At 44.9% G+C, this 72,089-nt stretch overlaps 1 protein-coding gene across 1 annotated transcript; it reads right to left on the bottom strand.

Annotated features, from left to right (window-relative positions):
- Positions 1-39,437: 39,437 nt before the first annotated feature.
- LOC141165305 (CD209 antigen-like protein C) lies at positions 39,438-64,683 on the bottom strand. The gene is made up of 8 exons (XM_073650905.1): positions 64,578-64,683; positions 64,407-64,484; positions 64,057-64,161; positions 62,735-62,776; positions 53,542-53,619; positions 52,726-52,877; positions 47,724-47,836; positions 39,438-39,570 (listed from the first exon to the last, which is right to left on the bottom strand). The coding sequence occupies exons 1-8, from the start codon at positions 64,663-64,665 to the stop codon at positions 39,438-39,440; spliced, it is 789 nt and encodes a 262-aa protein (XP_073507006.1). The 5' UTR covers positions 64,666-64,683.
- Positions 64,684-72,089: the final 7,406 nt, after the last annotated feature.

The following is a 72,089-nucleotide window of genomic DNA, read 5'->3' as shown; positions in this document are numbered from 1 at the left end:
TAGGAATTCCTAAGTATTTGATACCCTGTGAGGGCCAGGCAAAGGGAAAGTTGGACTGGATGGAATCCTATATGGATTTAGGGAGGGAGACATCGAGGGCCTCAGACTTCGCTGCATTGATTTTAAAATTTTACCATGTAACAAAGTGATCTATTTCAGCCATAACAGCAGGGATGGATATATGTGATTGAGTGATATATACTAGGACATCATCAGCAAATAGAGAGCACTTGTACTCGGTGCCTCCCACCTCAATCCACCTAATATTGGGGTTATGGCGAATTGATGAGAGCAGGTGCTCCGTCACTAGGATGTATAAGAGAGGGGACAGAGGACATCCCTGCCTTGTCCCATTGGTGATTGTGAAAGGTGATGAAAATGTTCTGACGCACCCCCTGGGCCTTGGGACACCCGGAGCCGGACCCTTTTTGGTGGATGCTGGTGGTTGTAGTCTTCGTGGCGGCGATCCGGTTCCGTGGCTCAGGGCGGTCAAACCAGTGGCGGAACTATTTATGTGGTTTTGATGTTTAAATGTCCGACTACGCCACCCGTGGATTGCGGTCAGAGTGAACCGCCGCTACAGGGCAGACCGCTAAGGCTGGTGTTGTGGGTGCAGCAGAGCGTAGCATAACTCCCCACGGGAGGAGTATAGCCTCAGGGCAGTGTATGCGGAGGATGGGGGTGATGGTGCAGGGCAGCAGCAGTAACGACACGGAGTCAGTGATGCAGTTCAGGGCCTTTACTCACAGTTCTTATTATCCAGACCACGTCTGCAGGTAACGGCTGCCCACGTCGTACTGTGCTCACCAGGTGAGGGGCTCAGACAACTCCCAGATAACTTTGGAGCGCTTCACAGGACCCCCTTTGTGTGTCCTTTGTCTGGCCTTTCTTACCAACACTTCTGTCCGGCTGCCTCGGGCCTCCTCTTGGTAAACTTGGCGCCAGTTTCCCTGACCCTATGTGGTGCCTTCCTAGCGGGTGGAGCAAGGGGCTGCGCCACATAAAATGTCAGAGCCTCCGGTTTCTAGCTGAGGGTCGTTTCCTGCCTCCACTAGTTCGGGGACCGGTCTCCCCCTTTGGCCTGACCCCTCCACGCAGGTGGATTCGGGCGTGCGGTGGCGACTCGCCCGTCCGCACCCCTGGGATCCCTTCATTCCTCGTTCCTGGAGCCTTCTCCGCTCCTCTTCCTTCCTTCTCCCTCTTGCAGGCCTGGGCCTCTGTTACTAGGCCCGCCTCCGGAGCAGAGCTCATGCAGAGCCCCTGCTCCCTGCCACTTCTGCTCAGACTTCTCTGCACTGAACTAAGATGGTGCCCACCTTTTATACTCCCTTCTCAATGCACCCAGGAACTGCTTCCTCCCTGCTCCTGCACTGCAGGGTTCCCCTTCCTCAGTGTTCCCTCCCCCCACTCCAGCCAGGGACAGGGACTGTCGTGCCCATCTCAGGGGCATATTGGTCGCCCTGCCCCACGGCAATGTGGTGTAATGCATGCAGGTGTCGGGTCCTGATCCACACTCCATCCTTATCTGAGAGTGAGATATCACACCTCTGGGTGAGGTGCAATACATCTGTAGCAACCGAGCCCTCGGTGCTACAGTTCCATTTATCTTCAGCCTAGGTGAAGTATTGTGATACAGGGCCGTGATTTTGGCTATAAAAGGGTCCCCTAGACCCCTACCCCAAGCTTTTTAAGAGAATCATATATGGCGTGCCAGGAGACTCTATGGAATGCTTTCTCAGCATCCAACGAGAGTATCTACTTACAAATTTTTAACTGCATCTAGCCCAGGAAATACTTTGTGCCTAGTAGCAGTGTCTGCTAGTCAGCGGATTATCCCGGCTGTTAAGCAAGCTACACCACCTGTAGTTTAGACAATTAATTTTTTCAAAGGAAATGCTTCGGGACCATGGGATACTCAGTGAAGAGCATCGGGAGGCACCCCAAGGCATAGGGGCTGGGACTGGCAGTAGGATGCCTTGCGGTGGACAGCCGAGCTCGATCCTTATAAAAGCTTTTTAACTGCAGCAGCTTTAGTGGACGCTACTGGAGCTGGAATTACGCGGCTGCTGGCATGAGACTTGCCCTCCAATAGATCCTTGTAAATGGATTTAAAGTGTATTCATTCAAATTAGAGAGACAATTTAAATTAAAAAGCTTAGAGCTGCCTCCACCACAGGGGGGCTCGCTCGACCCACCAGCGGACAGGCACCAGTATTGGGAGAGGGGGGCTGGCCATCAGGGTTCACCGCGGCTCTGGCACAAACCCGGCGACACGGAGGTGGCACGGGCAGGAGCGGACTGGCCGTGTCGGCTTCTCACTTTTTGGATTTTAGAAGGGCATGACATGCCTATATCTGTGTCTCCCCCTCCTTTTACTCCTCCACCTCTTTTATTTTCGCATGATTATATGTACTTGTCACTTTTCCATGTGTTAGTTGTGTCTTCTGAGCAGTTTGTCAGCTTTTGGACACCTTTGAAGGTGTTTTCTATGTGTTTCTATGTGTTTTTGTTTGCCTGTCATTGGTTTTAACGGTGTTCGAAGGTGTTCGACGAACAGTTCGACGAACAGTTCGCCGAACACACGGGTGTTCGACGAACCGAACCGAACTCGAACACTACGGGGGTGGCTCAACACTAGTGCCAAGGTGAGGAGCATGATGATGATGATAGAAGTTAGCATCTGCTTTGTTTTCTTGGAATGCAAGCGTAAGTGTGCAGCCTGCCACCCACCCACCCCCAGGCTGAAATACCATACTGCTAGCTTGCTTGCACTTGAAATGAGGCCTTTTAGGCTTGCGGAGGCAGACGCCAGCCACCATGTCATGGCTGCGTCGGCGGCCTGGTATCCATACTCAGTCCCCAGCTGCCCGGCAGCCGGGTGCCCACACACGGTCCCCAGCCGCCTGGGAGAGGCCGGGTGTCCATAATCGGTCCCCAGCCGCCCCTATTTGTCCCGGTGCATTTTATATACAAGCGCGCATACCAAAACATTACCTGTGCCCTCCCCAATGCATTTAGTGGGTAGGACAGCCTAACCACGAACACGTGGACAAGTGAATGTGGCCAGGGATGGTCCATCTCACTGACGCCTTCACACTGGGTTAATATTGTGGAAGCCGGGACACAGTTGGACACTGGGATGCAACGCGTCCTCCAGACATAGAGGATTGAGGGCCTGGGTCAATCAGACTTCAACACAAAGTTCAGAAGGTAGACAGCAGCAGTGGTCGGCCTCCTACACAATGAGTAAATTATTCATGATCATGAGGCCATCCATCTCCTTAGCTTTTTGTTCCTTGGAATGCAAGCGCATGTATGTAGTAGCGGCTAGGCCTGAGGTGGTCAGCGTTTGGCGCATATCCTACCTCCTCCGAGGATTGCTGGATGTTTTCCTGCTACTATCCCAGTTCTATGACTCCCTTTAAAACCAAGCTTCAGGTGATGAATGATGGATGAGGTGGTGGTAAAGGAGAAAGAGCAGGAGGAACAGGGACCATTCACATCAATATCAGGCCAGTCAACCACACATGTCTTGTAGGATATGTTTCTGTACCAAAAGGAGCGGTTCGGCTACACAGTTATATGGCATACAGTGAGTGCGTTGCCTACCAAAAATTTCGAGGCACTCCAATGCCCCTTGGAAGTGACATGGAGGTCAGAGGTAGAGATGAGCGTTGTTCGACTCGAATTGTTCGCCAATCTCAAATTCGAGCTGTTTTGGGCGGTGTTCGAGCCGTTCGGCGAACACGAACGATTTGAGAAAAATTCGGCTGTTCGAGGTTATGTTCGATAACTGTTCGTGCACCAAAATCATAACTGGATTTTTTCTCAGTAATGATGAAAATTAATGTTAATACGCAGTTTGAGTGTACAGCGGGGCGGGGGGAGGGGCAGGGGATTGATCTCTGCAGGAATAATGAAGATCTCCATTGTTTTTTCTCTTTACCGCATTTACAGTGGGGAGGTGCAATCTGTCAGCCTATCAGCAGCGCACACACGGAGCGAAGTGATTTTTTTCACACAAGCAAGGGCATGTGTCATTGGCAGTGTATGTCACATGTCCTTGCCCTATAAGACCAAGCCATTTTTCCCGTCGCCACCATTTTCTCACTGCTGCAGCTGCGTGTTAGACGGCACCGCTGTTGCTGTGTGCGCTATACCTTGTTAATTTCAAGCCAATTTTCGCACAAATCTACAGATAGCTTGGGAGTAGGGAATAGTTGTGATTGCAGTCCTTTTAATGACTAGGTTACAGCATTTCCTACGACTTTTATCAGGCAGGTCTGTGCTCTTAAATAGATAGATTGTGGGAGTAAAGACTAATTGTAATTGCAGTCCTTTTCAGGACTAGGTTACATCAGTTCCTATCAGTTTTTGCCAGGCAGGTCTGTGCCAGTGCTGTGCAAGTTTTTTTCACAGCATTTGGCTGAATCTAGCAAAGCTAATCCTTTTTGGCCTATTGCAGAGTGTGTTAGTCAGTGGAGTAGCCTATCTGTGTTGCAAGATATACCACCTGTGTATAGAATACCAATTTTTTTACTGCACCTAGTGAAGTAAAATCTTTTGGGAATAGCATCATTCTATTAGTCCATCTATACTGACCTCCATCAGGTTGCAAATTGAATATAATTTTTTTCTGCATCTAGCTCTGAAAAAATATTTGACCTTCTAGCAGTGTGTGGGACTTGGTCTATTAGTCCATCTATACTGACCTCCATCAGGTTGCAAATTAAAAATAATTTTTATCTGCATCTACCTCTGAAAAAATATTTGGGCTTCTAGCTGTGTGTGGGACTTGTTCTATTAGTCCATCTATACTGACCTCCATCAGGTTGCAAACTGAATATAATTTTTTTCTGCATCTACCTCTGAAAAAATATTTGGGCTTCTAGCTGTGTGTGGGACTTGTTCTATTAATCCATCTATACTGACCTCCATCAGGTTGCAAACTGAATATATTTTTTTTCTGCATCTACCTCTAAAAAATATTGGGCTTCTAGCTGTGTGTGGGACTTGTTCTATTAGTCCATCTATACTGACCTCCATCAGGTTGCAAACTGAATCTAATTTTTTTCTGCATCTACCTCTGAAAAAATATTTGGGCTTCTAGCTGTGTGTGGGACTTGTTCTATTAATCCATCTATACTGACCTCCATCAGGTTGCAAACTGAATATATTTTTTTTCTGCATCTACCTCTGAAAAAATATTTGGGCTTCTAGCTGTGTGTGGGACTTGTTCTATTAATCCATCTATACTGACCTCCATCAGGTTGCAAACTGAATATATTTTTTTTCTGCATCTACCTCTAAAAAATATTGGGCTTCTAGCTGTGTGTGGGACTTGTTCTATTAGTCCATCTATACTGACCTCCATCAGGTTGCAAACTGAATATAATTTTTTTCTGCATTTACCTCTGAAAAAATATTTGGGCTTCTAGCTGTGTGTGGGACTTGTTCTATTAATCCATCTATACTGACCTCCATCAGGTTGCAAACTGAATATATTTTTTTTCTGCATCTACCTCTAAAAAAATATTGGGCTTCTAGCTGTGTGTGGGACTTGTTCTATTAGTCCATCTATACTGACCTCCATCAGGTTGCAAACTGAATATAATTTTTTTCTGCATCTAGCTCTGAAAAAATATTTGGCCTTCTAGCAGTGTGTGGGACATTCTCTATTAGTCCATCTATACTGACCTCCATCAGGTTGCAAATTAAAAATAATTTTTATCTGCATCTAGCTCTGAAAAAATATTTGGCCTTCTAGCAGTGTGTGGGACTTTCTCTATTAGTCCATCTATACTGACCTCCATCAGGTTGCAAATTAAAAATAATTTTTATCTGCATCTACCTCTGAAAAAATATTTGGGCTTCTAGCTGTGTGTGGGACTTGTTCTATTAGTCCATCTATACTGACCTCCATCAGGTTGCAAATTGAATATAATTTTTTTCTGCATCTACCTCTAAAAAAATATTTGGGCTTCTAGCTGTGTGTGGGACTTGTTCTATTAATCTATCTATACTGACCTCCATCAGGTTGCAAACTGAATATATTTTTTTTCTGCATCTACCTCTAAAAAATATTGGGCTTCTAGCTGTGTGTGGGACTTGTTCTATTAGTCCATCTATACTGACCTCCATCAGGTTGCAAACTGAATATAATTTTTTTCTGCATCTACCTCTGAAAAAATATTGGGCTTGTAGCTGTGTGTGGGACTTGTTCTATTAGTCCATCTATACTGACCTCCATCAGGTTGCAAACTGAATATAATTTTTTTCTGCATCTAGCTCTGAAAAAATATTTGGCCTTCTAGCAGTGTGTGGGACATTCTCTATTAGTCCATCTATACTGACCTCCATCAGGTTGCAAATTAAAAATATTTTTTTGTCTGCATCTAGCTCTGAAAAACTATTTGCCCTACTAGCAGTGTGTGGGACTTTCTCTATTAGTCCATCTATACTGACCTCCATCAGGTTGCAAACTGAATATATTTTTTTTCTGCATCTACCTCTGAAAAAATATTGGGCTTGTAGCTGTGTGTGGGACTTGTTCTATTAATCCATCTATACAGACCTCCATCAGGTTGCAAACTGAATATAATTTTTTTCTGCGTCTACCTCTGAAAAAATATTTGGGCTTCTAGCAGTGTGTGGGACTTTCTCTATTAGTCCATCTATACAGACCTCCATCAGGTTGCAAACTGAATATAATTTTTTTCTGCATCTACCTCTGAAAAATTATTTGGCCTTCTAGCAGTGTCTGGGACTTTCTCTATTAGTCCATCTATACTGACCTCCATCAGGTTGCAAATTAAAAATAATTTTTATCTGCATCTAGCTCTGAAAAAATATTTGGCCTTCTAGCAGTGTGTGGGACTTTCTCTATTAGTCCATCTATACTGACCTCCATCAGGTTGCAAATTAAAAATAATTTTTATCTGCATCTACCTCTGAAAAAATATTTGGGCTTCTAGCTGTGTGTGGGACTTGTTCTATTAGTCCATCTATACTGACCTCCATCAGGTTGCAAACTGAATATAATTTTTTTCTGCATCTAGCTCTGAAAAAATATTTGGCCTTCTAGCAGTGTATGGGACTTTCTCTATTAGTCCATCTATACTGACCTCCATCAGGTTGCAAATTAAAAATAATTTTTTGTCTGCATCTAGCTCTGAAAAACTATTTGGCCTTCTAGCAGTGTGTGGGACTTTCTCTATTAGTCCATCTATACTGACCTCCATCAGGTTGCAAACTGAATATATTTTTTTTCTGCATCTACCTCTGAAAAAATATTGGGCTTGTAGCTGTGTGTGGGACTTATTCTATTAATCCATCTATACAGACCTCCATCAGGTTGCAAACTGAATATAATTTTTTTCTGCATCTACCTCTGAAAAAATATTTGGGCTTCTAGCAGTGTGTGGGACTTTCTCTATTAGTACATCTATACAGACATCCATCAGGTTGCAAACTGAATATAATTTTTTTCTGCATCTACCTCTGAAAAAATATTTGGCCTTCTAGCAGTGTGTGGGACTTTCTCTATTAGTCCATCTATACTGACCTCCATCAGGTTGCAAATTAAAAATAATTTTTATCTGCATCTACCTCTGAAAAAATATTTGGGCTTCTAGCTGTGTGTGGGACTTGTTCTATTAGTCCATCTATACTGACCTCCATCAGGTTGCAAACTGAATATAATTTTTTTCTGCATCTACCTCTGAAAAAATATTTGGCCTTCTAGCAGTGTGTGGGACTTTCTCTATTAGTCCATCTATACTGACCTCCATCAGGTTGCAAATTAAAAATAATTTTTATCTGCATCTAGCTCTGAAAAAATATTTGGCCTTTTAGCAGTGTGTGGGACTTTCTCTATTAGTCCATCTATACTGACCTCCATCAGGTTGCAAATTAAAAATAATTTTCATCTGCATCTACCTCTGAAAAAATATTTGGGCTTCTAGCAGTGTGTGGGACTTTCTCTATTAGTCCATCTATACAGACCTCCATCAGGTTGCAAACTGAATATAATTTTTTTCTGCATCTACCTCTGAAAAAATATTTGGCCTTCTAGCAGTGTTTGGGACTTTCTCTATTAGTCCATCTATACTGACCTCCATCAGGTTGCAAATTAAAAATTTTTTTTATCTGCATCTACCTCTGAAAAAATATTTGGGCTTCTAGCTGTGTGTGGGACTTGTTCTATTAGTCCATCTATACTGACCTCCATCAGGTTGCAAACTGAATACAATTTTTTTCTGCATCTACCTCTGAAAAAATATTTGGGCTTCTAGCTGTGTGTGGGACTTGTTCTATTAATCCATCTATACTGACCTCCATCAGGTTGCAAACTGAATATATTTTTTTTCTGCATCTACCTCTAAAAAATATTGGGCTTCTAGCTGTGTGTGGGACTTGTTCTATTAGTCCATCTATACTGACCTCCATCAGGTTGCAAACTGAATATAATTTTTTTCTGCATCTACCTCTGAAAAAATATTTGGGCTTCTAGCTGTGTGTGGGACTTGTTCTATTAATCCATCTATACTGACCTCCATCAGGTTGCAAACTGAATATATTTTTTTTCTGCATCTACCTCTAAAAAAATATTGGGCTTCTAGCTGTGTGTGGGACTTGTTCTATTAGTCCATCTATACTGACCTCCATCAGGTTGCAAACTGAATATAATTTTTTTCTGCATCTAGCTCTGAAAAAATATTTGGCCTTCTAGCAGTGTGTGGGACATTCTCTATTAGTCCATCTATACTGACCTCCATCAGGTTGCAAATTAAAAATAATTTTTATCTGCATCTAGCTCTGAAAAAATATTTGGCCTTCTAGCAGTGTGTGGGACTTTCTCTATTAGTCCATCTATACTGACCTCCATCAGGTTGCAAATTAAAAATAATTTTTATCTGCATCTACCTCTGAAAAAATATTTGGGCTTCTAGCTGTGTGTGGGACTTGTTCTATTAGTCCATCTATACTGACCTCCATCAGGTTGCAAATTGAATATAATTTTTTTCTGCATCTACCTCTGAAAAAATATTTGGGCTTCTAGCTGTGTGTGGGACTTGTTCTATTAATCTATCTATACTGACCTCCATCAGGTTGCAAACTGAATATATTTTTTTTCTGCATCTACCTCTAAAAAAATATTGGGCTTCTAGCTGTGTGTGGGACTTGTTCTATTAGTCCATCTATACTGACCTCCATCAGGTTGCAAACTGAATATAATTTTTTTCTGCATCTACCTCTGAAAAAATATTGGGCTTGTAGCTGTGTGTGGGACTTGTTCTATTAGTCCATCTATATTGACCTCCATCAGGTTGCAAACTGAATATAATTTTTTTCTGCATCTAGCTCTGAAAAAATATTTGACCTTCTAGCAGTGTGTGGGACATTCTCTATTAGTCCATCTATACTGACCTCCATCAGGTTGCAAATTAAAAATATTTTTTTGTCTGCATCTAGCTCTGAAAAACTATTTGCCCTACTAGCAGTGTGTGGGACTTTCTCTATTAGTCCATCTATACTGACCTCCATCAGGTTGCAAACTGAATATATTTTTTTTCTGCATCTACCTCTGAAAAAATATTGGGCTTGTAGCTGTGTGTGGGACTTGTTCTATTAATCCATCTATACAGACCTCCATCAGGTTGCAAACTGAATATAATTTTTTTCTGCATCTACCTCTGAAAAAATATTTGGGCTTCTAGCAGTGTGTGGGACTTTCTCTATTAGTCCATCTATACAGACCTCCATCAGGTTGCAAACTGAATATAATTTTTTTCTGCATCTACCTCTGAAAAATTATTTGGCCTTTTAGCAGTGTCTGGGACTTTCTCTATTAGTCCATCTATACTGACCTCCATCAGGTTGCAAATTAAAAATAATTTTTATCTGCATCTACCTCTGAAAAAATATTTGGGCTTCTAGCTGTGTGTGGGACTTGTTCTATTAGTCCATCTATACTGACCTCCATCAGGTTGCAAACTGAATATAATTTTTTTTCTGCATCTAGCTCTGAAAAAATATTTGGCCTTCTAGCAGTGTGTGGGACTTTCTCTATTAGTCCATCTATACTGACCTCCATCAGGTTGCAAATTAAAAATAATTTTTTGTCTGCATCTAGCTCTGAAAAACTATTTGGCCTTCTAGCAGTGTGTGGGACTTTCTCTATTAGTCCATCTATACTGACCTCCATCAGGTTGCAAACTGAATATATTTTTTTTCTGCATCTACCTCTGAAAAAATATTGGGCTTGTAGCTGTGTGTGGGACTTATTCTATTAATCCATCTATACAGACCTCCATCAGGTTGCAAATTGAATATAATTTTTTTCTGCATCTACCTCTGAAAAAATATTTGGGCTTCTAGCTGTGTGTGGGACTTGTTCTATTAATCCATCTATACTGACCTCCATCAGGTTGCAAACTGAATATATTTTTTTTTCTGCATCTACCTCTAAAGAAATATTGGGCTTCTAGCTGTGTGTGGGACTTGTTCTATTAGTCCATCTATACTGACCTCCATCAGGTTGCAAACTGAATATAATTTTTTTCTGCATCTACCTCTGAAAAAATATTGGGCTTGTAGCTGTGTGTGGGACTTGTTCTATTAATCCATCTATACAGACCTCCATCAGGTTGCAAACTGAATATAATTTTTTTCTGCGTCTACCTCTGAAAAAATATTTGGGCTTCTAGCAGTGTGTGGGACTTTCTCTATTAGTCCATCTATACAGACCTCCATCAGGTTGCAAACTGAATATAATTTTTTTCTGCATCTACCTCTGAAAAATTATTTGGCCTTCTAGCAGTGTCTGGGACTTTCTCTATTAGTCCATCTATACTGACCTCCATCAGGTTGCAAATTAAAAATAATTTTTATCTGCATCTAGCTCTGAAAAAATATTTGGCCTTCTAGCAGTGTGTGGGACTTTCTCTATTAGTCCATCTATACTGACCTCCATCAGGTTGCAAATTAAAAATAATTTTTATCTGCATCTACCTCTGAAAAAATATTTGGGCTTCTAGCTGTGTGTGGGACTTGTTCTATTAGTCCATCTATACTGACCTCCATCAGGTTGCAAACTGAATATAATTTTTTTCTGCATCTAGCTCTGAAAAAATATTTGGCCTTCTAGCAGTGTATGGGACTTTCTCTATTAGTCCATCTATACTGACCTCCATCAGGTTGCAAATTAAAAATAATTTTTTGTCTGCATCTAGCTCTGAAAAACTATTTGGCCTTCTAGCAGTGTGTGGGACTTTCTCTATTAGTCCATCTATACTGACCTCCATCAGGTTGCAAACTGAATATATTTTTTTTCTGCATCTACCTCTGAAAAAATATTGGGCTTGTAGCTGTGTGTGGGACTTATTCTATTAATCCATCTATACAGACCTCCATCAGGTTGCAAACTGAATATAATTTTTTTCTGCATCTACCTCTGAAAAAATATTTGGGCTTCTAGCAGTGTGTGGGACTTTCTCTATTAGTACATCTATACAGACATCCATCAGGTTGCAAACTGAATATAATTTTTTTCTGCATCTAGCTCTGAAAAAATATTTGGCCTTCTAGCAGTGTGTGGGACTTTCTCTATTAGTCCATCTATACTGACCTCCATCAGGTTGCAAATTAAAAATAATTTTTATCTGCATCTACCTCTGAAAAAATATTTGGGCTTCTAGCTGTGTGTGGGACTTGTTCTATTAGTCCATCTATACTGACCTCCATCAGGTTGCAAACTGAATATAATTTTTTTCTGCATCTACCTCTGAAAAAATATTTGGCCTTCTAGCAGTGTGTGGGACTTTCTCTATTAGTCCATCTATACTGACCTCCATCAGGTTGCAAATTAAAAATAATTTTTATCTGCATCTAGCTCTGAAAAAATATTTGGCCTTTTAGCAGTGTGTGGGACTTTCTCTATTAGTCCATCTATACTGACCTCCATCAGGTTGCAAATTAAAAATAATTTTCATCTGCATCTACCTCTGAAAAAATATTTGGGCTTCTAGCAGTGTGTGGGACTTTCTCTATTAGTCCATCTATACAGACCTCCATCAGGTTGCAAACTGAATATAATTTTTTTCTGCATCTACCTCTGAAAAAATATTTGGCCTTCTAGCAGTGTTTGGGATTTTCTCTATTAGTCCATCTATACTGACCTCCATCAGGTTGCAAATTAAAAATTTTTTTTATCTGCATCTACCTCTGAAAAAATATTTGGGCTTCTAGCTGTGTGTGGGACTTGTTCTATTAGTCCATCTATACTGACCTCCATCAGGTTGCAAACTGAATACAATTTTTTTCTGCATCTACCTCTGAAAAAATATTTGGGCTTCTAGCTGTGTGTGGGACTTGTTCTATTAATCCATCTATACTGACCTCCATCAGGTTGCAAACTGAATATATTTTTTTTCTGCATCTACCTCTAAAAAATATTGGGCTTCTAGCTGTGTGTGGGACTTGTTCTATTAGTCCATCTATACTGACCTCCATCAGGTTGCAAACTGAATATAATTTTTTTCTGCATCTACCTCTGAAAAAATATTTGGGCTTCTAGCTGTGTGTGGGACTTGTTCTATTAATCCATCTATACTGACCTCCATCAGGTTGCAAACTGAATATATTTTTTTTCTGCATCTACCTCTAAAAAAATATTGGGCTTCTAGCTGTGTGTGGGACTTGTTCTATTAGTCCATCTATACTGACCTCCATCAGGTTGCAAACTGAATATAATTTTTTTCTGCATCTAGCTCTGAAAAAATATTTGGCCTTCTAGCAGTGTGTGGGACATTCTCTATTAGTCCATCTATACTGACCTCCATCAGGTTGCAAATTAAAAATAATTTTTATCTGCATCTAGCTCTGAAAAAATATTTGGCCTTCTAGCAGTGTGTGGGACTTTCTCTATTAGTCCATCTATACTGACCTCCATCAGGTTGCAAATTAAAAATAATTTTTTTCTGCATCTACCTCTGAAAAAATATTTGGGCTTCTAGCTGTGTGTGGGACTTGTTCTATTAATCTATCTATACTGACCTCCATCAGGTTGCAAACTGAATATATTTTTTTTCTGCATCTACCTCTAAAAAAATATTGGGCTTCTAGCTGTGTGTGGGACTTGTTCTATTAGTCCATCTATACTGACCTCCATCAGGTTGCAAACTGAATATAATTTTTTTCTGCATCTACCTCTGAAAAAATATTGGGCTTGTAGCTGTGTGTGGGACTTGTTCTATTAGTCCATCTATATTGACCTCCATCAGGTTGCAAACTGAATATAATTTTTTTCTGCATCTAGCTCTGAAAAAATATTTGGCCTTCTAGCAGTGTGTGGGACATTCTCTATTAGTCCATCTATACTGACCTCCATCAGGTTGCAAATTAAAAATATTTTTTTGTCTGCATCTAGCTCTGAAAAACTATTTGCCCTACTAGCAGTGTGTGGGACTTTCTCTATTAGTCCATCTATACTGACCTCCATCAGGTTGCAAACTGAATATATTTTTTTTCTGCATCTACCTCTGAAAAAATATTGGGCTTGTAGCTGTGTGTGGGACTTGTTCTATTAATCCATCTATACAGACCTCCATCAGGTTGCAAACTGAATATAATTTTTTTCTGCATCTACCTCTGAAAAAATATTTGGGCTTCTAGCAGTGTGTGGGACTTTCTCTATTAGTCCATCTATACAGACCTCCATCAGGTTGCAAACTGAATATAATTTTTTTCTGCATCTACCTCTGAAAAATTATTTGGCCTTTTAGCAGTGTCTGGGACTTTCTCTATTAGTCCATCTATACTGACCTCCATCAGGTTGCAAATTAAAAATAATTTTTATCTGCATCTACCTCTGATTAAATATTTGGGCTTCTAGCTGTGTGTGGGACTTGTTCTATTAGTCCATCTATACTGACCTCCATCAGGTTGCAAACTGAATATAATTTTTTTTCTGCATCTAGCTCTGAAAAAATATTTGGCCTTCTAGCAGTGTGTGGGACTTTCTCTATTAGTCCATCTATACTGACCTCCATCAGGTTGCAAATTAAAAATAATTTTTTGTCTGCATCTAGCTCTGAAAAACTATTTGGCCTTCTAGCAGTGTGTGGGACTTTCTCTATTAGTCCATCTATACTGACCTCCATCAGGTTGCAAACTGAATATATTTTTTTTCTGCATCTACCTCTGAAAAAATATTGGGCTTGTAGCTGTGTGTGGGACTTATTCTATTAATCCATCTATACAGACCTCCATCAGGTTGCAAATTGAATATAATTTTTTTCTGCATCTACCTCTGAAGAAATATTGGGCTTCTAGCTGTGTGTGGGACTTGTTCTATTAGTCCATCTATACTGACCTCCATCAGGTTGCAAACTGAATATAATTTTTTTCTGCATCTACCTCTGAAAAAATATTGGGCTTGTAGCTGTGTGTGGGACTTGTTCTATTAGTCCATCTATACTGACCTCCATCAGGTTGCAAACTGAATATAATTTTTTTCTGCATCTAGCTCTGAAAAAATATTTGGCCTTCTAGCAGTGTGTGGGACTTTCTCTATTAGTCCATCTATACTGACCTCCATCAGGTTGCAAATTAAAAATAATTTTTATCTGCATCTAGCTCTGAAAAAATATTTGGCCTTCTAGCAGTGTGTGGGACTTTCTCTATTAGTCCATCTATACTGACCTCCATCAGGTTGCAAATTAAAAATAATTTTTATCTGCATCTACCTCTGAAAAAATATTTGGGCTTCTAGCTGTGTGTGGGACTTGTTCTATTAGTCCATCTATACTGACCTCCATCAGGTTGCAAACTGAATATAATTTTTTTCTGCATCTAGCTCTGAAAAAATATTTGGCCTTCTAGCAGTGTGTGGGACTTTCTCTATTTGTCCATCTATACTGACCTCCATCAGGTTGCAAACTGAATATATTTTTTTTCTGCATCTACCTCTGAAAAAATATTGGGCTTGTAGCTGTGTGTGGGACTTATTCTATTAATCCATCTATACAGACCTCCATCAGGTTGCAAACTGAATATAATTTTTTTCTGCATCTACCTCTGAAAAAATATTTGGGCTTCTAGCAGTGTGTGGGACTTTCTCTATTAGTCCATCTATACAGACCTCCATCAGGTTGCAAACTGAATATAATTTTTTTCTGCATCTACCTCTGAAAAAATATTTGCCTTCTAGCAGTGTGTGGGACTTTCTCTATTAGTCCATCTATACTGACCTCCATCAGGTTGCAAATTAAAAATAATTTTTATCTGCATCTACCTCTGAAAAAATATTTGGGCTTCTAGCTGTGTGTGGGACTTGTTCTATTAGTCCATCTATACAGACCTCCATCAGGTTGCAAACTGAATATAATTTTTTTCTGCATCTACCTCTGAAAAAATATTTGGCCTTCTAGCAGTGTGTGGGACTTTCTCTATTAGTCCATCTATACTGACCTCCATCAGGTTGCAAATTAAAAATAATTTTTATCTGCATCTAGCTCTGAAAAAATATTTGGCCTTCTAGCAGTGTGTGGGACTTTCTCTATTAGTCCATCTATACTGACCTCCATCAGGTTGCAAATTAAAAATAATTTTTATCTGCATCTACCTCTGAAAAAATATTTGGGCTTCTAGCAGCGTGTGGGACTTTCTCTATTAGTCCATCTATACAGACCTCCATCAGGTTGCAAACTGAATATAATTTTTTTCTGCATCTACCTCTGAAAAAATATTTGGCCTTCTAGCAGTGTGTGGGACTTTCTCTATTAGTCCATCTATACTGACCTCCATCAGGTTGCAAATTAAAAATAATTTTTATCTGCATCTACCTCTGAAAAAATATTTGGGCTTCTAGCTGTGTGTGGGACTTGTTCTATTAGTCCATCTATACTGACCTCCATCAGGTTGCAAATTGAATATAATTTTTTTCTGCATCTAAACCAGCCAATAGTTTTGGCCTAATACCACAGTTTGGCCACTCAGCTCTGCTCGGTTCCCATCCATTGTTTTTTTGTGCAAACAACTCCAGAGTTGTTGTTAGAACCTTGTTCTTAGGTTTTTTCCTTTGCTGGTCACATGACCTTGTTGGCCTATTTAATCCTGCTCCGCCCTTCTGGCTTTGCTGGACTTCATTGTTTAACTACTTTCTAGCTAGCCTGTGCTCTGTATCTAACTCTGTTAGTTTGCTTGGTCTACGGACCTCTATGTTCTATATATTTTGTTTGTTCGTCTGTCTGCTACTATTTCTGTTAGGAGGTGTCCCATTTTCCTCCCAGTCCTTAGTACTTGTAGGCATTCCTTCCCCACATCTATAGGTCTCCGTACAGACTAGCTTAGGACTTTAGCAGGTCTGATCGCAGGATCAGGTCCCCTGTTACATCGTAGGGATTAAGCTGAGTTCTATCGTAGGGACAGATCTCCTCTCTTTCCTTAGCTCTGGTAGCAGAACATAACAGTAAGTCCAGCCCAGCAAATGCTCTAAGGAAAGATTTTTTTTCTGTTCCATCATGGTGTCGGTTCTGGATTTGGCTAAACACCTGCAGGGACTCTCTTTGGAGGTGACTGAGCTCCGTCAGCACGTGAGTAACTGTCCTGGAGCACATTTCTTGGAGCCTAAGGTACGTTTGCCGCATTTATTTTTTGGTGAACACCGAGAATTTTTTTCATTTAAAAATGCTTGCTTATTGTATTTTCGTTTGAGACCCAAGTCCTCTGGGGATGATTCCCAGCGCATAGGGTTTATAATGTCACTTTTGCGCAAAGAGCCTCAGGAGTGGGCCTTTTCTTTGCAACCTAGTGATACATGCTTCAGTTCAGTGGATAGTTTTTTTTCTGCTTTGGGACTATTATATGATGATCCTGACCGTGTCTCATCAGCTGAGACTGAGTTAAGACGTTTGAGACAGGGATCAGGTAATGTGGAAAAATATTGTACTCATTTCCGTCGATGGTCTACTCAAACAGGGTGGAACGATTCTGCTCTGAAAAGTCTATTTCTTGCTGGGCTCAGTGAAAGGGTTAAAGACCTGCTAATTGCTTATCCTACACCTGAAGATTTGCAACAGGCTATGCAATTAGCTAATACGGGTGGATAGGAGACTGCGTGCAAGGGTTAATGAGAGCAAATCCTCTGCTATGTCAGTTTCTGGTTATGAGAATGTGTGTACTAACAGTGGTGAATCGATGGAGATTGGAGCGATGGCACCTCGCTCTCAAGAAAAAGATCGCAGATTTTCTGAAGGCTTGTGTTTCTATTGCGGAAAATCTGGTCATTTAATTAAAGACTGTGAGCTTCGTATCAAGAAAGAAAAAAAAATGGTCAGTCACGCCCGTATTGCCTGTTTAAATTCCAAGGGTGTATTTTTAGCTGCTTCCACGATTGCTCAGGAAAAATTTATGGAATTTCGGGTGTTTGTTGATTGTGGGTCTACTCTGAATGTAATTGATGGGGGATTCTTGGAAAGACTCAATTTAAAACCCGAACCTTTATCATCCCCCATTGCTGTGGTTTCTGTGGATGGTTCCCCTTTGAAGAATATTACTCTCAAGGTCTGTGAATTTCCTCTCACTATTAATGGTGTTCACCATGAGAAATTGGATTTGGTAGTGTTGAATAACTTGCCTTCTCCAGTAATATTGGGATTGCCCTGGTTAAAATTTCACAATCCTGTACTGGATTGGTCTACCAGTGAAATTAAATCCTGGAGCCATAAATGTTATGACAAGTGTTGTAACGGGCGTATTGCAGCTTTGGATAGGGGAGAATTGCCTGTTCCTATTCAGGATTTTTGGAGAGTTTTTTCTGAGAAGGAATCGCAGGTTTTGCCTCCCCATAGAGACTATGATTGTTCTATTGAATTTGTCCCTGGAGCGACTCTTCCTAAAAGTCGTTTATTTAACCTTACTATTCCTGAGAGAAAGGCTTTGGAGGAATACATACAGACAAGTTTGGCCGCCGGTCACATTAGGCCCTCTAAGTCTCCTGTGGCGGTTGGATTTTTTTTTGTAAAAAAAAAGGACGGCGGTTTACGTCCTTGTCTGGATTTTCGTGAGATTAACAAAATTACTGTACGCAATCCTTACCCACTGCCATTGATTCCTGATCTGTTTAACCAGTTAATGGGGGCCAAGTGGTTCTCTAAAATTGACCTTAAGGGGGCATACAATCTGTTGCGCATGAAGGAGGGTGACGAATGGAAGACTGCTTTTAACACTCCTGTGGGTCATTTTGAGAATCTGGTTATGCCTTTTGGTCTTACTAATGCTCCTGCATTTTTTCAGAATCTTATTAATGACATCCTTAGACCTTTGATCGGCAAAAATGTGGTTGTGTATTTGGATGACATTTTGATTTATTCGCCGGATCTGGAGTCTCATTGGCGGAGCGTACGTGAGGTATTACAGTTATTAATGGACAATTCGCTTTTTGCTAAGCTGGAGAAATGTGAGTTCGCTGTACAGAGAATTAGTTTTTTGGGCTACATTATCTCCAGCGAAGGTTTTGAGATGGACCCGGTTAAAGTTCAAGCTGTACAGGAATGGCCTAGGCCTATTGGTTTGAAATCGATACAGAGGTTTTTGGGTTTCGCCAATTATTACAGAAAATTCATAAAAAATTTTTCTAGTATTGTCAAACCTCTGACCGATCTCACCAGGAAAGGTGCTGATGCGGTTCAGTGGTCTTCTGAGGCCATTGAAGCTTTTGTGTATCTCAAGGAGAGGTTCACCTCTGCTCCCATCCTTATGCAGCCTGATGTGACTAAGCCGTTTTTGGTTGAGGTTGATGCTTCCTCTGTGGGGGTTGGCGCAGTATTGTCTCAGGATAACGGGGATGGATTACATCCCTGTGCCTTTTTTTCAAAAAAATTTTCGGAGACTGAACTGAATTACGATATTGGTAATCGGGAATTATTGGCTATTAAACTCGCATTTGAACACTGGCGCCACTTCTTGGAAGGTGCGGAATTTCCCGTTCAGGTTCTTACGGATCATAAAAATCTGATATATCTTGATGCTGCCAAGCGCCTGAATGCCCGTCAGGCTAGGTGGGCACTGTTTTTCTCGCGGTTTAATTTCTCCGTTACTTACATCCCTGGTACTAAGAATGTTAAGGCGGATGCCTTGTCTCGCAGTTTTTCTCCCATAGTCGGTGCTGAGAAAGAGGAGAACATTTTACAAGAAGGTGTTGTGATAGCTGCTTTGGACTCCGTTTTGGAAGATGAGATTCTTAAAGCACAGGAGAATGCCCCATCTAACACTCCTCATGGGAGGTTGTTTGTGCCTGGGACCTTTAGGAAAGATTTGTTTGTTGAGTGTCACGAATCTCGGTTGGCAGGTCATCCCGGAATCTCTGAGACCAAGAGACTGGTGGGTCGCAGTTTTTGGTGGCCTGGATGGCAGAAGGAAGTCATTAAGTGGGTGCGCCAATGTACTATTTGTGCTAGATCTAAGTCCTCACATACTCCTGCTGCGGGGTTGCTTTGTCCTTTGGAGGTTCCCAGTGCTCCTTGGACACATTTGGCTATGGACTTTATAACTGACCTTCCCCCCTCTGAGGGTTTTACTGTCATCTGGGTGGTCGTGGACCGCTTTAGCAAGATGTGTCACTTGGTTCCCTTCGTCAAACTGCCCTGCGCTAAAATTCTCGCTAAGGCCTTTGTCAAGGAAATTGTCAGACTTCATGGCGTTCCTACTGACATTGTTTCTGATAGGGGTCCTCAGTTCGTGGTTCGTTTTTGGCGTGCCTTTTGTGACAGGTTGGGAGTTCATTTGTCGTTCTCGTCCGGATATCATCCTGAATCTAATGGCCAGACAGAAAGGAAAAACCAGGATGTTGAGCAGTTCTTGCGTTGTTTTGTGGCAGACAATCAAGAGGGGTGGTCTGAGTTTCTGTCACTTGCTGAATTTGCTCTGAACAATCATACATCTTCTTCTGCTGGTTGTTCGCCTTTTTTTTGTTGTTCTGGGAGACATCCGTTGTTTGGGTCGTTCTCCAAGTTGGGATCTGCCGTGCCTGAGGAGGAGAATTTTTCCGGTGATTTGGAGAGAGCTTGGACGGATGTGCGTGGTAATCTTCAGGAGGCCAACAGAAAATCTAAAGACTACTTTGATAGGAAACGACAGGAGGTTTTGTTCACTGTTGGTGACATGGTTTGGTTGTCCTCTAGGAATCTGCGGTTGAGGATTCCTTCTAAGAAATTGGGTCCCAAGTTTGTAGGGCCCTTTAAGGTGCTTCAAGTTGTCAACCAATCTGCTGTTAGGTTGGAGGTTCCTACCTCCTGGAGAATTAATCCGGTATTTCATGTCTCTCTGTTGAAAAAAGCTGTTGTATCGGATTGTGACGCCTCTGCCTCTGTTCCTCCGGTGGTGGAGGACGGGGAATATGAAATTTCTCGCATCCTTAACTCTAGACAGTATAGAGGTAGTTTGCAGTATCTTGTGGCCTGGAAAGGTTTCGGACCCGAGGATAACTCTTGGGTGAGGTCGGATGATGTTTCCGCGTCCAGACTTATCAGAGCGTTTCACAGGAGATTTCCTGATAAGCCTGGTCCTAGGGGATCCGGAGGATCCTCTTAGAAGGGGGGGTACTGTTAGAACCTTGTTCTTAGGTTTTTTCCTTTGCTGGTCACATGACCTTGTTGGCCTATTTAATCCTGCTCCGCCCTTCTGGCTTTGCTGGACTTCATTGTTTAACTACTTTCTAGCTAGCCTGTGCTCTGTATCTAACTCTGTTAGTTTGCTTGGTCTACGGACCTCTATGTTCTATATATTTTGTTTGTTCGTCTGTCTGCTACTATTTCTGTTAGGAGGTGTCCCATTTTCCTCCCAGTCCTTAGTACTTGTAGGGATTCCTTCCCCACATCTATAGGTCTCCGTACAGACTAGCTTAGGACTTTAGCAGGTCTGATCGCAGGATCAGGTCCCCTGTTACATCGTAGGGATTAAGCTGAGTTCTATCGTAGGGACAGATCTCCTCTCTTTCCTTAGCTCTGGTAGCAGAACATAACAGTTGTGAATTAGTTAACCACCAAAATGAGTGGAAAAAGGCCTGCTGCTGGTGGAAAGGGGAATAGGCGTGATGGGAAGGGGAAAAAAGGTTGTGTCCGTGGGGTAGGTGTTAAAGCAACAGTAACATCTGCAGAAGAAAGACCATCTTCCAGCCAAACTAAAATGTCTACTTCTTTTAGCGGACAATGTGATAAGATCCCTTTCTTACGGCCACGCCAATCGCTACAAATTCCAGATGAGGCACAAAAACAGCAGGTGCTTCAACGGATATCAAGTGCTCCTTTAAGTGGGCTCTCCTCCACATCAACTTCAACATCACAAATACTCCAGTCCTCAAAGGTGGCACCCCAATCGCACTTGCTTCCTCACAGCTCCCAAATCTCCAGCTGCCCGTCTGAGTATGAGGTAGAACAGATGGTTGAGTCTGCAGAGCTGTTTACTCATACTATAGCTTGGGAATCAGAGGTCGACTCCAGCGCTTCTGTGAATCCAGACGAGGAAATGATCTGCACTGATGCCCAGAATCTTTATGAGTCGGATCCAGGACCAGACGCAGAAGGTTCTGACCATAATGTAGACCCTCATTCCCAAACTGTAACTCCTGTTGGTGGAGACAATGAGGAAGATGATGATGAGACTCAAATACCTGATTTGAGCGACAACTTTAGTTTTTTGTCAGGGCAGGAACAGGTTGGCTCTGAGGACGACGGGTGTGATAACGCACAGGGTGATGATGATGAGGTTGGAGATCCCACTTACTGTCAACCCACAGTCAGCCAAGAGATGAGGTCAGCAGAGGAGGTGGAGGAAGATGCTAGTGACGACGAGTTCAGGTTGCGCCTTCCTGGACAGAGACGTAGTACTGGAAGCACGTCAACAACTGCATCCTCAAACACAACTCTGCCTCTCACCACAAGTCGTGGTGGCTCTTCAGGTCGCATGGGTGCTAAGCCTTGCATAGCCTGGGCATTTTTTCAGATCGATAAAGATGACCCAACTCGTGTTATCTGTAACATTTGTCAGCAAAAGATAAGTAGAGGCCAAAAAATACATAGTTTGAGTACTTCATGCATGAACCGGCACATGGACATGAAGCATAAGTTGCAGTGGGAAGCTCAGTGTGCTACAATGCGGCCTAGCCGGCCGGGCCAACCACCGTCTGCCATATCTTGTGCATCCGCGGCCTCTTCATCCTCTGTGACTGGGGGGACAGCAGTCACACCTGTTTTGGGGCGCAGACCTGCCACCTCTTTACCCGCAACAGCCAGCGTGATTGGCAGGTCATCATTTTCTTTGGAGGTGGTAACACCAGCTGGTGTTGAGCGCTGTCCGACATCGATAGCACCACCTTTGGATCAAGGCAACCTAACATGTCCGCCTGCATCTTCCTCACAGACCAGCAGTTTGCCGGGGACACCCTTATCAACCCCGTCTAAGCACAATAGCCAGCCCTCGGTCCCTCAGATGTGGACAAGTAAAAGACCATTTCCTCCTAGCCATGAGAAAGCTAAGAGGTTGAATTTCACCATCTGCAAGCTCTTGGCTACAGAAATGCTGCCTTTCCGCCTGGTGGACACAGAGGATTTTCGAGACTTTATGTCCGTCGCAGTGCCCCAGTACCAGATGCCCAGTCGGCACTACTTCTCAAAGAAAGGTGTGCCTGCGCTCCACCAGCATGTCGCACACAACATCACCGCTTCTTTGAGAAACTCTGTGTGTGACAGGGTGCATTTCACCACAGACACTTGGACGAGTAGGCATGGACAGGGGCGTTACATGTCGCTGACTGGGCACTGGGTAACTATGGTGACAGGAGGACAAGGGGCTGCTGTCCAAGTCTTGCCGTCCCCACGAGTTGTGCGTCAATCCTCTTTATGTCAAAGTTCCTCCACTGCTTCTGCCTCCTCAACCTCCTCTCGGTCTTCCACTTGCACCCAAAGCCTGTCTGGTCATGCCACAAGCTTTCTAACTGCGCAGAAGGGATCCTGCACACCTCCTTACTATGCTGGCAGTAGGGCTCAACGTCATCAGGCGGTTTTTACTTTGAAATGTCTGGGAAATGTGAGTCACACAGCTGAGGAGTTGTGGTCAGCTCTGGAGAACCAATTTCATGAATGGTTGTCTCCACTGGACCTGAAACCAGGGAAGGCCGTGTGCGACAATGCTGCAAACCTGGGTGCGGCCCTTCGCTGGGGCAATGTCACACACGTGCCTTGTATGGCTCACGTGTTGAACCTGGTTGTCCAGCAATTTTTAGCCCACTATCCCAGACTAAATGGCCTTCTGCAGAGGGCACGGTCGCTGTGTGCTCACTTCTGCCGTTCGCATCCCGCAGCTCAGCGACTTACATCTGTACAGAAGTCGTTGGGCCTGCCACTTCACCGGCTAAAATACGATGTGCCTACCCGGTGGAATTCAACTCTGCACATGTTGCAGCGACTGTGGCAGCACCGACAAGCCCTGGTGCAATACGTTCTGACGTATAGCCTGGGCCAACGAGATCCAGAGGTGGGGCAAATCACGCTGGAGGAGTGGTCTCAGATCAGGGACCTATGCACCCTTCTGCACAGTTTTGAAATGGCGACGAAGATGTTTAGTGCTGACGATGCAATTATCAGCATGACTATTCCGGTGATTTACATGCTGGAGCACATGTTAAACAGAATTCGGAGTCAGGTGGTGGCACAAGAGGAGGTGGAGGAAGTAGAGGAGTAGGAGTTGTATGCGGAAGGGCTAACATCTGCAAGGTCCAGACGGTCGGCAGCACCAAGGCGGCAGGCATGTGAGGGTGGGGGAGATGGTTTTACCAGGGCGCATGGTAGCAGCCAAACTAGTGAGGAAGGTGCAGGAGCCCAGGAAGAAGTGGAGGACGAACTGATGGAAGACTCATCAGATGAGGGAGACCTTGATCACATTTCTGTTGTGCGAGGTTGGGGGGAGAGGACAGAGGAAGGAAGCATGATTGTTACCTCGCCACCAACACAACAGGGACTTGGTGCTCCTGGATGTGCAACACACATGAGTGCCTTCTTGCTGCACTACCTGCAACATGACCCTCGAATTGTGAGAATTAGAAATAATCCTGACTACTGGGTTGCCACACTGTTAGATCCCCGGTACAAAAGTAAATTTGCAGAAATTATTCCTGCCATAGAAAGGGATGCACGCATGCAGGAGTATCAGCAGAGACTGTTGCAGAATCTTACATGTGCTTTTCCACAAAACACCAGTGGTGCACGTAGTGAATCTCACAGTTCCAACTTGCCAACCGTGGGACCGTCAAGTGTTCAGCACTCAAACTGTAACAGAACCACAGTATCTGCTGGTAACATCAATTTTGCGGAATCATTTCACCACTTTTTTAGCCCATCCTTTGCAAGGCCACAGGAGACAAGAAGTCTGACACATAGTCAACGCCTAGAGACGATGGTACAGGAGTATCTCCAAGTAAACATTGAAGCCATGACTGTGTCACTGGACCCTTGCTCTTTTTGGGCTTCCAATCTGGATAAATGGCCGGAGCTAGCCACTTACGCCTTGGAGATCTTGTCATGCCCCGCAGCCAGCGTTCTGTCTGAACGTGTGTTCAGCGCTGCTGGTGGTGTGCTGACAGATAAGCGCACGTGGCTCTCCACTGATAATGTAGACAGACTCACGTTCATAAAGATGAACAAATCATGGATCCGAAACGACTTTTCTACCCCTGTGTCATCCTGGGGAGAGTAAAAGCTTGATGATTGGTTAAAATCACCCTACCAACCGTTTTAAGCTTTCAAATTACTAATCATGTTTATCTGTATCTTGGCTGGAAAATAATTTGGGCTTTGTAGCAGTGTGCAGCACTGATTCTATTAGGCCATCTATAATAAGCTCCACCAGATTTAAAATTACTAATCATGTTTATTTGTATCTTGACTGGAAAATAATTTGGGCTTTGTAGCAGTGTGCAGCACTGATCCTATTAGGCCATCTATACTAAGCTCCACCAGATTTAAAATTAATAATAATTTTTAGCTGCATCTAGCCCGGAAAATAATTTTGGGGCTCCGAGATGCGCAAGACACATAAGTGCCTACTTGCTGCACTACCTGCAACATGACCCTCATATTGTCAGAATTCGAAGTAATCATGACTACTGGGTTGCCACACTCTTAGATCCCCCAAACTTTTCGATCAACCTTTTCATTTTAATAAAGACCAAAAAAATTGTCATTTTTGAAATTATAAGCATTAGCAGGTTATTAGAAACTGAAATCAAACAGTTTTCAACTCAAAACTTTATTCTATGTGATGTTATATTTTCACATAGGACCCCTTGTTCGAAAGGAGCTTCTGAACTCTCTCGTCCATTGAATTTGTCAGGTTTTGGATGGTTTCTGCTTCAATTGTTTTGCATGAGGACAGAATACCCTCCCAGAGCTGTTGCTTAGATGTGAACTGCCTCCCGCCATCATAGACACTCCTTTTGATGATGCTCCAGAGGTTCTGAATGGGGTAGAGGTCAGGGGAGCATGGGGGTCACACCATAAGTTTGTCCCCTTTTATGCCCATATCAGCCAGAGATGCAGATGTTTTATGTGCAGCATGAGATGGTGCATTATCATGCAAAAAAATGATCTTGCTGTGAAATACACGGTTCTTCTTCTTGAACCATGGCAGGAAGTGCTGTTTGAGAAAATCCACATACATTATGGAGTTCATCTTTAGCGCCTTCAGGGATCCTAAAGGGGCCGACAATCTCTCTCCCCATGATTCCAGCCCAAAACATTACTCCACCTCCTCCTTGTTGGCGCTGTAGCCGTGTTTGCGTGGGGTGTCCATCAACCAGCCATCCTCCACTCCATCCATCTGGACCATCGAGCGCTGCACGGCACTCATCCGTGAACAAAACAGTTTTGAAATCAGTCTTCATGTAATGTTTGGCCCACTGGAGCCGTTTCTGCTTGTGTGAAGTGGATAGAGGAGGTCGACAGGATGGCGTATGCACAGCTGCAAACCTCTGAAGGACCCTGCATCTTGTTGTTCGCGGGACGTTGGAGGCACCAGCAGCTTCAAAAACTTGTCTGCTGCTATGACAAGGCTTTTTTGCCGCTGCTCTTTTAACCTGACGTAATTGCCTGTAGGAAAGAGTCCTCAATTTGCCCTTATCAGCATGCACACGTGTGTACTGTGAATCAGCTACATACTTCTTGATTGCCAAGACACTTCATCCTGATCATCGCACAATGTTGATTGTAGTCATGCCTTGACCTAAACACTCCACAATTTGTTGCTTCTCAGCAGCCGACACATCCTTTTTCTTTCCCATTTTGGCAGAAAATGTAGGCTGCTTAATAATGTGAGACAGCCTTCTTAAGTAGTCTTGCCTTTCATTGGACACACCTGCCAAACTAATTAGCACAGGTGTCTGCAATTGCTTACAGTGATATAAAGAGCCCTGACACACATCACCATCAATGAGTTTAACTGACAAGCAAACAAATTCTTCCCTTATCACTCCTAAACACTTTTTGCATAATAATTTGGAACACAGTGTACATGTGCTTTTCCACAAAACACCAGTGGTTCACGTAGTGAATCTTACAGTTCTAACTTGCCAACCGTGGTCTGTATGGAGTTGTTCAATAAAGGGCCCAAAATTAAGATAACATAGATGGGAGAGGTCTCTATGAATAGGAATTCCTAAGTATTTGATACCCTGTGAGGGCCAGGCAAAGGGAAAGTTGGACTGGATGGAATCCTATATGGATTTGGGGAGGGAGACATCGAGGGCCTCAGACTTTGCTGCATTGATTTTAAAATTTGACCATGTAACAAAGTGATCTATTTCAGCCATAACAGCATGGATGGATATATGTGATTGAGTGATATATACTAGGACATCATCAGCAAATAGAGAGCACTTGTACTCTGTGCCTCCCACCTCAATCCACCTAATATTGGGGTTATGGCGAATTGATGAGAGCAAGTGCTCCGTCACTAGGATGTATAAGAGAGGGGACAGAGGACATCCCTGCCTTGTCCCATTGGTGATTGTGAAAGGTGATGAAAATGTTCTGACGCACCCCCTGGGCCTTGGGACACCCGGAGCCGGACCCTTTTTGGTGGATGCTGGTGGTTGTAGTCTTCGTGGCGGCCACCCTGTTCCGTGGCTCAGGGTGGTCAAACCAGTGGCGGAACTATTTATGTGGTTTTGATGTTTAAATGTCCGACTACGCCACCCATGGATTGCGGTCAGAGTGAACCGCCGCTGCAGGGCAGACCGCTGAGGCTGGTGTTGTGGGTGCAGCAGAGCGTAGCATAACTCCCCACGGGAGGAGTATAGCCTCAGGGCAGTGTATGCGGAGGATGGGGGTGATGGTGCAGGGCAGCAGCAGTAACGACACGGAGTCAGTGATGCAGTCCAGGGCCTTTACTCACAGTTCTTATTATCCAGACCACGTCTGCAGGTAACGGCTGCCCACGTCGTACTGTGCTCACCAGGTGAGGGGCTCAGACAACTCCCAGATAACTTTGGAGCGCTTCACAGGACCCCCTTTGTGTGTCCTTTGTCTGGCCTTTCTTACCAACCCTTCTGTCCGGCTGCCTCGGGCCTCCTCTTGGTAAACTTGGCGCCAGTTTCCCTGACCCTATGTGGTGCCTTCCTAGCGGGTGTAGCGAGGGGCTGCGCCACATAAAATGTCACAGCCTCCGGTTTCTAGCTGAGGGTCATTTCCTGCCTCCACTAGTTTCGGGGACCGGTCTCCCCCTTTGGCCTGACCCCTCCACGCAGGTGGATTCGGGCGTGCGGTGGCGACTCGCCCGTCCGCACCCCTGGGATCCCTTCATTCCTCGTTCCTGGAGCCTTCTCCGCTCCTCTTCCTTCCTTCTCCCTCTTCCAGGCCTGGGCCTCTGTTACTAGGCCCGCCTCCGGAGCAGAGCTCATGCAGAGCCCCTGCTCCCTGCCACTTCTGCTCAGACTTCTCTGCACTGAACTAAGATGGTGCCCACCTTTTATACTCCCTTCTCAATGCACCCAGGAACTGCTTCCTCCCTGCTCCTGCACTACAGGGTTCCCCTTCCTCAGTGTTCCCTCCCCCCACTCCAGCCAGGGACAGGGACTGTCGTGCCCATCTCAGAGGCATATTGGTCGCCCTGCCCCACGGCAATGTGGTGTAATGCATGCAGGTGTCGGGTCCTGATCCACACTCCATCCTTACCTGAGAGTGAGATATCACACCTCTGGGTGAGGTGCAATACCTCTGTAGCAACCGAGCCCTCAGGGTGCTACAGTTCCATTTATCTTCAGCCTAGGTGAAGTATTGTGATACAGGGCCATGATTTTGGCTATAAAAGGGTCCCCTAGACCCCTACCCCAAGCTTTTTAAGAGAATCATATATGGCGTGCCAGGAGACTCTATGGAATGCTTTCTCAGCATCCAACGAGAGTATCTAATTACAAATTTTTAACTGCATCTAGCCCAGGAAATACTTTGTGCTTAGTAGCGGTGTCTGCTAGTCAGCGGATTATCCCGGCTGTTAAGCAAGCTACACCACCTGTAGTTTGGACACTTAATTTTTTCAAAGGAAATGCTTCGGGACCACAGGATACTCAGTGAAGAGCATCATGAGGCACCCCAAGGCATAGGGGCTGGGACTGACAGTAGGATGCCTTGCGGTGGACAGCCGAGCTCGATCCTTATAAAAGATTTTTAACTGCAGCAGCTTTAGTGGACGCTACTGGAGCTGGAATTACGCGGCTGCTGGCATGAGACTTGCCCTCCAATAGATCCTTGTAAATGGATTTAAAGTGTATTCATTCAAATTAGAGAGACAATTTAAATTAAAAAGCTTAGAGCTGCCTCCACCACAGGGGGGCTCGCTCGACCCACCAGCGGACAGGCACCAGTATTGGGAGAGGGGGGCTGGCCGTCAGGGTTCACCGCGGCTCTGGCACAAACCCGGCGACACGGAGGTGGCACGGGCAGGAGCGGACTGAACGTGTCGGCTTCTCACTTTTTGGATTTTAGAAGGGCATGACATGCCTATATCTGTGTCTCCCCCTCCTTTTACTCCTCCACCTCTTTTCTTTTCGCATGACTATATGTACTTGTCACTTTTCCATGTGTTAGTTGTGTCTTCTGAGCAGTTTGTCAGCTTTTGGACACCTTTGAAGGTGTTTTCTATGTGTTTCTATGTGTTTTTGTTTGCCTGCCATTGGTTTTAACGGTGTTCGAAGGTGTTCGACGAACAGTTCGACGAACAGTTCGGCGAGCACACGGGTGTTCGATGAACCGAACCGAACTCGAACACTACGGGGGTGGCTCAACACTAGTCAGAGGGCCTTAACTAAACCGTTTTTTCCATTTATAGCAACTGGGTCTCCTGTACACTGTTGGCCTAAGCAGTGAATGGAAGGCTTTCCAAAAATTATGAGGAACTGCAATGCCCCTTGAAACAGATGTGGATTACAGCGTACTAAAAACCTTCTACACATTACTGGGGAGTGGGTCTCCCTTAGTGTTCGCCTATGCATTGAAAAGCAAAAGGTGACTAAAATTAGGAGGAAATGCAATGCCCGTTGAATGAGTCGTGGAGGTTAGAGGTAATTAAAAACAACATTTCAATGCCCCTTGGAAGAGCTGTGGAGTTCAGAGTGGTTTAACAAGACGGTTTTAATGTCCCTTGGAAGAGACGTGGAGGTCACAGTAGCTTAACAAGACGGTTTTAATGCCCCTAGGAAGAGTGGTGGAGGTTACAGTGGAATAAAAAGACAATATCAATGCCCCGTGGAAGAGACGTGGAGGTCACAGTAGCTTAACAAGACGGTTTTAATGCCCCTTGGAAGAGTGGTGGAGGTCGCAGTGGAATAAAAAAACAATATCAATGCCTCTTGGAAGAGTGGTGGAAATTACAGTGGAATAAAAAGACAATATCAATGCCCCATGGAAGAGACGTGGAGGTCACAGTAGCTTAACAAGACGGTTTTAATGCCCATTGGAAGAGTGGTGGAGGTTACAGTGGAATAAAAAGACAATATCAATGCCCCGTGGAAGAGACGTGGAGGTCACAATAGCTTAACAAGATGGTTTTAATGCCCCTTGGAAGAGTGGTGGAGGTTGCAGTGGAATAAAAAGACAATATCAATGCCCCTTGGAAGAGTGGTGGAAGTTACAGTGGAATAAAAAGACAATATCAATGCCCCATGGAAGAGACGTGGAGGTCCCAGTGGAATAAAAAGACAATATCAATGACCCTTGGAAGAGACATGGAGGTCACAGTAGCTTAACAAGACGATTTTAATGCCCCTTACAAGAGCCATGCAGTACAGCATATTAAAAACATTATTCTCATTATTGAGGAGTGGGACTCCCATAGTCTTTGCCTATGCCTTCCAACCAAAAGCTGCCAAAAATTATGATGGAGGAACTTGCAATGCCCCTTACAAGAGCCATGCAGTACAGGATATAAAAAACATTATTCCCATTATTGGGGAGTGGGTCTCCCATAGTCTAAGCCTATGCCTTCCAAGCAAAAGCTGCCAAAAATTAGGACGGAGGAACTTGCAATGCCCCTTACAAGAGCCATGCAGTACAGCATATTAAAAACATTATTCCGATTATTGGGGAGTGGGTCTCCCATAGTCTTTACCTATGCCTTCCGAGCAAAAGCTGCCAAAAATTAGGACGAAGGAACTTGCAATGCTGGCAACACGGACCATGGTCACCCTGGTGGTATAGTGGTGGTGGAGGCTGAGGATAAGGAGAAGAGCAAAAAACAGCCGAAATGAGGAAGCGTATACCCATGTGTGGGTGTGAAGCGGTGCATGTGAATACACCTCCCGAAATAACACAGTGGATTTGACTTTGTTACTCTGCTGTCATTTGGTGGTGATGAGAAGTCTGGCCCAATCCAACCCTTGTTCATTTTGATAAGGGTCAGCTTGTCAGCATTGTCAGTTGCTATTAAATTGCTATTGCAATTAAAAGACACAGAGGAATCACGGAGGATGCTGGTACAGTCGGCAAGCTACTCCCTCACCATCTTTTGAAACTTTCCACTCCTTGTGAGAGTACCCCGCGCCTCAGGGCCTGTAAGCTGGGCGGGTCTCAGAAAACTGTCCTAGGACGTTGACAGTGTTCCCCTGCCTCTGCTGGATTGGAGTTGCGTCTCTCTCGCCTGTACGCCTTGGTTGGACAACGAACTGTGACCTCTGCCGCTAGCGTTTTCAGATGGGAATTTTTTTAACAGTTCTGCAGCAAGGGCCTTCTGGTACTGCCCCATTTTTGTAGACCTCTCCACCTCAGGAATAAGAGAGTGAAAGTTCTCCTTGTAGCGGGGGTCTAAAAGTGTCACCAACCGGTAATAACTGTCACCCAACATTTTGACAACGTGAGGATCATGGTTAAGGCAGCGTAACATAAAGTCAGCCATACTGGTGACGGGCAAGACTTCCGTGTCCTCACCAAGATGACGACTGACCATGCTCTCCTCCTCTTCCCCCCTGTCCTCAGGCCACCCACGCTGAACCGACGGTATGACAGTTGTACAGGTACTACCGTCTACAGCGCATGATACCAGCTCCTGTTCTTCCTCCTCCTCCTCTCCCTCATTGTCCCCCAATGCACGTTGGGATGAGATGAGGCTGGGCTGTGTGTCATCGCCCGCTACGGCTTCTTGATCCATCTCATCATACTCTGGCTGCAATGCCTCCTCTTTAATTCTTTGCAGAGAGCGTTGCAAAAGACAGACAAGTGGGATGCTGATGCTAATGATGGCGTCATCGCCACTTATCATCTTGGTGGACTCCTCAAAGTTTGTCAGGATGGTACATATGTCAGACATCCAGGTCCACTCCTGAGGTCTTATGTGTGGAGTCTGACCTGAATATCGACGGCCTTGTTGCAGCTGGTACTCCACAACTGCTCTCTTCTGCTCACAAATCCTTTGCAACATGTGGAGGATAGAGTTCCAACGTGTGGGGACATCACACACCAGTAAGTGTGCCGGAAGCTGCAAACGCTGCTGCAACACAGCAAGGGCGGCGGAAGCCGTAGCCAACTTCCAAAAATGAGCTGACAGGCGGCGTACTTTCACGAGCAGATCTGGCAACTCGGGGTACGATTTAAGAAACCGCTGAACCACGAAGTTAAGGACATGAGCCAGGCATGGTACGTGTGTGATCTCGCCTCACCTCAGAGCCGCCACCAGGTTACGGCCATTGTCACACACGACCATGCCGGGATGTAGGTTCAGCTGTCTCAGCCACAGATCTGCCTGCTCTTTCACAGCTGTCCACAACTCACAAGCAGTGTGAGGTTTATCACCTAAGCTTATGAGTTTCAGCACAGCCTGTTGTCGCTTGGCTGAGGCAGTACTGCAGTGCTTCCAGCTTGTAACTGATGTGGTGATATCTGAGAAGGACGCTGAACATGAGGAGGAGGAGGAGGATGATGCGCAGGAGCTGTACACTGTGGGGGCAACTCTGACTGACATAGGGCCCACAATCCTCGGTGTGGGGACGATGTGTTCCGTCCCAAGGTCAGACTGGGTCCCGGCTTCCACTATGTTTACCCAGTGTGCCATCAGGGAGATGTACCGTCCCTGGCTACAAGCACTTGTCCACGTGTCCGTTGTCAGGTGGACTTGACTCGCCCCCTGGGCCTTGGGGCACTCGGAACCAGGCTTCAGTGTAATGATGGGGGTAGTAGTGGAGACCCGGTCCCGTGGCTCAGGGTGGTCAGACCAGTGGTAGTCTACTATGTTTTGCAGTATCCGACAACGCCACCCGTGGATTACGGTCAGGGCTAACTGCCGCTGCAGTGCAGACCGCTGAGGCTGGTGTTGTGGGTGCAGCAGGGAATAGTACGACTCCCCACGGGAGGAGTGTAGCCTCAGGGCAGCGAGGAGTAGATGGTGGGAGTGATGGTGCAGGGAGTACCAGTACCATTAGTGCTGGCGAAGTAAGAAGCACAAAGACAACATGTTGCAGTCCAGGATCTTTTACTCACAGTTCGCATACTCCAAGCCACTTCTGTACAGGTAGTGACTGCCCAAGCCGTGCTGCGTCCACCAGGTGAGGGGCTCGGTCAACCATCAGGCAATTCAGGAGTATGGCACAGGACTCCCTTCTATACTTCCTCTGGCTCGTGCCCCACCAGTGACCAAGCTTTTGTCCAGCTGCCGCGGATCTATGCGGGTAAACGTGGGCCAAGTTTCCCGCTATCCTATATGGTGCCTTCCTAGCAAGGTTTAGCAGGGGGTCGCACCAAGTGATGATCACGACCTCCAGTTCTTGGCTGAAGATTATTTGCCTCCACCAATTTGGGATCCGGTACCATTTTCTTGCCTGACCCGTCACCCGATTTCACGTTGGTCCTTAGGGTCCCCCTTGCCTTCTTGTTTCTGAGCCCTTCTGTTTCTCTGTCACTCCTTTCCTGTTCCTTCTTCTCCTCCTTCCCTCGGCCTCTTCTCCAGGCCTACTTCTCCTTCTCCTCCCAGGCTCCGGTCTTCACTCTAGGCCTGCCTTTGAGCAGAGCTCCTACAGAGCCTCCGCTCCCTGTCTTCTCCTCTCACAGACTGCTGTCCTAAGATGGTTCCCACCTTTTATACCTCCCCTCTGAGTGTGAGCTCAGGTGACCAGCACCCAATGAGCTCCTACCTATGCTCAGAAACCGTCCTCTCCGTCTCCTACATCACTGGGTTTTCCTCCCCCCTCCCCACTCCAGCCAGGGACATGGTCTGTCGTGCCTGCATTACTGTTTAAATGGGAGCACCGTTGAGCTGTCCCCCAGAAATGGGGTGTGTGTGATGCATGCAGCTAACTGAATCATAGAATCATAGAATCATAGAATGGTAGAGTTGGAAGGGACCTCCTGGGTCATCTGGTCCAACCCCCTGCTCAAAGCAGGATTCACTAGATCATCTCAGACAGATGTCTGTCCAGCCTCTGTTTGAAGACGTCCATTGAAGGGGAACTCACCACCTCTCGTGGCAGCCTGTTCCACTCATTAATCACCCTAACTGTCAAAAAGTTTTTTCTAATATCTAATCTGTATCTCCTCCCATTTAGTTTCACCCCATTGCTTCTAGTCTTTCCTTGTGCAAATGAGAATAAAGATGATCCTTCTACAATGTGACAGCCCTTGACATATTTGTAGACAGCTATTAAGTCTCCTCTCAGTCTTCTTTTTTGCAAGCTAAACATTCCCAAATCCTGCAACCATTCCTCATAGGACATGGTTTGCAGACCAGTCACCATTCTGGTCGCTCTTCTCTGAACTTGCTCCAGTTTGTCTATGTCTTTTTTAAAATGTGGTGCCCAAAACTGTACACAGTATTTCAGATGAGGTCTGACCAAAGAGGAGTAAAGACCGATAATGACTTCACGTGATCTAGACTGTATGCTTCTGTTAATACATCCCAGAATTGTATTTGCCTTTTTTGCTGCTGCATCACACTGTTGACTCATGTTCAGTCTATGATCTATTAGTATACCTAAGTCTTTTTCACATGTACTGTTGCTTAGCTCTATTCCTCCCATTCTGTATATGCTTTTTTCATTTTTATTGCCCAGATGTAGTACTTTGCATTTTTCCCTGTTAAAAACCATTCTGTTGGTTGCTGCCCACTGCTCCAGTTTATTTAGGTCTTTTTGAATCCTCTCTCTCTCTTCTCTAGTATTAGCTATCCCTCCTAGCTTTGTGTCATCAGCAAATTTAATCAGTTTACCCTCAATTCCTTCATCTAAATCATTGATAAAGATGTTGAACAATACAGGTCCCAGGACGGAGCCCTGTGGTACCCCACTTGAGACATTCATCCAGCTGGATGTGAAGCCATTTACAACCACCCTTTGAGTCCGATCACTAAGCCAGTTATGAATCCACCTAACAGTTGCCTGGTCCATTGCATACTTGGTCATTTTTTCAATAAGGATGGTGTGAGATACTTTGTCAAATGCTTTGCTGAAGTCAAGATATACTATATCTACAGCATTTCCCTGATCCACCCAGTCAGTGATTCTGTCATAGAAGGAAATTAAGTTAGTCTGACATGACTTGTTAGTTACAAACCCATGCTGACTCTGGTTAATCACTTCATTCTTATCCATGTACTTACATACATGTTGTTTAATAATTTGTTCAAAGATCTTTCCTGGTATAGAAGTCAGACTCACCGGCCTATAGTTCCCTGGGTCCACCTTCTTCCCCTTTTTGAAGATAGGAACAACATTTGCTCTTCTCCAGTCTTCTGGGACTTCTCCTGTTCTCCAAGAATTTTCAAAGATTATGGAGAGTGGTTCTAAAATTTCTTCTACGATCTCCTTCAGTACTCTGGGTTGTAATTCATCTGGACCTGGAGACTTGAACTCATTTATGTTAGCTAAATATTCCCTCACAATCTTTCTGTTTACAGATAACTTGGATTCCTCTATTCCTTTAAAAGGACAGTGAAGATCAGTTGATGTTACATTTTCTTTCTGAGAGAAAACAGATGCAAAATAAGGATTAAAAAGTTCGGCCTTCTCAACATCCTCTCTTACCATTTCTCCATTTTCATCCTGTAAAAATCCTATAGCATCTTTGACTTTTCTTTTACTTTTGACATACCCCCAAAATCCTTTTTTATTGCTTTTGACATCTCTTGCAAGCCTTAATTCATTGTCAGCTTTAGCTAACCTGATACGTGCCCTGCAGGATCTGCAGACTGCATTATAATCTTCTTTAGATATGCCTCCCTCTTTCCATTTAATAAACATTTCTTTCTTTCTTTTTAGCATGTGTTTAAGTTCTGTGTTCATCCATCCTGGTTTCCTTAAATGCTGGTCCATACTCCATCCTTACCCGGGAGTGGAATATCACACCTCTGGCAGAGGTGCAATACCCCTGTAGCGGCCGAACCCTCGGGGAGCTACAGACTCTCCCAGTAACTGCGTTGTTGAGGGCACGGCAGATGTTTTGGGACATGTGCTTGTGTAGTGCAGGGATGGCACACCGGGCAAAATAGTGTCTGCTGGGGACCGAGTACCGAGGGACGGCCACCGCCATATGGTTGCGGAAGGATTCCGTCTCCACCAGCCTAAAAGGCAGCATTTCCAACGCAGGCAGTTGTGAAATGTACAAATTTAGGACTGTGGCCTGTGGGGCGTTGGCAGCAAATTTGCTCTTTCGTTCAAAGGTCTGGGATATGGACAATTGAACGCTGCCGTGGGACGTGGACGTTGATGCTGTTTCTTGAGAAACTGCCATAACAAGTGAAGACTGAGAGGAGGGGGCATCTTTGCATGCAGTATGGACAGGGGATTGCCTTGCACGCACAACAGGGGGTTCTCTTACACGCACAACAGCGGAAGAAGCAGTGGTGACGCCCGCTGACACTGGTCGTGGACCCTGGGGTTCGCCCCACAAAGTCGGGTGCTTTGCTGAAATGTGCCTGATCATGCTGGTGGTGGTCAGGCTGGTAGTTTTGTCAACCCTGCTGATGCTGGCCTGGCAGGTGGTACAAATGGCCTTTCTGGGGTTATCAGCAGAGTCTTTAAAAAAATTCCAGACTCTGGAAGTCCTACCGGTTGTACTGGTAACGTCCCTCGTGTTGGTGTTACAGGGAAAGGTTGCCCGCCTTCTGTCTGCGGCCACCACACTGCTTCTTCCTGCCTGTTGGGGTTCTCTGCCTCCCTCCCCCTGTGTGCTGCTGGCCTCACTCTGCGTGTCTTCCTGCCATGTTGGGTCAGTTACTAGATCATCCACCACCTCCTCCTCTAACACTTCCGCACCACGGTCCTCCTCCTCACTTCGTGGCAATTGTGTCTCGTCATCGTCCACCTCTTGTGACAAATTGGCAGCGTCGCCTTCCTGTGGCCGTGGCTGTTCAAATATTTGGCCATCGCTACATGGGATCTCCTCTTCCACCACTTCAAGTGGAGCAGGCGAGGGGCAAAAATATGGAAATGGACCAGTTAACAGCTCTTCAGAGTGTCCAACTGTGGGATCAGTTGCTGTCTGACGACACTCGGCATGGTGGGGGGAAGGAGCATCAGGGTGAGGAGGAGTATGCGGTCGAGACTCACGGCTACTAAGACTTGACCGTGTGGAAGACAGACCGGAGATGCTGGTGCCCAGGTGACTGGAAGTATTATCTGCTATCAAATTAATAACCTGATCAGTTAGCAATAGTGGTGTTGTGTGCTTCCAAAGTAATTGCGGTCAAGAACTGGGAGCGAGAATATGTGGCTGTTGGTTGTGGCGCATTTTCACCTTGGCTACGGCCCCATCCTCTGCATGCACCATCACCAGAACGTCCAGTTCCACGTCCCTTGCCACGCGCCTTGCCCATTGTAAATTACGTAAAATAGCTTACACTCGCACTAGCAATGGCAAAAGGGTAATGAAAAGGAGATTAGAACCATAGAAGAGGAAAACCACAGTTCTACTTCTCTGGCCTACACCAGAATCTTTTAAACAGATATATTTGTGTCTGAACAGTCAGCGAGACACTCAAACTGTTTTTTTTTTATGTAAAAAAGGCAAAAAGGTGGATTACACCCAGATTTGAACCGTGGAAGAGGAAAACCACAGTTCTAGTTCTCTGGCCTACACCAGAATCTTTTAAACAGATATATTTGTGTCTGAACAGTCAGCGAGACACTCAAACTGTTTTTTTTTTGGGAAAAAAGGCAAAAAGGTTGATAACACCCAGATTTGAACCGTGGAAGAGGAAAACCACAGTTCTAATTTCCTGGCGCATACCAGACTTTTTTAAATAGATATATTTGTGTCTGAACAGTCAGCGAGACACTCAAACTGTTTTTTTTTATGTGAAAAAGGCAAAAAGGTGGATTGCACCCAGATTTGACCCGTGGAAGAGGAAAACCACAGTTCTAGTTCTCTGGCCTACACCAGAATCTTTTAAACAGATATATTTGTGTCTGAACAGTGAGCGAGACACTCAAACTGTTTTTTTTTTATGGAAAAAAGGCAAAAAGGTGGATTACACCCAGATTTGAACCGTGGAAGAGGAAAACCACAGTTCTTGTTCTCTGGCCTACACCAGAATCTTTTAGACAGATATATTTGTGTCTGAACAGTCAGCGAGACACCCAAACTGTTTTTTTTTATGTAAAAAAGGCAAAAAGGTGGATAATACAGAGATTTGAACTGTGGAACTGCAAAACCACAGTTCTAGTTATCTGGCCAAAACCAGACTCTTTTAAACAGATATATTTGTGTCTGAACACTCACAGACACACTCAATTTTTTTTTTTTGGGGGGGGGGGGGGAACCCCAAAAGGTTAATAAGATGGGTATTTGTACAGTCTGACTGAGGAAAAAAAAAAGAGGATTTAGGTGAAAAAAAAGGATTTTTCCTGGCCCCTGAGACCTGGGGCTAAGTCTAGCAATTTGAGCAGGAGCAGCACACAGGACTGTTTGTTGGTATAACCACTGCGTCTCCTATGCAGCCTGCCTGCCTGCCTGATATCTGGGATGGATATTAGTCCTCAGAAAGACTGTTTGTTTGATTTTGCAGGCTTTACATACCCTACACTACCTATTTCGCAGTATTAATCTCTCCCTATCTCAATAGCACTTTCCCTACACTGTCTGATCCGGAGCGACTGTGTCCAAGATGGCGGCGCCCGGTTTTAAATACTCGAGGTGACGCTGTGTGGCCAGCCAATCACTGTAATGCCCACAACCAACATGGCTGCTGCATTACAGGGACTGGCTGGCAATCCCTGCATGTTCATTGGCTCTGTAAAGAGCGCCAAACTTGCAGGGCGGAGACCCGAGCTCCCGCCCGAGTAACCCGAAAATGCTCAGTGCTCGCCGAACATCCCGAGTGGTGACATGCTCAGGCGAGTACCGAGCAGTGTGTAGCATGCTCGCTCAACACTAATAACTATATATTTGACATTATTTATATGGTCTTGAATTATAAAACACCACAGCACTTTTAGCTGTGATTAAATAATCTGTGCATTTTTATACTTTTGGGGTTCTCTCAGTTGCTCACTCATTCATGTAAGTGCCACCTCATCTGTTATTGGATTTTTCTATGATAGTATTTCTTTGCTTTTTTATTCAATAAAAAGTATACCATTTTAACTACCTTTTCTGCACCTTTTGTCCTAGCATTTTATTCTCTTTTGGGTCTATTTGTAGATAATTATGCCATTTGGGACTGACTATATATACCAGGGAGTTGTTGCAGATTCTTGTATATAGAATATTTAACTAAGTCTATAATCAGTAATTAAAACAGATCAGACAAAAGAATATTTTTCTGGTTTTAATTATTCAAAAATAATAGATGTGATGCATTCCCTTTAGCAGTTCTGCCATTACATATAAGGTAACACATACGTATGAGTATAATGATCAATTATAGTAATTAGAAAAACATTTGGTATTTGTGCATTAACGATAGAATAAATGTCAGCAGAAACGATTTTTTTCACACAGATAATTCTGCGGAGTTGTACAGTCCATATCATTCCAGGCTCCTTTCAAGTTTTCTCCACAATGTTCTCCGGGACGTAAATAGTTGGGCTCATTTACTCCCCAGTTTCTACAAAAAAAAAAATCACACACGAAATCACCACAAATCAAAATTTTCAATGTTTAACCACTTCGCGCCAGAGCCTGTTTTTGCCTTCGTGACCGGGCCAATTTTTTCAATTCTGACCACTGTCACTTTATGAGGTAATTACTCTGGAACGCTTCAACGGATCCCCCTGATTCTGAGATTGTTTTTTTGTGACATATTGTACTTCATGATAGTGGTAAAATTTCTTTGATATCACTTGCGTTTGATTGTGAAAAAATCGGAAATTTGGCGAAAATTTTGAAAATTTTGCAATTTTCAAACTTTGAATTTTCATGCCCTTTAATCAGAGAGATATATCACACAAAATAGTTAATAAATAACATTGCCCACATGTCTACTTCACATCAGCACAATTTTGGAACCAAAATTTTTTTTTGTTAGGAAGCTATAAGGGTTAAAAGTTGACCAGCGATTTCTCATTTTTACAACAAAATTTACAAAAACATTTTTTTTAGGGACCACATCTTATTTGAAGTGACTTTGAGGAGCCTTTATGACAGAAAATACCCAAAAGTGATACCATTCTAAAAACTGCACCCCTCAAGGTGCTCAAAACCACATTCAAGAAGTTTATTAACCCTTCAGGTGCTTCACAGGAATTTTTGGAATGTGGAAGAAAACAATGAACATTTAACTTTTTTTCACAAAACTGCTACTTTAACCTCAAATTTTTAATTTTCACAAGGGCAGCCAGAAAAAATGGACCACAAAATGTGTTGTGCAATTTCTCCTGAGCACGCTGATACCCCATATGTGGTGCAAAGCCACTGTTTGGGCGCACGGCATGGCTTGGAAGGTAAGGAGCGCAATTTGACTTTTGGAATGGAAATTTGACTGGAATGGATAGCGGACGCCATGTTGCATTTGGAGAGCCCCTGAGGTGCCTAAACAGAGGAAACCCCCAACAAGTGACCCCATTTTGGAAACTAGACCCCTCAAGGAACTTATCTAGATGTGTGGTGAGCACCTTGAACCCCCTGGGGCTTCACAGAATTTTATAATGTTGAAGTGTGAAAATAAAAAAACACATTTTTAACACAAAACTGCTACTTTAGCCTCAAATTTTTAATTTTCACAAGGGCAGCCAGAAAAAATGGACCCCAAAATGTGTTGTGCAATTTCTCCTGAGCACGCTGATACCCCATATGTGGTGCAAAGCCACTGTTTGGGCGCACGGCATGGCTTGGAAGGTAAGGAGCGCCATTTGACTTTTGGAATGGAAATTTGACTGGAATGGATAGCGGACGCCATGTTGCATTTGGAGAGCCCCTGAGGTGCCTAAACAGAGGAAACCCCCAACAAGTGACCCTATTTTGGAAACTAGACCCCTCAAGGAACTTATCTAGATGTGTGGTGAGCACCTTGAACCCCCAGGGGCTTCACAGAATTTTATAATGTTGAAGTGTGAAAATAAAAAAACACATTTTTAACACAAAACTGCTACTTTAGCCTCAAATTTTTAATTTTCACAAGGGCAGCCAGAAAAAATGGACCCCAAAATGTGTTGTGCAATTTCTCCTGAGCACGCTGATACCCCATATGTGGTGCAAAGCCACTGTTTGGGCGCACGGCATGGCTTGGAAGGTAAGGAGCGCCATTTGACTTTTGGAATGGAAATTTGACTGGAATGGATAGCGGACGCCATGTTGCATTTGGAGAGCCCCTGAGGTGCCTAAACAGAGGAAACCCCCAACAAATGACCCCATTTTGGAAACTAGACCCCTCAAGGAACTTATCTAGATGTGTGGTGAGCACCTTGAACCCCCAGGGGCTTCACAGAATTTTATAATGTTGAAGTGTGAAAATAAAAAAACACATTTTTAACACAAAACTGCTACTTTAGCCTCAAATTTTAAATTTTCACAAGGGCAGCCAGAAAAAATGGACCCCAAAATGTGTTGTGCAATTTCTCCTGAGCACGCTGATACCCCATATGTGGTGCAAAGCCACTGTTTGGGCGCACGGCATGGCTTGGAAGGTAAGGAGCGCCATTTGACTTTTGGAATGGAAATTTGACTGGAATGGATAGCGGACGCCATGTTGCATTTGGAGAGCCCCTGAGGTGCCTAAACAGAGGAAACCCCCAACAAGTGACCCTATTTTGGAAACTAGACCCCTCAAGGAACTTATCTAGATGTGTGGTGAGCACCTTGAACCCCCAGGGGCTTCACAGAATTTTATAATGTTGAAGTGTGAAAATAAAAAAACACATTTTTAACACAAAACTGCTACTTTAGCCTCAAATTTTTAATTTTCACAAGGGCAGCCAGAAAAAATGGACCCCAAAATGTGTTGTGCAATTTCTCCTGAGCACGCTGATACCCCATATGTGGTGCAAAGCCACTGTTTGGGCGCACGGCATGGCTTGGAAGGTAAGGAGCGCCATTTGACTTTTGGAATGGAAATTTGACTGGAATGGATAGCGGACGCCATGTTGCATTTGGAGAGCCCCTGAGGTGCCTAAACAGAGGAAACCCCCAACAAATGACCCCATTTTGGAAACTAGACCCCTCAAGGAACTTATCTAGATGTGTGGTGAGCACCTTGAACCCCCAGGGGCTTCACAGAATTTTATAATGTTGAAGTGTGAAAATAAAAAAACACATTTTTAACACAAAACTGCTACTTTAGCCTCAAATTTTAAATTTTCACAAGGGCAGCCAGAAAAAATGGACCCCAAAATGTGTTGTGCAATTTCTCCTGAGCACGCTGATACCCCATATGTGGTGCAAAGCCACTGTTTGGGCGCACGGCATGGCTTGGAAGGTAAGGAGCGCCATTTGACTTTTGAAATGGAAATTTGACTGGAATGGATAGCGGACGCCATGTTGCATTTGGAGAGCCCCTGAGGTGCCTAAACAGAGGAAACCCCCAACAAGTGACCCCATTTTGGAAACTAGACCCCTCAAGGAACTTATCTAGATGTGTGGTGAGCACCTTGAACCCCCAGGGGCTTCACAGAATTTTATAATGTTGAAGTGTGAAAATAAAAAAACACATTTTTAACACAAAACTGCTACTTTAGCCTCAAATTTTAAATTTTCACAAGGGCAGCCAGAAAAAATGGACCCCAAAATGTGTTGTGCAATTTCTCCTGAGCACGCTGATACCCCATATGTGGTGCAAAGCCACTGTTTGGGCGCACGGCATGGCTTGGAAGGTAAGGAGCGCCATTTGACTTTTGGAATGGAAATTTGACTGGAATGGATAGCGGACGCCATGTTGCATTTGGAGAGCCCCTGAGGTGCCTAAACAGAGGAAACCCACAACAAGTGACCGAATTTTACAAACTACTCCTCTGTATAAATTAATCTAGTGGTGGGAAAATAAGTAGATAGGTAAATGGTCACTAAACCCATAGATGAATTCCCACAGAGGTGTCATTTCTATAATGGGGTCACTTCAGGGGGGATTATGCTGTTCTGGCACTTTTCAGAGTACCAGAGCTAAAGAATCCCCCCTGAAGTGACCCCATTTTGGAAATGAAACCCCTCTGGGAATTCATCTATGGGTTTAGTGACCATTTTAACTCAATGGATGATTTCCAGAAACAAGCACGCAATGGAAGGTTTAGATTCTGGAGAACCCCCCCTGGAAATTAAGTGAGCTCTACTCGAATGTGTCATTCACTAAATGAACCAAATGTTTGAATGACAAATTGGGATACATTTTTACAGTTTAAAAACGTGGTTCTGTGTGGAAGATTTTAAAGCAGTCAGTGACGCATAAGGCTGGCAATGATGGGCATTGTGGGCAATAGTAGCGGGTATCACGCCTCATTCCTCTCTTAGTACATACACGACATCTTTTCTGGGGGTTCCTTCTTGTTTCCGTTGCTGGAATAAGTGCAATAAGATGTCGCTCAGTGAGTCTTTTCACATCCTCAGATTCTAATGGATGAGCGGGGCTAACACTTTGAAAGACAAGATTTTCAATTACCTTTTCTTGATAATCAAGAAAAGGATCTGAATTTCCTGCTTTTTTGTACAACACAAAAGAATTGTATGTGGCCACCTGAAACAAATAAATAACCAACTTTTTATACCAGGTATAGGACTTTCTTGATACCTGGTATGGCTGTAGAACCTGGTCTGCAAGGTCCACACCCCCCATGTGTTTGTTGTAGTCAATGACTGACACAGGTTTTTGCTTTGGAGTGGTGGATCCTAGTTCTACAGTGGCCCTTGTGGCATCTGTGTGGATCGAGCTGAGGACAAAAATATCCCTCTTATCCCTATATTTCAGGGCAAGCAGCTCTCCGCTGCGTACAGCCCCTGACTGCCCCTTTTGAAACTTTTGGTTGACCAATGGTTGTGGAAACCCCTGACGGTTTTTACGGATGGTCCCACAAGCCCCGATGTTGTGTTCAACCAGACTTTTAAATAGGGGTATGCTGGTGTAATAATTGTCCACATATAGATTGTAGCCTTTTTGAAAAAATGGACTTATCAGCTCCCAAACAATTTTTCCAGATGTCCCCAGATAAGTAGGGCATCCTGGTGGGTTTAGTTGGCTATCTTTCCCCTCATATATGCGAAAAGCGGATGTGTATCCGGTTGAACTTTCGCACATTTTATAGAGCTTTATTCCAAACCTTGCCCTTTTAGATGGGATAAATTGCTTGAGGTGCAGTCTTCCTTTGAATTTTACAAGGGACTCGTCTATAGAAATATTTTGTGTTGGGGTGTAGAGGCTTAAGAATTTTTCTGACAAATTTTCAATGATGGGTCTAATTTTATATAACCTGTCATGTTCTGGGGCATTTCTGGGCAGGCATTGACTATTGTCGTTAAAATGCCAAAACCGCATGAGCATTTCATAACGGGTCCTAGGCAGAATGACTGAAAACATAGGGGTGGCTTGAACAGGGTGGTTGGACCAGTAGGATCGAATGCTCGGTTTTTTAACAAGCCCCATGGCAAATGTAAGTCCTAAAAATTTTTTTATTTCCGGGACATTAGTTGGTGTCCATAAATTTGCCCTAGCATAGTAAGATCGGGGATTCTGGCTTATGAATTGGGACGCGTATAAATTTGTTTGCACGACAATATGCTCTAGCAAGCTGTCTGTAAAAAACAAATTAAAAAAATGAATTGGTCCAAAATCTTCCACCTCCACATTTATACTAGGAATGGCGTTGAAATCAGGGCTGAATGGAGCAGCCGAATCCGAAGCCTCCCATCTGGGAAATGCTAGATCATGTGGCAACGCCCCTTGTACACTGGCGTGCGCCAATTCGCTAGTAGCAGGGACAGCGCTTGTACTGGGCAGTGTTCCCTGATTTGGAGACGTTTCTCCAGTAGCGCTATTTGCCCCTATTGCTGTACTGGTCCTTGGGCTTGAGGATGGAACAGAATCACTGCTCATTTCTGGGCTCTCAGTGTCGCCGCTACTAAAGCCCTCAAAATCCATATCTCCATCTGAGATTGCGCTGTCATCAGTGTCAGAACACAGCAGGGCATACACCTCCTCTGCGGTATAAGTCTGACGGGCCATTTTATTTTTATATTTTTTGACTGGACTGAACGGACCGGACTGAAAGGACGGGACCGGACTGGACTGACCGGACTGATGTGACAGGACTGACTGACTGATCTGACAGGACTGACTTACTGACAGATCTGATAGGACTGACTGACTGACAGATCTGACTGACTGACAGATCTGACAGGACTGACTGACTGACAGATCTGACAGGACTGACAGATCTGACAGGACTGACTGACTGACAGATCTGACTGACTGACAGATCTGACAGGACTGACTGACTGACAGATCTGACAGGACTGACTGACTGACAGATCTGACAGGATTGACTGACTGACAGATCTGACAGGACTGACTGACTGACAGATCTGACAGGACTGACTGACAGATCTGACTGACTGACAGATCTGACAGGACTGACTGACAGATCTGACAGGACTAACTGACTGACAGATCTGACAGGACTGACAGATCTGACTGACAGATCTGACAGGACTGACAGATCTGACTGGACTGAACTGACAGGACTGACTGATCTGACAGACTCACTAACCCTAACTCTTACTTTCTTTTTTTTTTTTTTTTTTTTTTTACTTTCACAGTGGCAAGGCTGACAGCTCTTGTCACACTGTTTCTCCTCTGCTCTCTCACTGAGATCGGAGGAGAAACAGCATTTATCAGGCAGATCGCCCGGGAAAGTTTGTTGCTAAAACAAACTTCCCTGGTGATCTCTCTGATTGGCTGGTGTGACGCTGACATCATCGAGACCTGAGCCAATCAGGTCTCGATGATGTCAGAGGTCACAGCACCGGGATCCCCGCCGCTGACAGGTATGTGGGGGGTCCCGATCGCCGACCACCGGCTGTCCCTATCTTTTAAATGCCGCGATCGCTATGGATCGCGGCATCTAGAAGATAGGAACAGGTTAACATCATGGGGACCTGATCCAATCAGGTCCCCATGATGCCACATGTCAGAGCTATCGCTCTGAACCGGTACCGCAGCGCTAGCAGGACCCTGGGGGTCCTGAGCGCTGCGGGACCACCCACCGTTTTTAAACGTCGGCGCTGCACAGAGCCCAGGCAGCGCCGACGTTTATGTACAGTGGGCGGTCCTGAACCGGTTAAAAGGAACCTGTTGTCATAAAAATGCCATCCAATCTGCTGGCTCCATGTTATAGAGCCGAGTATATCGATATACAGTATAGTTGTGTGAGAAATGATCCGGTATAGCCTGTGTTTTAATCATTTCATCCTCTGCTCTTTCTGAGATTTTCGGTCCAGTGGGCGGTCCTATCAGTGACTGACAGCCTTCCTTGTACCCAGCGGGTATGTATGCTTGTATTAAGCAAGGTCGTGCCCACCGGACAGCCACGTCCGCCGGACGACCATGTCACAAGTCTATGTAGAATGTCCGAGCCCACTAGTTGGGCTCTGGCCGGGAGTATTTATAACACATACGTACCTACCGGTTCCGGCTCAGAGACCGCCGAATCCCCACGGCACACACATAGTGACTGCAGAATTATCAATTTAGACCTGACAACCCCTTTAATTTATAGACATCTATGGTGTGATTTATTTGCCTGTGTGGATTGGATGGGTTGTCAACATCTGGTGAAAATTTCATGTCAATAGCACCTTTAGAAATATATTTACTTAAAAAATTTACAACATGTTCAATACTTATTTCACCTACTTTAAGTGAATGCCGGTCACGTGGAGACTGTAATAACATACTTTTAGCCTTGCATCTGGTGAACGGTCGGCCATGGTGATGTTATAGTGTACATCTGAAAAAGTGTGTACAGACACAGTCTGCCCCTAGCCTAAGCAATGACCAGGCTATAAACAGCAACCTCGTATATTGCTTGTTGGCTGCTGCCTGAATATTGCAGTACATTCACTTCAATGGGAGATCAAGCTCAATACTTGTCCACTGTCGGAGCAGTTTTCAGCTGATAGGTCGGTTTGCTGGTGTCAGACCACCACCTATCTCATATTGAAGAGCTATCCACCGCTCTGCCGCCAGCTTATTACTATTCATTTAAGCAGACAACAGACCGGACACTGCGCTCATCACACAGGGCACTGGAGGAGACTGCGCAAAGTCTTCTCTGGGGGCGTGGACTTTTGCCCTCCCTCCCAGATGGGGCCAATCACAACTGTACAGTGTTTGAGACTGCTAGACTTCTAGATCAGCTGCTGAGCTGTGATTGGCCTCATCTTGGAGAGAGGGGTGAAAGTGCCCGCCCCCAGAGAGGACTCTGAAGAAACACACAGTTGGTCTGCAAGATTTCACTTACAGAGATCCACAAGCAACAAGTATGAACATCTCTGCAATGGAGTGACACAGCGCAAAATGGAACAGAGCTGCAGAATCAGGGGAGCTCACAGATTTTTACAATGTATTTAACTTTTTTTTTTGAGCAAGTGACAGGTCCTCTTCAAGTTGATATAAGATAGAAATAAATAATGATAGGTAGATAGATATTAAATACATGCATAGACAGGTAAGACATATATACTGTAGATATAAAGAAAGATAAATATGAAATAGACACAGATATGTAGATATGAGATAGTTATAATATGATAGTTATAGATCGATAGCATAACTGTACTTACGTAAAGGTCACTTCTGATCCATCTGTCCATTTCCAGATGTGAATATCCTTTACGTCTCGTCTCAGTCCTATCCAGTATCTATTGGATCTTCCTAACAATGTATTCAACGAGTCCTACAATCAAACGTCATTAAATATGTGAAACTGAATTTGATTTTATAACTGATGTCCTTTAAATTCTTACTTTTCCAGCTAACTTGATTATTAATAAGAATAACAAAACTATTCCTGTGAGTAGTTATTAATTACAGATCCCATATGAAGATAAAAACAACAAGGCCCGAATCATCAAGCAGAAATTTGGTGTAAAACTGCTTGAAATTCCGTAAAATAATTGGGTAAATATTTTGTGCTAGTCTAGTTAGTCAACTTTTTTAAAAGTGGGTAGAGTTGGGGTGGAGCGGAGCATTACTAAACCTGCCCCGATAAATTCACTAGAATGAAATTACTCCAGAAATGTACACCAGCCTCTGACTGGACTAACATTTCCTATGGTCGCACCCACATTAAACGTGGCTATACCACATGTGAATTTTTTTATTATCTTTATTTTTAATGGGAAAAAGAAAGTTATTTGAACTTATATTTTTTAGATTTTTTTCATATTTTTTAAAACTTTTTTTTTTTTACTTTTCACTGTATTCATTAGTCCCTTTTGGGGACTTGAACATGCGTCCATTTTTTTTCTACGCCTTCGCCTACTCTCTAAAGCCGCTTACTTGCTACGGTTTTGTGTGTATCAGTGTAGCGAGCAGCAGTCACAGAGAGAAGTCAGGGAGGAGAATACGCCCACCAACACTGTATGCACAATGCTTTTTCAGTGACCTGCCTCCTATTTGAAATTTTGTGCCGGCGCCGTCCTTGCCATGGGTAATTTTTTGAAGACCGGTTGGGAAATAAATCTGTGCACGGAGGTTGCAAGAACGGTGCCAGCGCAAAATTACGATATGCTGACAGGTTTTCTGTAAACACTGTATGCCACTATGTTTTGTTAAAAAGAATATTGATCTGATCAACCTCAAATTCCACTGTTTTCAGCAAGTCTTCCTGTGCTAAATACAGATCAAGGACTGTCATAGGGAACAGCAATGCTGGTGCCACCCCCGCACATTCATTGCAATACGCCCACCATTGCTTCAGAGTGCAAGGCACCGGACGAAGCCACCACAAGTGACATAAAGGATCTGTCCCATCCCGATGTACTTGTTACTGCGCACTGCAAGTAAGTTTTGGTGTCAGGAACAGGATATTTGTGTCATGCCAGAAATTAATCAAGATGGTAGACTATGGCATTGTAGTAATAGAAAATACCGTCTCATCGTGGATGGATACCGCACCAAGGCACAAAGTACAACCCAGCCCACTGACATCACGGACAACCATCCACTGTTTCTGGTCAGTCTGTGGGACTATCCACCATGCTAGATCCTCCTACAATAACATCCACAGTTTCCATATAGTTACATAGTTACATAGTTTATAAGGCCGAAAAAAGACAAGCGTCCATCCAGTTCAGCCTATTTCTTGTGCATTGCAGCTATTCCGCAGCGTTGATCCAGGGGAAGGCAAAAAAAAACCATGCGGTATAGGCCAATTTACATCATTGAGGAAAAATTCACTTCCCGACTCCAATCTGGCAGTCAGATTAAATCCCTGGATTAATTAACTATCACTAAGCATAAGATGTAATTTTATTGTTCTCAAGAAAGGCGTCCAGGCCTCTCTTGAGCTCATTAAGTGAGTTGGACATCACCACTTCCTCTCCCAGAGAGTTCCAGAGTCTCACGGCTCTGACTGTAAAGAATCCCCTTCTATGCTGGTGCAGGAACCTCCTTTCCTCCAGACGCATAGTGTGCCCCCTCGTCTTTGTCACTATCCTTGGTATAAACAGGTCATGGGAGAGATCTCTGTACTGCCCCCTGATTTCCGATCCATCTGTGGCACCATCCATCTCCTCCGACCTGTCCAGGACAGAAAATGCTGGCAAGGCGAGGCCTACACACCACTACCATGACCTGAGTGCCTACAGAGAGCCCCAGATTTCGTGAACCAGAAGTGAACGCCAGAACCACCCAGGGCCAGGAGAGGATACCAAATGATCTGTTAGATGACTAGAAGACATTTGAAGAAAAAAAGTTTATGGAGAACCATACTCTCCAGTGGATGCCTGGTTCGTTTGCAGGAATAGCTGGATAAGACATGACCTGCAAACAGGTCCTAAGCTTTGACAAAATTTGAGGATATAGATTTATCAGTGAAAAGTGGACCCGATAGGACATCTTTGCCATTCAAAGGTCAGTGAAAAGGAACTATTTACTCAAATGTCCAGACAGTGTTTTTCCTGAAAATATGGTAAAGTTCATAAAAATCTGGCGATTTTGGGGTTGGCACGCTGTTTTGTTGTCACATGCTATAGAGATGGGGGAGCATGACCCAGAAAATGGGGAAGATGCTGTAGTACCTGGAATGGCTGGCCAGGTGAGAAGACTGCACTAGACCCCAAAGAAATATCGTTTTGGTAAGATCCCACCATGAGAGTGTTCCCCAAAATGCAGGAACAAGAAATTGTGTACCGCTATCTGGTCTGAAAGAAAGCCATTTTTTTCCTCACTGCTGCCTCTCTGTTTCTCTATATTTCCATCATGGGGTGCGCCACTAACCTTCTAGGCACAAGGAACAGCAATGCCGGTGTCACCCCCAAACATTCATCACCATGTGCCCACCATTGATTCAGAGCGCAAGGCAGCCAGTAACAAAAGGGATCTGAGCCATCCCAATGTACTTATGACTGCGCACTACATGTAAGTTTTGGTATCTGTAACAGGATCCTTGTGTTCTGCCAGAAGTTGATCAATATGGTGGACTATGGCATTGTAGTAAGAGAAAAGACCGTCTAATCGTGGATAGATGCCGCACCAAGGGCACAAAGTGCAACTCAGCCCACTGTCATGACGGACAACCATGCACTATTCCCTGTCACCGTGTGGGATTACCCAACATTCCCAATCCTCCTACGGTACCGTCTACGGTTCCCTATCCATTTGTGGCACCATCCATGTACTCCGATAGAGGCTGGCAAGGTGAGGCCTACACACCATTACCATGACCTCAGGGCCTACAGAGATCCAAAGATCTCGTGAACCAGAAATGCATGCTGCAACCACCCAGTGCCAGGAGATTATAGCAGAATAACTGTTAGATGGCTGGAAGGTGCTTGAAGACCAGTGACTTAAGGGATCTGACCCATCCCCGATGTATTTGTTACTGCACAATGCAATAGTGGCACTGTACATTTTAGTGATACAGTTCTTGAAAAAAAATTTGTTTAATTCAAATACAAATCAGAAGCTTTGGTGTACCATTACGCCTACTCAATTAGAATTTTGTGGATTTCCCCCATTTTTGATTGGCATCGCTTGCTTGCCAAGAGCAAGCACTGCCCGAATTAGGCCCTTGTGCCTGCTGTATGCCCACTATGCGTTTTTCAAGCGTTTTTGCTGCGGAATTTCCAAAGCGAAAACTCTTAAAAAACGCTTGTTAATATGTGCCCCATGGGCCCCAATGATAATCCGCACATGCACATGCTGCGGAAATTTCCGCTGCGGACTATCATTGCGGAAAAATACGCAGTATGTCCATTAATTTTGTGGACACGCTGCGTAATTGCCGCCATTGACTTGCATTGAACCGCATAATATCCATATGAACACATTTGCACAAGTGGATATTAAGCGATTCAATGTGCGAATGGTAGCCGGGTCTGGAGAAGAGGAGACTCTCATCCAGACCCGGGTACCATAGTACCTGTTAAAAAAATAATTTAAAATAAAAAATAAAGATTATGCTTACCTTCTGATGGCCCCCGGTCACCTCAGCGATGCGTCCGGTCTGTTGTATGGGTTGCGGTGGTGTGAAAGGACCTGCCATGACGTCATTTGTCATGTCACAGGTCATGCGACCGCTGACGTCGGCGGTCGCGTGACCAGTCACATGACTAAATGACGTCATGGCAGGTCCTTTCACACCACCGCGACCCATACAACAGACCGGACATAGCGGAGAAAACACCGGGGGCCATTGGAAGGTAAGTATAATCTTTATTTTTTATCATTCTTATTCTTTTTTTAACTATTACTTGGTCACACTGTATAAATCCATGGATTTATATAGTGTGACCAAGTTATCAAACACTTTTCCAAGTGGTGCTAAAATCGCTTGGAAAAGCGCTTGATAACCCGCATGCGAAAATGCATGTGAAGAACGCTTGACAAACGCTTCTGCCTGGCAGGTAAAAACTCATGTAAAATCCGCATGCATTTTTCCTGTAAGGGAGAAGCGGAAAAAATCTGCAGCATTTCTGCATCGTGTGCACTTAGCCTCACACAGTGTGGGCGGGCACAGTCTCCTGTGCTGATACTTTCTGTGGCCGCTACTCACTACACTGAAACACCCAGAAGTGTAGAGAGAGAGAGAGGCTTAAGAAAGGATGAGAGTGCTGAAAAGAAATGTTATGTATGCAGCTTCATTCGATCCGAGCTCTTTCTGCTCTCTGAAGCTACTCACTCACTACACTTTCAGGTGTTCTCAGTGTAGTAAATGGAGGTTGCCGAGCGAACTCGGTGAATAGAAAGTATGGCCGAGCTCATGCAGAGTCAGAACATACGTGAAGTGCAGTGGAATATTGGCTTTATTGACATTAGGGTAGTGGATTGGGGTGAAATATTGCAACCCCACATAATTTTGCATCTTGAACAAATAACCCGTATGGCACGCTATGCTTCAACACTGAACAGTCAGAACATTTTTTTTTATCATAGCTTGTTGGGTCTGGACTGAAGCATCCCATACAGCCTGTTGATAAGAATGGTGATTTTTTTTATGAAAAGAAGACTACATTTCTAGTATGACCTCATTATATACTGAGTATCCCATAGAACTTCCTATTGCTAAAGACAGTCTATAAACATAAGGTATCAAGGCTGTTTCTTTCATATGTCACTCACCGATTCATTCCTGTCCTTTATGATGGCTAGAAAAGAGTTAGCTTTGTAACATTCACCTTGGGCTGCATACCAGGTCCTCATTTCCTCAAAGAGATAGTAACATGAAGAGCCGATGGTACGCCAGCCAACTGGGCACATTGTGCACATTTTACCTATGTAAATGAGAGAGTAAATGAGACAGACGTAGAAGCACTATTCAGATTGTAATGAATAGATGTGAACAGTGAAATTTGACCCCAGGCGATGGAAGTATCCTGCGCTGCTGGATAAATGACAAGCTACGATGGAGAATAGATTGTTGCTCTATTGTTGACGCGTTTCAGAGTCACCCCGACTCCTTCTTCAGGACAACCATAAATTTAATTTACAACTCTCTGGTAGCTGCTGTAGCAGCTGGAATCTATATACGTGTAGTGGTTGTGTCTCACACAACCCTATAAGGTGGGCATAATTACCCATTGTTCGATCTCTACTACTTTGTTAAGACCCTATTGCGCTTTTGCATCCTTTCTCTAGATGTGAACAGTGGTGTACCTGCCATATAGGCACTGATATAGGGGCGCATAGTGGAAAGAAACACTGAACAGAAATAAAAATGTCATACTGGCTATAGGATTTATGTCCTCCTTCCATATCCAGAACTTGGGCCCCAGTCGTGCATGGTTCATGTGATATGAATAGTATTAGACTTTCCTTCACTCAGGGCAAACATTTCAACGTACTGCCTAAGCTTACCATCTAAATGCTCTGCCAAGACAGAGAGGCTTGTTAGCATCTATGCTGGTACCCAAGAGAACCTTTTAGATAAATGCTTACCCATCGAATCACTCAGTTCTGTCACTTTTGTCTTCAGGTTGTCCATCTCCTCCACACCCTGCTTCTGGGATTCGGAAACTGTAGGTATGTAGGTATGGTCAAAATGCCACATTTCAATTCATTCTATAATGATATGCATCCAAATACTGTGATTTCTATATGGGATCCAGTTTTGGGCTCCACATCTTAACAAAGGATATTCGGAAGTTAGAGTCAGTTCAAAGGCGACAACTAGATTATTGCAAGGGATGGAAGGTCCCTTACATGATGAGAGGTTGGAAAAGTTGGGCTTGTTTAGCTTAGAAAATAAGACGCCTCAGAGAAGATCTCATTTACATGTATAAATATATGTGTTGTCAGTACAAAGGACAAGCACATGACTTATTCCTTCTAAAGACCATACTAAGGTCCAGGGAGCACTCATTACGGGTGGAAGAAAGGCGATTCCGGTAGCTAAATAGGAAAGGGTTCTTTACCGTTACTGTTAGAACTCTCCTGTTAGGTTTTTTCTAGTTTGCTGGTCACATGACCTTTTTTGCCTATTTAATCCGGCTCCGCCCTCCTGGCCTTGCTGGACTTCATTGTAATTTCTACTCTTGAGCTAGCTTGGTGCTCTGTTCCTTTCTCAGTCAGTTTTGCTAGGTCTTCGGACCTCTATGTTCTATGTTGTTTGTTTGTCTTATTTCTGCTACAATTTCTGCTAGAAGGTGTCCATCTTTCTCCCAGTCCCTAGTTCTTGTAGGGATCCCTTCCTCACATCTATAGGTCTTTGTTCAGACTAGCCGATGACTTTAGCGGGTCTGATTGCAGGATCAGGTTCCCCGTTACATCGTAGGGATCCAGCTTAGTTCTATTGTAGGGACAGATCTCCTGTCTTTCCTTAGTGCTTGTAGCAGATCATAACAGTAAGTCCAGCCAAAAAAAAATAAATTTCTCTAAGGAAAGACCTCCAGTTTCCATCATGGTCTCGGTTCAGGATTTGGCTCAACGCTTGCAGGGACTCTCTCTGGAGGTGGCCAAGCTCCAACAACACGTGAGTAGCTGTTCTGGAGCACATTTTGTGGAGCCAAAGGTACGTCTGCCTGATCTATTTTTTGGTGAACAAGATTTTTTTTCCTTTAAAAATGCTTGTTTATTGTATTTTCGTTTAAGACCCGGATCCTATAGTGATGAATCACGGCGCATAGGGTTCATAATGTCACTTTTGCGCAAAGAACCTCAGGGATGGGCCTTTTCTCTCCAACCTAGTGATCTGTGCTTTAGATCAGTGGATAGTTTTTTTTTCTGCTTTGGGGTTGTTGTATGATGATCCTGATCGTGCCTCATCTGCTGAGTCTGAATTAAGACGTTTGAGGCAGGGATCAGGTAATGTGGAAAATTATTGTACTCACTTCCGTCGGTGGTCTGCTCAGGTAGGGTGGAACGATTCAGCTTTGAAAAGTTTGTTTCTTGCGGGGCTACGTGAAAGGGTTAAGGATCTGCTGATTGCTTATCCTTCACCTGGAAATTTGCAGGAGGCAATGCAATTAGCTATACGGGTGGACAGGAGACTGTTAAAGCTGATGCGTTGTCTCGCAGCTTTTCTCCCATGGTCGGTGCTGAGGAGGAGGAGAGCATTTTACAAGAAGGTGTTGTGATTGCTGCATTGGACTCCGTTTTGGAAGATGAGATTCTTAAAGCACAGGAGAATGCCCCATCTAACACTCCCCATGGGAGGTTGTTTGTGCCTAGGACCTTTAGGAGAGATTTGTTTGTTGAGTGTCATGAGTCTCGGTTGGCCGGTCATCCAGGAATTTCTGAGACCAAGAGACTTGTGGGTCGCAGTTTTTGGTGGCCTGGATGACAGAAGGAAGTCATTAAGTGGGTGCGTCAATGTACTGTGTGTGCTAGATCTAAGTCTTCTCATACTCCTGCTGCGGGGTTGCTTTGCCCTCTGGAGGTTCCTAGTGCACCTTGGACACATCTGGCTATGGACTTTATTACTGACCTTCCCTCCTCTGAGGGTTTCACGGTCATCTGGGTAGTCGTGGACCGTTTTAGCAAGATGTGTCACTTGGTTCCCTTCATCAAACTGCCCTGCGCTAAGACACTCGCTAAGGCCTTTGTCAAGGAAATTGTCAGACTCCATGGTGTTCCTACTGACATTGTTTCTGATAGGGGACCTCAGTTCGTGGCTCGTTTTTGGTGTGCCTTTTGTGACAGGTTGGGAGTTCATTTGTCGTTTTCATCTGGATATCATCCTGAGTCTAATGGCCAGACAGAAAGGAAGAATCAGGATGTTGAGCAGTTCTTGCGTTGTTTTGTGGCAGACAATCAAGAGGGGTGGTCTGAGTTTCTGCCGCTTGCTGAATTTGCACTTAACAACCATACATCCTCTTCTGCTGGGTGTTTGCCTTTTTTTTGTTGTTCTGGGAGACATCCGTCTTTTGGGTCATTCTCCAAATTGGTATTGGCTGTGCCTGAGGAGGAGAGTTTTTCCGGTGATTTGGAGAGAGTTTGGACGGATGTGCGTGGTAATATTCAGGAGGCTAACAAAAAATCTAAGAGGTACTTTGACAGGAAACGTCAAGAGGTTTTGTTTACGGTTGGTGATATGGTTTGGTTGTGTCACGGGTGTGTCGCCACGAAGATCGTCACGATTACACAGCCTGACTTCTCGCAGCTGACTTTTTGGTGCTTTGTGTTTTTCGGCAGTGAGTGAGTTAATTCTCTCTCTCTCTGTGCTAGACGAGGTCCAGCCTCGCCCAGCTGCAATCAATGCTGCTGTAGTGAGACTCCTTCAAATGCCTGCTGGTCTGTTAGGGAAGTGTCGGTGAAAGCATTTCATGCAGACTAACAGAGCGGATCGTGGTATTTGGAGTTTCAGAGATAAGTGTATTCGGAGAGTTTTTTCCCTTCCTCGCTTTATCATTTATCTCCTTTCCCGTTGGTGTTCCCTCTGTTGTAGTTGTGTAGTTTTTGTATGCAAGGTGGTTTTGGTTTTTCCCTTGTACTGTCTCGTTCGTCTAAGTACTGTGTGTGGGCATATTATTACTTGTCCCCTTTTGTTGTGATCGGGGTCCTTCTCAGGACTAGATTACTTAGGTGCAGGGATCCTCAGGAGGTAGGGGTTACGCTGGCGGCCTGGACCTCTGTACCTTTAACAGTGCCTCCAGGTTGAGGGATTAGTCAGGGCCCCAGCTTAGGGTCAGCTTAGGCCCCCTACCTCCAGTATACAGAGACAGCGTGACATTTTCACCGACCACTTAGTTTTTCTCCAGCTACCATGGATCCAGTAACCGGTCTAGCTCGGCAGTTGCAGAGTTTGTCCATGGAGCTGGCGGACGTTAGGTCCAAGGTTTTGTATCCTCAGGAGCAAGCCGGACCAGAACCTAAAGTAGCTCTCCCTGACAGGTTCACTGGGGGGCGGGACAAGTTTTTTGTTTTCCGGGAGGCATGCAAGTTGTACTTTCGGCTGCGGCCTCGGTCATCGGGGAGTGAAGAACAAAGGGTGGGAATTGTCATCTCGCTCCTACAAGGGGACCCACAATCTTGGGCGTTCTCTCTTCCCCCGGGCTCCCCGGCTCTCCAGTCAGTGGATAGGTTTTTCGCTGCTCTGGAACTCGTATATGATGACCCAGATCGGATGTCCCTTGCTGAGTCTAAGTTACGTAGGATTCAGCAGGGAGATCGTCCGGCGGAGGAATTCTGTTCGGAGTTCCGTAGGTGGGCCACGGACACCCAGTGGAATGACCTGGCTCTTAGGAGCCAGTTTTGTCAAGGTTTATCCGACAAATTACAGGATGTGTTGGCACAGTATGACTCTCCCGCGTCACTGGAAGCCGCTATGGCCCTTGCTATTCGCGTTGACAGACGGCTTCGGGAGAGGTGCGGGATAACTCTACCCCCTGTGATGACTCCACCTCCTACAAGGTCCCCTCATATGGTGGTTCCCCTGGTCAGTCCAGAGGAGCCTATGCAATTAGGAGGGACATCATTTCGGGGGAGGGGACCGGTGGTGCGCCATAAGACAGGAAGGTGTTTCTTCTGCGGGAGAAAGGGACATTTTATTGGGGGGTGTCCATCCCGTCCCTTGCAGAGTGAAGAGTCGTCGGAAAACTGTTGATCCCAGGTTGTGTGGTGGACGGCAATCTGGGAGTAGGTATTTCGTCCCTAGGTTCGTCTCAGTTTCTCGTACCGGCGGAGGTGGTGGTGGGTACGAGAACTGAGAGGATATCTGTTCTTCTGGATAGTGGGGCCGGGGCTAATCTGGTTGATGCTCGGTTTGCCCGGGTTCAAGGTATGCGATTGAGTGAGTTGGCTAAACCCATCCCCATATTCTCGATCGATGCCAGGCCTCTCGGTCAGGGAAGTTTTTTGCAAGCTGTGCATGACATAAAACTTCAAGTGGGGGCGATACATAAAGAACTGTTGTCTTGCTATGTGTTGGAGGGTCTTCCCACTCCTATAGTGTTGGGCCTTCCTTGGTTAACTAAGCATAACCCGGTTATTAATTGGCAAACCAGAGAGATAAGCCAATGGAGTAAATTCTGTAATAAAAACTGCATGAACACGGTCATCGGTGCGGTTACTCCTTGGGTCTTACCTCCATTTCTGGTGGACTTTGAGGATGTATTCTCGGAGAAAGGGTGTCAGGAACTACCTCCTCATCGCGAGTATGACTGTTCTGTAAAACTGCTCCCTGAGGCCAAGTTACCTAAAGCTAGGTTGTATAACCTTTCTGGTCCTGAGAGGCAGGCCATGAAGGATTATATTTCAGAAAGTCTGGCTAAGGGGCATATTAGACCTTCATCTTCACCGGTGGCTGCGGGGTTCTTCTTTGTTAAGAAGAAAGATGGAGGCCTACGCCCTTGCCTGGATTTCCGTGAACTTAATCGGATTACGGTCCGAGATCCGTATCCGCTCCCACTTATTCCCGATCTCTTTAATCAGATCGTGGGCGCCAAATGGTTCTCTAAGTTGGATCTCAGGGGGGCGTACAATCTGATTAGGATGAAGGAGGGGGATGAGTGGAAGACGGCGTTTAACACTCCGGAGGGGCATTATGAGAACCTTGTCATGCCATTCGGTCTGACTAATGCCCCGGCGGTGTTCCAACACTTTGTTAATGACATTTTTCGCCGCCTGGTGGGACAGTTTGTTGTCATATATCTGGATGATATCTTAATTTACTCGCCGGATCTGGTGTCTCATCAGGAGCACGTTAGGCAGGTGTTACAGATCTTGCGGGATAATAAACTGTATGCCAAATGGGAAAAGTGTGTGTTCGCCGTACAGGAACTCCAGTTTTTAGGCTTCCTGGTTTCAGCGTCCGGTTTTCGTATGGACCCTGGGAAAGTGCGGGCAGTTCTTGAGTGGGATCGGCCAGAGAATCTTAAGGCACTACAACGTTTCCTGGGGTTTGCTAATTATTACCGGAAGTTCATTCGTAATTTCTCGTCCATGGTTAAGCCTCTCACAGACATGACTAAAAAGGGGACGGATTTTTCTAGGTGGTCTGACAAGGCTTGTCAAGCATTCTCCTCCTTGAAAAAATGTTTTGCCTCGGCACCCATACTCATTCAACCTGATGCGTCACAGCCATTCATTGTAGAGGTAGACGCTTCCGAGGTAGGGGTGGGAGCAGTATTGTCACAAGGTTCGTCCCCTGGTAAGTGGCATCCGTGCGCCTTTTTCTCTAAAAAATTGTCGTCCGCTGAGAGGAATTACGATGTCGGCAATAAGGAACTCTTGGCCATTAAGTTAGCTTTTGAGGAGTGGCGCCATTTTTTGGAGGGGGCAGTCCATCCGGTCACCGTTATCACCGATCACAAGAACCTGCTATATCTGGAGTCCGCGAAACGTCTGAATCCCAGACAAGCTAGGTGGTCATTGTTTTTTACCAGGTTTAATTTTGTCGTTACATATCGTCCTGGGTCAAAAAATGTAAAGGCGGATGCCTTATCTCGTAGTTTCCCTGGGGCCGGGAATACGGACGACCCGATTCCTATCCTTCAGGAGGGGGTGGTGGTTTCGGCAGTATGCTCTGAGCTGGAGGAGGAGGTATTGGAGGCTCAGGGGGACGCCCCTGTTGGACCTCCGGGGAGACTGTTTGTTCCAGATCAGTTGCGACAAAAGGTGATCGAGGCACACCATAACTCAGTTTTTGCAGGACACCCGGGGAGTAAAGCAACTGTGGATCTCCTCTCGCGTCGGTTTTGGTGGCCTAACTTACATAAGGAGGTGGTAACTTTTGTCGCGTCCTGTGGGGTTTGTGCGCGCTCTAAGACCTCACATACCCGTCCGTCTGGGGCCCTCTTACCTTTGAAGATCCCGGAGCGTCCTTGGACTCATCTGTCTATGGACTTTATCACGGACCTCCCTCCGTCTTCGGGTAAAATGGTCATACTCGTTGTAGTGGACAGGTTCAGCAAGATGGCACATTTTATCGCTCTTCCTGCTCTCCCTAATGCTAAAATTCTTGCGCAGGTGTTCATTGGGGAGATTGTGAGGCTTCACGGGGTACCCTCCGAGGTGGTGTCTGATCGGGGGTCTCAGTTTGTGTCCAAGTTCTGGAAGGCGTTTTGTGCACGGCGGGGGATGCATTTGTCGTTCTCATCGGCTTTTCATCCTCAGACCAATGGTCAGACGGAACGAATGAACCAGAGCTTGGAGACATATCTCCGGTGTTTTGTGTCAGAGAACCAGGAGGACTGGGCTTCTTTCTTACCTCTGGCAGAGTTTGCTCTTAATAATAGGCGGAGAGAGTCCACTGGTAAGTCCCCGTTTTTTGGGGCATATGGTTTTCACCCCCAGTTTTGTACTTTCAGTAGGGGGGCCTCTTCGGGGGTTCCTGAGGAGGAACGATTTTCCTCATCACTCGCTTCAGTATGGAGAGGGGTGCTGAAGAATCTGAATACTATGGGGAACCGATACAAACGTATGGCTGATAGGAGGAGAGTGTCTGGTCCGGACCTAAGTGTGAACGATCGGGTATGGTTGTCTACCAGGAATATAAAACTTAAGGTTCCCTCCTGGAAACTGGGTCCCAGGTTCATCGGGCCGTACAGAATCAGTTCTATAATTAATCCGGTGGCATTCCGTCTTGACCTCCCCCCTACGTTTAAAATTCACAACGTGTTCCACAGATCGTTGCTTAAGAGGTATGTGGCGCCGGTGGTACCGTCACCTTTACCTCCCCCTCCAGTGGTGGTCAATGGTAACTTGGAGTTCCAGGTATCGAGGGTCATCGATTCACGCTTTAATCGCCGGTCCCTTCAGTACCTGGTTCATTGGAAAGGGTATGGTCCTGAGGAGAGGATGTGGGTTCCTGCGTCGGATATTAACGCAGACCGATTAGTTCGGGCCTTCCACACGACTCACCCGGATAAACCTGGCCCTGAGGGTCCGGAGGCCCCTCGTAGAAGGGGGGGTACTGTCACGGGTGTGTCGCCATGAAGATCGTTACGATTACACAGCCTGACTTCTCGCAGCTGACTTTTTGGTGCTTTGTGTTTTTCGGCAGTGAGGGAGTTAATTCTCTCTCTCTCTGTGCTAGACGAGGTCCAGCCTCGCCCAGCTGCAATCAATGCTGCTGTAGTGAGACTCCTTCAAATGCCTGCTGGTCTGTTAGGGAAGTGTCGGTGAAAGCATTTCATGCAGACTAACAGAGCGGATCGTGGTATTTGGAGTTTCAGAGATAAGTGTATTCGGAGAGTTTTTTCCCTTCCTCGCTTTATCATTTATCTCCTTTCCCGTTGGTGTTCCCTCTGTTGTAGTTGTGTAGTTTTTGTATGCAAGGTGGTTTTGGTTTTTCCCTTGTACTGTCTCATTCGTCTAAGTACTGTGTGTGGGCATATTATTACTTGTCCCCTTTTGTTGTGATCGGGGTCCTTCTCAGGACTAGATTACTTAGGTGCAGGGATCCTCAGGAGGTAGGGGTTACGCTGGCGGCCTGGACCTCTGTACCTTTAACAGTACCTCCAGGTTGAGGGATTAGTCAGGGCCCCAGCTTAGGGTCAGCTTAGGCCCCCTACCTCCAGTATACAGAGACAGCGTGACAGGTTGTCCTCTAAGAATCTGCGGTTGAGGATTCCTTCTAAAAAATTGGGTCCCAAGTTTGTAGGGCCCTTTAAGGTGCTTCAGGTAGTTAACCAATATGCTGTTAGGTTGGAGGTTCCTACCTCCTGGAAGATTAATCCGGTGTTTCATGTTTCTCTATTGAAAAAAGCTGATGTATCAGATAGAGACGCCACTGCCACTGTTCCTCTGGTGGTGGAGGACGGGGAATATGAAATTTCCCGCATCCTTAATTCTAGACGGTATAAAGGGAGTTTGCAGTATCTCGTCGCTTGGAAGGGTTTCGGACCCGAGGATAACTCATGGGTGAGGGCAGATGATGTTTCTGCTTCCAGACTTGTCAGAGCGTTTCACAGGAGGTTTCCTGATAAGCCCGGGCCTAGGGGATCCGGAGGATCCTCTTAGAAGAGGGGGTACTGTTAGAACTCTCCTGTTAGGTTTTTTCTAGTTTGCTGGTCACATGACCTTTTTTGCCTATTTAATCCGGCTCCGCCCTCCTGGCCTTGCTGGACTTCATTGTAATTTCTACTCTTGAGCTAGCTTGGTGCTCTGTTCCTTTCTCAGTCAGTTTTGCTAGGTCTTCGGACCTCTATGTTCTATGTTGTTTGTTTGTCTTATTTCTGCTACAATTTCTGCTAGGAGGTGTCCATCTTTCTCCCAGTCCCTAGTTCTTGTAGGGATCCCTTCCTCACATCTATAGGTCTTTGTTCAGACTAGCCGAGGACTTTAGCGGGTCTGATCGCAGGATCAGGTTCCCCGTTACATCGTAGGGATCCAGCTTAGTTCTATTGTAGGGACAGATCTCCTGTCTTTCCTTAGTGCTTGTAGCAGATCATAACAGTTACAGCAGTCAGACTGTGGAATGCCCGACCACAAGAGGTATTAAAGGCCGACACTATAACAGCTTTTAAAAAAGGGCTGGATGCTTTCCTCAGCAGAAATGGCATTGTGGGATATAGATAATTTAGTGACAAAGAATGTATAATTGGTGGACAAAGGTTGAACTTGATGGACCAGAGTCTTTTTTTCAACCTATGTAACAATGTAACATACAATTATTCTGTAAAGACTTTGGAAAATAGAGTAAAGCTGTATCTAGGGTATATACTGATTTGCAGGACATTGGTGGAGTTACCTTGCTCATTCATTATCTTCAGTTGTCCAACGATAGATGAATCTGCAGAAACAGAACAAAGAGTTAATCAAGATCATTATACACAACCGGATGAAAAAATTGTTCTTGAGTGTTAATATGACTGTTGACATCAGCAGATACCATTCCTAGTCTCCATGAACCTTTGATGTCTCCAATTGGACCAATCAGTTGGTTGGATTTGAGATCTAATTTTTTTCAACTAGAGGTTGTGTCAGATACTTATCCCCAAGCCTCTAAAGAAATAACTTGTCCATTGAGCGAAGCCCATTTTGACTGGCAACAGTTTATGCATAAGGCTAGCTTAACATCATCAGGAGAAATCTCTTTAATTGATTTAATTAAGCTCTATTTCTAAAATTCATCACTGATTAATTTTATGTATCTTCATAGTGATTTGAACTAAATATTTCACTTACAGAGTTCAATATATAGTTACCTCCTCATACAGCTATATAGTTGTCCCAAAAGAGGTCTCCCATGATCAACTGTCACGGTGTGACTGTGGGTTAACAAATGGGCTCCTACACTGTTCCTTAGTCTTGGGGTCCCTAGCTATGCCTATCCCCAGGATTACTCCTGAAGGTGGGGATGCCTGGGTCTCCATCTGCACTATGCTCTTGAGTAGCACTAGTCTGATAAGTGTATGAGGAGAACATTAAGAAGCAGATTGTGCATCTGTTTTGCCCTGTCACACAGCACTTTCACTGGAAAAAAACACTAAGGTACAAAAGTGTACTGCCTGTGAGGCAACAAAGTAACAAAAAGATACAAAGAAAAGATACAAAGGAAAAGGTAAAGGTTTCACCAAACACTGCTCGCAATAATTTTGGAATAACCATCAGATATTCAGGATGTGTCCATCTCTCCTGACCAGGATAGACTAACTATAGCTGGCATTATTTGCATAATAAAGCCTGCTTATATAGAAGGAGAGCAGTCATGGCTGGTTCTCCCACAGCATGTGACTAAAGGGATTAACCAGCTTAGATCAGCAGAAGATTTAACTCTTTCTAACCTGCAGCTCTAAGAGTCGACAACCGAGTTACCCTGCGCTGATATAAAGGTAAAAGGAAGAGTGTAAGAATCTGTGGATTGCACAGATCCTGACGCTGCCATAATAGTTGGTAATATTGCAAAAAATCTCCTTGTGACATCAACACTTAGAACCTATGCGCAAGATGGTGATATGTGAAGAGCATTTGACCCACAGTGTCCCCATAATCATGAGAATGGACGCTCCATATCCTCTGTTTGACTACAGTGTAGCAGTTGTGCATGTATGCTGCTGCTCTTATACTTACCAAATGCACATACGAAAATTATCAGGAGTATCACAATCAGCAAGATTAAGGCAAGGAGAGCGATTCTGAATACTAAAGACCTCCTCCTCCCAAAACAGGATTCAACTAGAAAATAAAATCATAAAAAAATGACATAATATAATATTTCATTATTTACAAATATAAAACCTCCTTCCATAGATCACACGTAGAGGCAGTGATGAGTGGAATATTGGTTTCAAGAATCCATGATAACTAACAAGGTTTACAAGATCCCATCGAATAATACATTGCAAGTATGACATGATCTGTAAACAATGATGGTGATTTAGATAGATGATAGATAGATATGTGATAGAATTATACTTTACATTTGCCCCTTATAGTGTTGTTTTCTTCTGTCTGAAACACATCATCAATAATGACTCCATTATCCTTTTCCGAATATCCTGTGGAATAAATTATAGGAATTTGGGCTCTTCATACCGGCACAAAGTATTCTTACTGTCCCACCAGAACCAAATTAATTGTGTCGATCTTACCAACGCCATTACTTTTCCTGTCCATTCTCTTTTCTGCTCTTCTTCTCTTCTCTACTACCAGTAATCCTGATCTGTAATATGTTCCCATATATATATATATTCCAGACAAAGAAGAGGACGGTGCCAGCAGAGAAGGGGATTTTCATTAATATGATAATCTATATTGATCTATCATTAACTATAATTACTTATACAAATAAATAATAAAAATTTTCGAACACCCCGTGTTTTGGTTTGGCTCTTATTCATCTTTCACTTGTAATTTTGATTTTGTACTGTTCTTTATGAAAAATTCAAAAGGCATTTAAGAAATTGACACGAATGAGAAGATTTATAATAGAAAAAGAATGCATGGTTTTTCTACTCTACCCTTTTTTAACAGCTCATTACTCTGGGGGACTCATTCAGTCATCCCATATGCCCTCGACCACTTACTGGGCACAGTATCAGATCTAAGACACCCCTCTAATGCTGACGATGGGGTCCATCTTGTGGACTGAAAACCAGACCAACATTGGATGCCATTAGAGCAGTGTCCCCAACTCTGCTTCTCATGAGCCACCAATATATATTTATATGGTGACATAACTGAACATTTAAATGGGAAAACCAGGATGTGATCATACATGAAAAATGTTATGCAAAAGCCTATTGTGCCATTTTATGGCTAGGTCAACCTATATGAGACACGCCAGGTTGTTTGATTCCACGGTATAAAAGGGTTATTGGATCGTTACAATTATTCTGGAAAGTGGTGAAAATATAGAGTAGAGCTGTATTTAGGGTATATACTAATTTTCAGGACATTTTGGGACGTTACCTTGCTCATTTACTATCTTTGCTTGTCTAACGATTAGTGTTGAGCATTCCGATACTGAAATATCGGGTATCGGCCGATATTCGCGGTATCGGAATTCCGATACTTAATTCTGATACTTTTGCAATATCGTATACCGGAATCGGAAGTTCCCATAATGCAATGAGCCATTTTCATTTTATTCAGCCAATGAGGATCCTAAGAAGTGTGGGCACATCCTGTTAGGCATGTAGGCATCTTAACTAATGGCATGGCTGTGATTGGCTGCTGAAATGATGTCATGATGCACTATAAAAGCCGCCGCCGCCATTTTGAGCTCACTCTGCTGTGAATTCAGTTAGGGATAGGACGCTGTTGTTCTGAGGGACAGTTTTAGCTACCTATTTGGTCTATTCTGCTTTACCCAAGCTACTTTATAAATCACTGTGCCTTGCAGTGCTAGTGCACAGTTCTCTGTGCTGTTCACCGCTTTCTGCAAGGTCTGTGTGTGTGAGTGCAGCTCACCCTGTAGTGTGTGCTTCAGCCACGTCTGGTTATAGTGCACTCAGTGTGTGTCACTGCCTCATACATTGTCCTTTTTTGCCAATTCATAATTTTTCCTGATATCTCCTATTAGTGTGGTGGTTCCATCCGTATTCAGCTAAATTTGTTCCAAACACACTATATAGTAGATAGAGAAATTTTTTTGGTCTTGCAGCGCTAGTGCACAGTGCTCTGCATCTGTACTGTTCACCGCTGTCTGCAAGGTCTGGTGTGTGAGTGCAGCTCACCCTGTAGTGTGTGCTTCAACCACGTCTGGTTATAGTGCACTCAGTGTGTGTCACTGCCTCATACATTGTCCTTTTTTGCCAATTCATAATTTTTCCTGATATCTCCTATTAGTGTGGTGGTTCCATCCGTATTCAGCTAAATTTGTTCCAAACACACTATATAGGAGTAGATAGAGAAATTTTTTTGGTCTTGCAGCGCTAGTGCACAGTGCTCTGCATCTGTACTGTTCACCGCTGTCTGCAAGGTCTGGTGTGTGAGTGCAGCTCACCCTGTAGTGTGTGCTTCAACCACGTCTGGTTGTAGTGCACTCAGTGTGTATCACTGCCTCATACATTGTCCTTTTTTGCCAATTCATAATTTTTCCTGATATCTCATATTAGTGTGGTGGTTCCATTCGTATTCAGCTAAATTTGTTCCAAACACACTATATAGGAGTAGATAGAGAAATTTTTTTGGTCTTGCAGCGCTAGTGCACAGTGCTCTGCATCTGTACTGTTCACCGCTGTCTGCAAGGTCTGGTGTGTGAGTGCAGGTCACCCTGTAGTGTGTGCTTCAACCACGTCTGGTTGTAGTGCACTCAGTGTGTGTCACTGCCTCATACATTGTCCTTTTTTGCCAATTCATAATTTTTGCTGATTTCTCCTATTAGTGTGGTGGTTCCATCCGTATTCAGCTAAATTGGTTCCAAACACACTATTTAGGAGTAGTTAGAGGAGCCTTTCTGCAGCATTGGGCCCTGCAGCCCCAGCCAGATTAGTATTAGCCTATTTTTTGCAGCCTCATCTATTGCATTGTAGGTTACCTTCCTACATTGTAATAGCTACAAAAAGTTTGTGATACTATCGTTATTACATCTTTAGGCACATCCAGTGTCTTTTTGTGACAAAAAAACCTAAATAAAGTTCACCAAACACTCCACTTTACAGTTGTGTAGGCCACATTAGCTCATATTAAAGTCTAGTCCACACTTTATAAAATTAGTGTTTCTTATACCTGTTAGCAGCTGTTCAGGAATAAGCACACTAAGCCCTTAGTACTTTTCTGCCTATCTTTATCAGTCTACCAAGATGAAGAAGGCAGGGAGTAAGGCATGTGGTCATGGGCATGGGGGCGTGGGCGTGGAGTTTCTGCAGGGAGAGGACGTGAGGATTCTGTGCCTGCAGGGAGAGGACGTGGGGATTCTATGCCTGCTGCGGGCACCAGTGACTCAGCATCCCCCAGTTTTACCAGGGAACAGTCCTTTATGCGCAGCTTTGTAGGAGCTAGCCATACCCCACTGCTGCGGGAGGACCAAATTGAAGCCGTTGTCGGATGGATGGCAGCTAACGCATCGACTTCAATTAGTTCCAGATCCTCTCAGGTCCTGAGCACTGAAGAGCACCCATCTGTCTCTTCACCACCTGCCAAATTGCCCAGGCAGTCAGAGAGCCCTGGACAGGAGCCATCTCTACTTTTTTTCTCTGAATCTCTTGGCTTGGAAAGAGGGGGCCAGCCAAGCAGAATTCGAGAATTTGAAGAAGAGGTAGTATGCAGTGATGTGCAACCGTTTTGTCTCTCTGAATCTGAAGAGGCGGATGGGCCAGTGCCTATGGTCAGCAGCACACCTCAGTACGCATCTGATGATGAGACTCAGGTGCCACTTTCTGGTGCGTACTGTGCTGTTGAGACTACCCAGGAGAAGCAGTTGTTTGAAGAGGGTGGTGTAGATGATGAGGTCCTTGACCCATCATGGCGTGAGGGACAGGAAGGTGGTGGGAGCAGCTCTGAGGAAGAGATTCCCCGAACAGCCCAAAAAGGAGGGAGAGGGAGGGGGCAGACTTGGTTGCCTGTAGCCTCCACTTCGGCACCCATTAGGAGCATGGCTCTTCCAAAATCCAAAGCGGGCGCTCCCAAGACTTGCAGTGCCTGGTCCTTTTTTGACACAGTTGCAGATGACATTTGCTTTGTCAAATGCAAGCTGTGTAATCAGAAGGTGAAAAGAGGGAAAAGTGTCAGCAACCTCAATACCACAAATATGTGGAAACATGTGCGGACCAAGCACGTGGTGGAGTTACAAAAACACACTGAAGACCTAGGCCAACCTACAGCGCCACCTACCACCTCTTCAGCTCGTGTTGTAGCCTCTTCCTCCAGCTCACACACAGCTGGTTCGGCTTCCTCACAGGATCGCCATGGAAGAATCTCTGGCACTGTTGTACAGAGACACAGTGTAATTCCACCCACAGCACCACTTTCCCAGTCATCCTCACACTCCCAGGCCAGTCTACAGCCATCGTTAGCACAGGCATGGGAGAAAAGGCGCCCATACTCGGCAAACCACTCCCGAGCACAGGCTCTGAACGCTGGCATTGCTAAACTACTGGCCCTTGAAATGCTATCATTCAGGCTGGTGGAGACTGACACATTCCGTAACTTTATGGCATTGGCAGTCCCACAATACAACGTGCCAAGCCGATTTAATTTCAGCAGGCAAGCCGTCCCTGCCCTGCAACATCATGTGGAGGGAAAAATTAAACATGCGCTACAAAACGCCGTCAGTAGCAAGGTCCACCTGACCACCGATGCGTGGACCAGTAAGCATGGACAGGGACGATACCTTTCCCTCACTGCCCATTGGGTAAATGTTGTGGAGCCGGGTACAGATCTTGAGAGTGGCGCTGTACGTGTTCTGCCAACTCCAAGGATTGCAGGAATCCAGTCTGTAGACATTGACTCCTCCTCATACTCCAGTTCCTCTGAATCAGCGCTGCAGGAGCCGTCACGGTCTACCTCCACATCGACCCGTGAGCGGTTACCTGTTATGGTGACCAATATGAGCACAGCCGTGGCCAAACGTCAACAGGCCGTATTAAAATTAATTTCTTTGGGGAATCGAAGCCACACAGCGCAGGAGCTCTGGAATGCCATCAAGCAGCAGAGCGACGTGTGGTTTGTGCCAGCAAATCTCCAGCCAGGCATGGTAGTGTGTGACAATGGCCGAAATCTGGTGGCAGCTCTGGGCCTAGGCAACCTCACTCACATCCCATGTCTGCCACATGTGCTCAACTTGGTCGTGCACAGTTTTTTGAGGGACTATCCGGATCTTGATGCACTGCTTCACAAGGTCCGCATAGAGTGCGCTCACTTGCGGCGTTCCAGCAATGCAAGATCACGCATTGCAGCTCTGCAGCGCCGATTACGTCTTCCGGAACATCGCATCATATGTGACCTACCCACCAGGTGGAATTCAACGTTACATATGTTGGAGAGGTTGTGTGAGCAGCAGGCAGCAGTAATGGAGTACCAGCTGCAGCAGGCGCAAACAAGTCGCAGTGCGCGCCGTTCACACTTCACCACCACTGAGTGGGCCTCTATGAAGGACATTTGCCACGTTTTGCGTGCCTTCGATTATTCCACGCGGATGGCGAGTGCAGATGATGCACTAGTCAGCATGACTATCCCCCTTATCTGCCTGCTTGAAAAAACACTGCAAGCACTAAGGGACGAGGTTTTGGAAGAGGTGGAGGATGAGAGTCACAAATGCCATTGCTTCTCTACAGTCTGCGCAACGTGGTTCCTCACAAAGGCCTAGGCAGGGGACACTTTGTGAGGAGGATGAGGAGGAGTCAATGGATGAGGAAGACATCTGTCCAGAGGAGGGAGGTACACAATGCTCTAATAGTCAGTATCTAGAGCGAGGGTGGGGTGATGCAGAGCAGGCAGAGATCACGCCTCAAGCAGGGGACAGCGTTTCTTGGCCAGTTGGCAGTCTGCAGCACATGGTTGATTTCATGCTGCAGTGCCTGAGAAACGACCGCCGCATCGCCCACATTCTCAACACGGCTGATTATTGGGTGTCCACCCTCCTAGATCCTCGCTACCGGGACAACTTACAAAGCCTCATAACACCGTTGAACCAGGAGCGTAAAATGCGGGAGTACCAAGACGCACTGGTGCATTCCATCATGTTCTCCATTCCAACCGAGAGCAGTGCTGCTAGTGCTTTACAAAGCAGCTCAGTGCGTCGAGGCAGTGGAGGAAGCTCTGCACAAAGAGGGAGCAGAAGCAGCGCCTCAGCACAAGGCAAGACCAGTATGGCCGAAATGTGGCAAAGTTTTGCGTCCCCGCCGCCACAAATGTCTACACCATCACAGACGGCTCCAGTCAGCAGGAGGCAACGTTTCCGTGAGATGGTGACAGACTACATGTCTTGCCCTCTTAGTGTACTCCCAGACGGCTCTTCTCCCTTCAAGTTTTGGGTCTGTAAGCTAGATACATGGCCAGAGCTAAGTCAGTATGCATTGGAGGTGCTAGCTTGCCCTGCTGCTAGTGTATTATCGGAACGCGTCTTTAGTGCCGCAGGTGGTGCACTAACAGACCGTCGCATGCGACTATCCTCCGATAACGTTGACCGGCTTACTTTTCTCAAAATGAACAAGGCCTGGATCTCTCATGAATTTGCCAGTCCTCTTCCAGAATAAATAATTGTTGGCAAAAGTATCCAGGTCTCCTGTTCTGTTCATGTTTCTACCACCTGAACTGTAATCCCTGAGCTCCAACACCACCAGTTGGCGCTCGGAAGTGCCGTCTGCACAGTCAACACTTGCTGCCGTGTCATTGGGGTTCAGTAACGTCAGCTGTTCCCCTGCTGTGCGGACGGCAATTTCTCCTGCTCTGTCCACATTCTCACTACTACAGATTTTAAAGTTGCTCCAATTACACCTCTGGCTCCTCTGTTTTCAGTATTATCCCTGAGCTCCAATACCGCCAGTTGGTGCTCGGAAGTGCCGTCTGCACAGTCAACACTTGCTGCCGTGTCATTGGGGTTCAGTAACGTCAGCTGTTCCCCTGCTGTGCGGACGGCAATTTCTCCTGCTCTGTCCACATTCTCACTACTACAGATTTTAAAGTTGCTCCAATTACACCTCTGGCTCCTCTGTTTTCAGTATTATCCCTGAGCTCCAACACCGCCAGTTGGCGCTCGGAAGTGCCGTCTGCACAGTCAACACTTGCTGCCGTGTCATTGGGGTTCAGTAACGTCAGCTGTTCCCCTGCTGTGCGGACGGCAATTTCTCCTGCTCTGTCCACATTCTCACTACTACAGATTTTAAAGTTGCTCCAATTACACCTCTGGCTCCTCTGTTTTCAGTATTATCCCTGAGCTCCAACACCGCCAGTTGGCGCTCGGAAGTGCCGTCTGCACAGTCAACACTTGCTGCCGTGTCATTGGGGTTCAGTAACGTCAGCTGTTCCCCTGCTGTGCGGACGGCAATTTCTCCTGCTCTGTCCACATTCTCACTACTACAGATTTTAAAGTTGCTCCAATTACACCTCTGGCTCCTCTGTTTTCAGTATTATCCCTGAGCTCCAACACCGCCAGTTGGCGCTCGGAAGTGCCGTCTGCACAGTCAACACTTGCTGCCGTGTTATTGGGGTTCAGTAACGTCAGCTGTTCCCCTGCTGTGCGGACGGCAATTTCTCCTGCTCTGTCCACATCCACTGTACTACTGATTTAAAACCTCCTCCAAATACACCTCTGGCTCCTCTGTTTTTAGTATTTACCCTGCGCTCCAATACCGCTAGTTGCTGCTCAGAAGTGCCGTCTGCACAGTCAACGCTTGCTCCAGTGTTATTGGGGTTCAGTAACGTCAGCTGTTCCCCTGCTGTGTGTCCGGCAAATTCTCCTGCTTTGTCCACATCCACTGTACTACTGATTTAAAACTTGCTCCAATTACACCTCTGGCTCCACTCTGTTTTTAGTATTTACCCTGGGTTCCAGCACCGCCAGCTGGTTCTCGGTAGTTCCATTTGCTCTTGTACCTTCTACTACCCATCCGGGTTCCAGTACCGTCAGCTGGTTCTCGGCAGTGCTTTTGGATTAGGTGCCTCCTTCTCGGTATCCAAGTTCCACCAACGTCTGCTGGTTCTTGGTAGTGCTTTCTGGC

The sequence above is a fragment of the Phyllobates terribilis genome, unplaced genomic scaffold (genome assembly GCF_046119375.1).
Source record: "Phyllobates terribilis strain yellow unplaced genomic scaffold, ASM4611937v1 Scaffold_11__3_contigs__length_659146591, whole genome shotgun sequence".
Lineage (NCBI taxonomy): Eukaryota > Metazoa > Chordata > Amphibia > Anura > Dendrobatidae > Phyllobates > Phyllobates terribilis.
Note: the sequence above shows the minus strand (reverse complement) of the source record. Positions and strands in the feature narration are given on the sequence as shown.

Excerpts from the sequence above, each read along its gene's own strand:
- LOC141165305 (XM_073650905.1), bottom strand. The coding sequence starts at position 64,665 with ATGGGAACATATTACAGATCAGGATTACTGGTAGTAGAGAAGAGAAGA. Across the intron at positions 52,878-53,541 it reads AGAACTGAGTGATTCGATGG|GTAAAATGTGCACAATGTGC; the intron begins GTAAGCATTTAT and ends TCATTTACATAG. Across the intron at positions 47,837-52,725 it reads TAAAGGACAGGAATGAATCG|GACTCGTTGAATACATTGTT; the intron begins GTGAGTGACATA and ends GTTTGATTGTAG.